We start from the raw sequence: 60,948 nt of genomic DNA, 5'->3' as shown, positions 1-60,948 counted from the left end.
CCATATCTTTATTATACAAAAACAAAAAAAAAATGTATTAATTTTAAAATAATTGTAATTGTAAAAATTAGTTGAACTCTGATTTTTATTCGTGACTAGCACAATAATTAAACGACATTTTTGTGGAGCTAGGACCAAATCAAATCTATATTTTTGTAGATTGAGTAAATTATATCAAATATATTTGAATATAGATCTATCCAATTTTAGTTGAAGTCGGTCAGTCAGTTCTTATATCTGACTTTTGATACTGCTCTTTAAAAAACCGAATAAATTATGCGTGCTGTAGAAGTATACAAAATAAAAACAGGATGAACGTTTAGCATTTATTATTTTTAAATTAAGACTAGAATACAAAAAAAAAAAAAAAATTGTTCTAAGCAAAAACCAGTTAACCGCTCTCAATCAAGCCAGTGAAAAACCGTACATGTTTTTTGTAATGATTCTATTTTTAGTTTTATCAATTTTTACATAAATTGCATATATGATAATTACTCCTTAAACACGTAATGCACAAAGGGAATGAAGCTGTCACTGATATACATAGAGTTATGTATCATGTGCATGATAGTTTGGATTCCATAGGCTGCATGTTGATGTCATATAACTATGAGAGTTCTTTGTATAATATATAGTATATGTACAATCAAATTATAATTACTTTTCTTGCTCAACATGTCTCGTGGCTGTTTCTTAAGCTTATATATATATATATATATTATACAAATAATACAAATACACTTAAACTAAATTTGCGAACCTAAATTTATTTGTATGCATGTAATTTGTATTTGTATTTTATTAAAAATAAGTAAAGTTCATATTACTTATTATGACGCTTCAACGCGCTACCGACCATATTAAGGTCGAGGAAAGTATTTTGCCAATGTGGGACTCAGTGCTTAGGTTGAATGCTAGGTCTGAAGTATAAGGAAGTCTTAACCTCTTTTAATTTGATTTTTGTTTGCCACAAACATCTTCATCTTCATCTTCATCTTCATCATCGTCTTCATCATCGTCTTCATCTGCATCTGCATCATCGTTTTCATCTTCATCTATATGTTCATCATCATGTTCATCATTATCATCGTGCATCTCCTCACTTTACAAATGAATGTAATGTAATGTAATGTATTGATGAATTCTAGTTTACAAAAGCGTTGCGCTTCATTCATTGGTGTTCTCTCAGGCTCAAAATGATGCTGGGAGGAGGTAATAAGGATGGGACTCTGCGTATGATGACATTTTGGTGGAGCTGGTGATCGAAATTTTTCAAATTTCTTTGTCTTATTCGCTTTTACATTTGGTTTAGTGCAACTATTGACGATTGACGATTTACGACCGACGATTGGTTTTCCTATCATCGACTTGGCGCCACCGAAGACACTGGAGATATTCCAATTACACCGCCAGGTACTGTGCTGAGTCCAGCGTTAGCCACCATGCCCATCGTGTGGTCCGCCTCCTTCTTGGCGCTCACTGTCTGCTGGCCCATGGAGTCGACATTGATCATATGCTGGACTGGAATGCTTCCTGGTGCCGGCGGTCCCGAGTTCTTTCCCATTGCACCACCAACACCACCAGAGAGCTGTGGCTGCTGCTGCTGTTGCTGCTGCTGTTGGCTCGGCGGTGGCTGTGGCTGTGGCACTCCCGCTGAGCCAACACTGGTCACTATTTGCATCCGGTGGTGGGGCGGCGGAGGACCTAGGGAACCACCGACCGACGGCGGAATGGGACTTGGCTCCTTGCTGCGCAAATGGGCGGCAGACTGAGCCGCGTAGATGTTGATCGCCTTCTGTCGCTCCTCCGCCTCGTGTCGCAGGGCAGCCTCCATGATGGGGTTGTAGCGCAGAATGGGATAGGGATCGCGGAACGGATCGATGCCCCAGCCTGGCGGCGCTGGTGCGCCGAAGTGCGCAATCGGTCCGCCGACACTCAGAGTGGGCGGCATCATGGTGCGCGTGAGGTGCGACGGCGGTGGCGGTAATCCATGGCGACTGGCTGCCATGAAGTTGGCATGATGATGATGGGCAGCCGCCGCAGCTGCATTGGCCTGAGCGGCTGCCAGCGAGGATGAGTGATAGCGGGGATCTCCGCCAACTCCCACACCCACACCCACTCCGACTGCCGCTGCGGAGGCACGCAAAAGCATCACGTCCTGCTCGTCTTTGGTGCGCGGATGCTCCTCCTTGATGCGAATCTCTGTGTTCAGCTCGCCAACGTTGCGGTGAGGCGAGCGATCGCGCACAGGCGGGGCCACAGCAGCCGCCGCTTGTACTGCCGCCTGCTTGTTGCTCTCGTTTATCCGCTGCTGTTGCAGCATTCGTTCCCGCTCCATTTCCCGACGCTCTATTTCCCTCCGCTCGCGCTCACGCTCCTTCCGATCCCGTTCCCGTTCGCGTTCCCGCTCCTGTTGCTCCCGCTTCAGCTTCTCCTCCTTCTCCTTGCGCTCCCGCTCCTCCCGCTCGCGTCGCTGGCGGTCGCGTTCCCGCTGCTCACGGTCCCGCAGCTCGCGCTCCCGCTCCTCCGCTTCGCGACGCGCATTGTCCAGGCCGGGATCCGACTTCACCGGCCAGTTGGGAGATGCCGCAGCACTGGAGGGATGATAGGCGGCCACACTCCGCTGCATTGCGTTTGTTCTACAAAGGAATGGATATGTGTATTATATATATGCATATATGTATTATAAATTAAACGAAATTCGTGTATTACAGTTAAGATCTTGGCAACTAAAAGAGCTAAAGAATTGGGAGTGAACATGTACTCTACGCAATTAAACTTGTTTCAAAATTTGGCAAATTTTAAATATTTTTTTTTTTAGATTTATACAAATAAAAAACCTAATGATTATTTTAGTTTCATAAAAAACAAAATCTCAACTATTATTTTTTATAGTTTTGTTGAAATACAAATCTCAAGTAATTTTTAAAAAGAACAATGCCTTTAAGTTTTTTTCTTTCAACAAGTAAGCATGCATTTGATTGGGTTTAATTGGATATGTTCTTCACAACTGTTTTAAATCATTACTTTTGCTTCATAATGGACCTTGAATTTATCTATGAAGTGTAGAAAAATACTTTAAATATTTGTTTGTTTTGAATTTATAAAAATAAATACGAAACTCAACATTCTATATATTTATAGTAAAAAATAACCACTTAATTTCACGAGTAAAATAATAAGATAACTAATAAAATTCTAATTTGTGTTTTATGGTTAATAGGAAAACTATGTAACCTTACATTTATGGAAACAAAGGTAATTCATCAAGACCCAGTACTTTTCAGTCATGTTACACAGCGACTTACTATTAAACTTTAGCATAAATAACTAGTTATTTACCTCCACGAGTCCAAGTGTCCACCAAAATGTGTTAGGCTTGTGAAGCCAAACGGATTACCATAGCGTCCGAAGGGGGAAACTGCGGTTCCTGTAGACAAGAACATAGTTATTTGACGAAGTTCTAGGATATTAAGCAACTCTCTACCCACCTATATGACTAGGAGGAGCTCCAATGAAACTCGCTGCCAAGGGAGACGTTTCAAACGCCAATCGACCTGGCAAGCCACCGGCGAATGCTGCTGACGGCGGCATTTCACCCGGCCGATGGAGAATGTGCTGCGGTGTGGTATTGAGACCCAGTTGTGGCGTTGTCTTAATACCAAGCACAGAGGCAGGCCCATTTGAGACTAGGACACCACCTCCGACCGCAGGGATGGCTGCCACATTGTTAACCGGCGGGTTGGTCCCACTGGCGAGACCACCAGCTCCTCCACTGATCAGGTTGCCCGGAGGAATGGGCGCGCTGATCGATTGGGCACTCGATGACGCCGTCGGAAATCCTGTCTTCTCAGAGCTCTGCTTGTTTTGGTGGTAATAGATTTCCCACGCAATACGAACATGCATGGCATTCCAACGACCAGTTTTCTGTAATGGAAAAATAAAAAAACAATTAAAAGGGATGCATACATTACAATTCAAATAAAAATAGTTCATTGAAAAAACAACTAGTTTTATTATTTTCGGATGGCAAACACAATTGTTTACATTTTTAAAATATTTAAGATAACTTAACTTGTCTCATTTCTAATAGGTAGGCAGTGAAAAGGTTTGTAAACCAGAGATCAAGAGTCTATTTAAAAGTTCATTTACACTTGAACCACGGACCTTATGCAAACATTAATCGGAATGTAGTTTTCAAATCACAGTGAAATTAAGTAAATTTAATGTTGAAAATCAATCTTTAAATTGAGTAAATTATCATCTCGTTCTTATCGAGATTGGCTAAAAGACCTTAATTTACATTTATGGCGACTCTTGACCTCGAGTTAGAAACAAACTTTATATAATTTAATGTAAGCTATAATACTAACTGCAGAGCAGAGTATATAAGTTTAAGCACCCAATTTATGCCTTATCATTTAGCTAAGTAAAGTTAGTAAAATAATGTTGTTTGAGTGCCACGAGGGTCTACAAATGTAGCTCTTACCTTGGGGGCAAAGGATGTCAAATGGTTGGGAGGCATGAACGGCGTTGGCCCACCCAAGCCACTGTGCAGGAGTCCCGCCGAGGTGTAGCCACTGTAGCCGCCCGCTGGCAGGCCCATGCCAGTGCGATAGAACTGGGGATCGACGGACGAGATTTTGGATAGATCTTTGAACAATGGCGGGGGAAATATTTGTCCAGAGCTGGGCGGCACGGCTGTTAGGGGCGTGGATGAGGCTGAGGCTGATGCTGATGCTGGCGGAAGCAGCTGCGGGTGCTGATGCAGTGCGTGTGCGTGCTGTTGATGCTGGAGATCGGTTCGTAAATATGTCGATGATGGCGGTGTGGGGGTTACGGCTAAGCCAGATCTGTCCAGGAACCTGCTGTCCAGCTCGCGCCGCAGCAAATCGGCTTGATCATCTGCAAAAGTGGTGTGTGGGTCATACTGTTTTAGATCCTCTTGTCCAAATGCCAAGTGACTTACTTTTGCTGGGCTGGAAAAGCGATTCTGCAGAGAAGGGATGCGGTGTGCTGGCAACAGTGTTCGATATAGCGGCAGCCGTGGGCTGCGGTGTCACTGACGAGGCCGTCGTTGTGGTAGCCCCCGCCGTCGTCGTTACAATACTGCTCATCGAGTGGGACACTGGCGGGAAGGGCGAGGCGGAGCTGTTGATGGCCGCAGAGGAAGTGGCTGGTGATGGGGACGATGGTGGCGGCGCTAGAGGTGCTGGGAAGTATGACGATGCCGACTGGAAAGTGGGATTTGCAGCGGACACGTGAATGCCAGCAGTTGCGGGAATGGACAGCGGCGATATGGCATTGCAGGAGGATCTCGCCGTGGATGCCGGGTTCACCATGCCCATGCCCATGCCAATGCCCATGCTGGTGCAGTTCGAGAGCGGAGGCGTCGGACGGGCACTTCCGCTCGACACAATGGGCGTGGCGGAAGCACAGGACGTCACCACAGCGTTGGCAGATGAGCTGCAAGTGAAAACACAAACTGTTAGTTCACCGAATTGACTCCAAAGTGGGCATTGCATGTGTACTTCAGCCATAGTGCCGCCTTCGAGGAGTAGGAGGGGAGATTGCCCAATGCCGTCATTGGAGAGCTCGAGGATAATACTGAGGCACCTGTACCTCCATACTGACTTGGGGGGATGCCGCAAAACGACGTGCCCAGACCAATGCCTTGGGACACGACAGGCAATATTGCTGGTGCACCGTGGGACCTGATATTTGTACTGCGAAATAAAAGAAGAAATTTCAACCGGTGTTAATATCAATCGACTCTAAACCATCATGTGTTATAGTTAGATGTATATTTCCCCTAAGCCTTGTCTTTGATAGTATTAGATGTATAGATGTTATACACATTTAAGCACAGTAAACAAATTGCTTAGACAGCTGTGTATATACGTTGATTGAGTTTGCCAAACGTTTAATTTGGACAATTATTTAAAATTCAATAAAGCTGTCAAGAAGTGATCAGTTAAAGGTTTTACTTTTATTCTATTTTGTCATTTCAGGCAATTAAATATACCAAAAGATAAAGATCCTTGCAAGCGATGGATAGTAAGATGAAAGCAATGCGAACTATTTAACTTTAATCCGACTTCCATGTGTATAGGCCCCTTTTCGGAATTAACCAATCCCCGAATAGTAATTCATAGTCCCTATTACACGAAAAGGGTCACCCTTAATTACAAAGTTCAAATTTGGTTAATTCACTTTGGTTTAAAACAAACATTGACATTCCCTGAGATGGTCTAAGCTAGAAATCACTTTCAACTTTATTCCACTCGCAAAATGAAATCTCGCTGGTGTCCCAAAACCATTTTGTTTTAAATTTTTGGTTTTTATAATATTTATATTACCAACGCAATGTTTGTTTTGTGATGTTTGCCGCAATTTTGTTATGACAATATCTTCCAAAGTTTACTGACATCCCAACAGTTGAAGAGCCAACATCGGACTATATTACTATTACTATTTACTATTTACGAGCTGTTATTCCGATCAATTTAGACGAACTTAAATGCCGAGTCTTTTATGAAAAACTCGTTGTCTGTGATCCATGTCTCATGGCAGAGTGATAGGTGATAGTTGCATAGGCGTTACTCACCTGTAACTGGGATCCCGATCTTTGTTGCAAGGAGATTCTCCTTTGGGGGAAATAACCTTCTGGATCACAGATGATGACGACGATGTCGATGGTGATGACGAGCTCGACGTGACCGCTGTCGTTAGACTTTGAACGGCGAGCACCGAGGGGCTGGCACTAAAGTTGGAGGAGGCAGCAGCGGCGGCGGCGGCAGCGGCAGCGGCAGACGATGAATACAATGTGTTACCGCAACGCACCAAGGGCTGGTTTTGCGCTGGCATTGAGTGCGTGGTCAGCAAGTGCGACACCGATGAGAAATTTGCACTCTGTGAGTGCATCTGGGTGGCCGGCGGGAAGTGCGGTGGTTGTGGAGCAGCCGACGTGGATAGCGATGTCACTGCCAGCGTAGAGAGTCCAGAGGAGTTCGGTGTACTTGTCCCGGCCGCCGCAGAGGAGAACGCACCTGTCGCATACACTGGCACATGATGGGAGTGGGTCATGTGCTGGGAGTTGCTCAGCGAAAGGGCGGCGCTGGAGTTCGCCGAAGGGACGACGGTCACAACGGGCTGCGATGCACCGCTGGATATTGCACAGCTATTGTTGAGTGGCGTGATGGATCGCATGATGGTCGGTGTCATCGAGACATTCAGTGCGATATTCGACGAAGCTGGCTTCATCGAAGGCGCTGCCGGCGACTCACGACTGCTGCGACTGTCCGAGCTGCGGAGCTGTGTGGGCGGCATGTTGGAGGTGGCAACCGGCAATACTGGAGGCAGGTACGACCCGTGCGTCAGGCCGCTGTATGGCGTGTAGAGGGGGTAGTTCGTGTAGGGTGCTCGATACGGAGGGGCTTGGATGATCATTGGCACGCCAGTGGCAACATGAGAAATGGGGGCTGGTGGTGCTCCTGGAAAAAGCAACGGAGATCCCGTGCCGACAATCGCATTGCCGCCCGTGCCGAAGACCACCTTTCCCATACCGGAAGCTGACGTTGTGCCACCAGAAATTCCCACATAGTTTGTGTTTATCGAAATGGATGTGGATACCGGTGGCACTAGTTTATTGGCGGCGGCTGCATTGGGCGAAACACGTGGCAACGTACTCGTTGTCACCGACGATGTCGCAATCGTTGCAGGCGGATAAACACTAAGGAAGCCATTAACAATGGGATTGGGCGGTGAGGAGATTGCAACTGAACTGATTTTCGCTGTTTCCGAGCCTGTAGACAATCCACCGACCGTTGATATTGTTCCCTGACTGTTTGAACTTCCAATGTTGTTGTTGTTGTTACTGTTGTTGTTGTTGGTGTTGTTGCTGCTGCTGGTGCTGCTGCTGGTGTTGTTACTTCTTGCAAAGTTATCATTTGATTTTATGCTGCTGCCTAGAATCACACTTGAAGCCGAAGTCAATAACGATAATCCAGCATTCGGTGTTGCAATGTGTGCGCTAAATGGACTGCTTAGTGTTGCTGTAGCTGGCGATTGCGACTGCGATTGCACAGCAGATATCAATGGAACAATTGACCGTTGTTGCACCCCTGATGACAATCCGTTTGAAACACTTGTCTTGGTATTAAACATAATCTTTTGATCAATATCAGACGCAACTGTTGACACGATTTTCTCGTTTCCAGCTGATATTCCAACGTTGGGAAACTATTTGAAAAGGAAAACAAAATTAGATTCGATTTTCAAGCGATATTGTATAAATGGGTAGGTAGTAACTTACTTGCACCGACGACACAGATGGAGCAACGCACAAGCTGGGATAATGGGCCTTTTCGGAAGAGGATTTCTGCAGCATGCCAAGCTCTCTGTTCCCAGATTCGCCTGCGTTCGCCGGAGATGTGGACACAGAGGCACCGGCGTGAACCGCTTTGGCTTGTATACTACTCTCAGAAGTGTTCTTTATGGTTAAAGCTTTACTTGCATCGCTTTCTGGATTGCCCACAGACACTGTGCTCAATGACGGCGTAAAAGGTACTCCCGGAAAGGTGCCATTATCTCCACACGCCGCACTCTTCTTCTTATGGTGCGGAAGGTCGGATAACTTGCGGGAAGTCGATCGATCCTGACACGTTGAAGTATTTGAAACATTCATAGACGTGGGGGGGTTATCAATATCAAATATTTGTTCAGAATTCTGCAAGCATAAAATGTATTATGATTTAAATTATGAACATTTAATGTGAATTTGCGCGAACTTTAGGAGACTGTCGACTGTCCAAAAGCCCGAGTTTAACTACATTTAAATCCTAGTTTTAAAACTATATTTAAACTATTTGTTTAAAGAAAAAAGGTTGGGAAGACAATAATATTTCTTCATTATAAAGAATGCTACTTTGGCATTTTGGATCTTTTATCTAGGCTATTATCATATTGGAGTGGAATAAAATGTAAAATATTAAACAAAATTCCGAATTACAGTCAAGGCACTTGATTACTTAATAGAAATATTGCGTATTTTTAGACTTTAGGCATTTGTTATTCCAATTATTATCTTCTGATATCAATCTTGGTGATAGGATTTTAGCATTTTGAATTAGAATATCTTTTTATAAAAGGGTTTGAAATATCTCGATAAACATTTATATCTAAGCATCGGAAAGAGAGAGACAGAAGATAATTTTGTCAAGGACATTGTAATAAGGATTAGGATCAAAATCATATCAAGTAAAAATCATAAAAGAAATCTGTAATAAAAAAAATGTTTTATTAAATTTAAATTAAATTATTAAATTAATATTAATTATTAAATTATTAAATTTAGATCAACATTAAAAATATAAAAAAAAGGTTGCACAGAAAAAGTATGCTACACTTTGTGTCCTAATGTGTTTGATTTAAATATCACTTTTTTTGTAGAAATGTTTTTTAATTTTCCTGCGACATGAACATGGAGGTCTCAAAAACTTAAAAAGCTATTTAATTGAATATAGAAAGTTCTAGTTTATTACAAACATTTGCCACGCCCACAACTCCATTTTTGATGGTAAAGATAGCTTTTTAGACTCAATAAACAACATAATTTTCTTACATTTGTTTTGTAAATGAAAACTAAAACACTATCAAAACCAACTAGTTTTGTCTAGTTCCTACAATTGACAATAAATTACATCTAGGTATAGTTTTCTAATTCGTCCCCATTAACCAAATAAATCTTGTTAAATTAATAGCTAGTATACGATATACAATAAGTATGTAGTATACATTAACACTACATTTACATTTAACAGTACACTAACTATATTGAAGATCATGTATATCTTTAAATTAGCACCTCCCGGTTTAGAATAATTTAAACTTGCACACTTTCTGTTGCAAAATGCGGCACAAATTAGTTGTCAATAAAAATGTTGAACATTTGTACATTTAAGTAAACGGAGATTCAACCGAAAACAAAATCTTTAACTTTGCTTAACTAATCATAGTAAAAGATTGCTTAGAGTACATCCCAAGTAAAAAAAGTTTTTCAGAAAAAAAGGAAACTATTGAAACAATGCTACAAGTAAAAATCAAATCAAGCTCAAAAAAAAATATGTTCTAAAAACATCAAAATTAAAAAAAAAAAAAAAAAAGATTTTTAAAACTTCGCTGAACAGCCAGTTGTTGGTAAGTTATGTAAACATACCTTTTTATCATTGCTGACATTATCACACTAAAAAGAAAAAATAAATGTTAGTTATAATGTTATAAAATGTACCAAATAATATGTACTTACGATATTATTTCCTTTGCTGTTGCTGCTACAATTAATTGAAGCCTGGCATTTGAGGATCATTGTTAATCGAAAATGTATTTGATTGAAAGTATGTGTGCTTACGTCATTTAAAAGATCACTTTGCTCGTTCTCCTTTTTTATACTGCCACTGGCCCCAAAACCCTGCGCTGGTGCATTAGAAAGTTCCTGAATTTCCAGCGAGCGGCAGGTCGCAGATGTCGTGACGGTTTCGATGTTCTCCAGCCCGTTCGATTTCTAAAGATTACAAATAATAATAATAATAATAATAGTTGGGGAAAAACGTTTGCTGGAACACACTTTAGAACTCACCTTTACGACCTGTGCCGATTGCGATCCAAGTTTGCCTACACTCAGGTGGTTATTGTTTGAGTTTGCATTTGCGTTTGCATTTGCATTTGCGCTTGCATTTGCGTTTGCAGTTGCGGTAAGATCACTTGATATTAAATTATTGAGCTGGAGCGAGGGCAGCGATTTTGTCGAATGCAATTGGTCAACGGTGTTACTTGTGGCGGGGGAGTTGTGAGATTTTTTGGTGTCGCTGCCAGTGCAACTGGCGTGAATCATGGCCACATCGATGTGGTCATGATTATGCGATGCGGCCGCACCAACGCCCAGCGATGGCAGGCTTATATCCAACATGAGTGAATCGTTGTCGTTCTCCAAAAATCTGGTACTAGTTGCACTGTTGTTGTTCACTTGCATCTTGGCCGCATTGCAGGCAGCGTCCGCTTGTTTGTTTGATTGGTTGGAGGCGTGATTTATTTGGTGACTACTATTGTTAATTTGATTATCATCACTAATCATATTACTTTTACTGTTTGCGCTATTGTCGGATTGCATTTGGTCCTGCTGTTGCCCATATTCGGATCGCCAATGATTCCGGTCAATGGGTTCGGTTTCCGTCTCCAAAACCGATCCAATGTTCACAGATGGCAACAGATACACCACGTTAGCCATGCTGCTGTTGCTATTGCTGTTTGCATTTGGACCATTGCTGGCCATATTGTTGATATTGCTGCCAATGACATTGCCACCACGGTGAAGAGGCTGTGGGTTTTCCTTCAGGTTGTTATTGTTGTTGTTGTTGTTGTTGGTTACAGTCAACGTGGACAGGCTGGTGACACGCAATGTTTGCTGCGATTGGCCCGTATCGATGACCTTTGGAATTTTCATTTCCTCTATACTGTAGGTACAAGTTAGCTCGTCCAATGCAGAAAGGCGCTTTTCCTTGCGTTTTTGTCCCAACTTGATGGCAAACTATTGTTAATGGGGAAGACATTCAATTATTTTAGACAAACTGAGTAGACAGAAAAACATACCTCAAGATCCTCGTATGTCTTGAACTCCAGTATAGCAAATCCATCGATGATTTCCTCTTCCAGTACGGGAGATCGTGGCAACTTTCTTCGAACTGGAGGTGGTGGTCGAGGCGGCGGCTTGTCGCGTGGCAAAAGCAGCGTCGACGAGGACGACGTCGACAGCAGGTCCTCGTCCAGCGACTCCCCTTCGCTATCACTAGGCGTGGCCATTAGGCCCGAGTTGCACTCGGGGGAATGTGGTGGATTCAGGAGTAACGATGCAATACTATCTGTGGGGGGCAGCAGATTGTTGCTGCCATTGCTGCTGCTGGTGAAGTTGCCATTGGAGTTGTTGCTGTCCTCGCCCATGCTGCCAGCGCTATTGATGTGATAGATCATGCCATTGTTGCCAGGTCCTGCCGCCAAACCGTTCCCGATGGCCACCGATGATGATCCACCGCCGCCGTTGCCGCCGTTGCCGCCGCTCGGCGTGATGAGGCCACCCTGACCTGCTCCTCCAACTCCTCCGGCTGCATTCACACCACTGGCTGCACTCATGCCACTGACCCCCACGGATCCGGCAATGAATGTGCCGCCGCTGAGCGAACTGGCATTGCATCGACTGTCGCGTTCCGCTTGCAAACGCTGGGCACGTTCCCGCCGACGTTTCTGCTGCCGCTGTTGCTTGGCATTTAGACTAAGGTGAGTGCTGTTGCTGCTGGAGGTGGTGTGCCCGTTCGTATTGCCGGCTCCGACAGCTCCTGATCCTGCCCCAAATCCCCCGCCACCGCCCTGACTGCCGGCCATGGTTGCGAGGGAGAGGGAGGCTGCAGTGCCTCCTCCGGCAGCGGAACTCAGGGCGGGCATTATTGTCGACGCAGCGGAGGGCGTGGGCGATGTGGGCGACCTGGCATCTATGCCGGCTGCGGCCGAAACCGCCGCTGCGGCGGCCACAATCGAGAGCTCCGTGTCGGAGTCAAAGTCACAGGCACTGGAAGCCATCGACGCGGCGACCACAGCCGGGCAGCTGGGCTCCGATGTGGAGGAGGCCGATTCCGAGGGTATGGCCATCGGTTTGCCTTCCGTCGTTGAGGTATTTGATACGAATGATGGCCGTGCCCGCAGCTCCGAGATATTGGCACTTGCTTGGTGGCTAACTAAGGCGGTGGCCGTTGGCGGAGGAAGGTGCAGCAGTGCCGATTGTGGAGCAGTGCTCTTGCTCGAATTCCGGTCGTGACCGACTACCGTCAGGACTGTTCCGGCTGCTGTTGCCGCCGCTGCCGCTGCTGCTGCTCCTGCTGCTCCTGCTGATGCTGCCAACGGGGTCTGGATCTGGGCATCGTTTTTGTCATCCTGGCCAGCAACGTTGGCGTTCTCCTGCGACGATATATGCTTGTTTTGAGCTCCCAATCCTAGTCCCAATCCATTGATACTACTGCTGCTGCTGGCCGACGCAGACGTCTTTGATTTAGCGCTGCTGGCATTTGATGTGTCCATTTCTTTTGCGTGTAAGCTTCCAATGAATTACACCAATGCTCCAGGTCCGGCTTTTGGTTCTGGTTGTGGTTCAGTTCCTTGGGAATACAAAGTATCGACGAACATTATTATTATGTATATCTGGAGTAGCCACGGCAATGTCATCTGGACCAAACCTTTTCCAATGCATTCGGCTCTGCTTTTGGGGCTCTAGACCAGCGATAAGGCGAAAGCTTTCAAATATTGGTTTTCGGTATTGGTTATTGGGTGTTGGGTATTGGGTAGTCGGTATTTGATATTTGCTATTTGCTATTTGCTTTTGGATATTTGGATGGCTGGTGCACCTTTTTGTTATTTATTTTTTTTTTTTTGGCCAACCATTCACATTCAATTCAATCGCGTGTATTTTGAAAAAATCGATGCTGCGCCGACTGTTTTGAAGTTATTGTTATTTTGTGACCTGTGCGCTCACTGCTAAACTTTGCTTTTGCTTTTTTTTTTTTTTTTGTTAATATTTTTGCACCGGTGGTCGTCACCTCAGTTTAGCATGTCGATAAATTTAATTTAGTCGCCAAGTCACAAAAAAATATTTAAAATTAAATTACAAGTTTAAGCACAAACTTCCCTATTCCAATTAGTTGCGCTTTTTGCTGTACACACACACACACACACACACACACACATACATAATATTTAATTCTGCACACACTTTATAACAAACAGCACACACACACTTTTCAGGTCAGCAGAATTACACAAAACAGAAGGAAACATATAAAAAAAAAAAATCGCCGATTTGAGAATTCACCGAAAATAGTCCATATTTATTTTGTCTAGCACTCATCATTCGTCATATACTCTTCTTCAAATATATATGCACAACACAACACACCACACATATATGCCCATTTGTACGTGCATATAAATCGTCGTAGTCGTATGTACATGTACGTACATATGTACATATATTCACATACGATATACGCAGATGGGAGGTACTTCTGTTCGGTTCGGTTTTTTTTCTCTATGCTTCTGCTTCTGCCTGTGTCGTCTATAGTTGACAATGTCGTTGCCGCAACGGCGAGAGCGCTCGCGCGCTAGTTAGCATTGTATATGTATGAGGCTGTGCACAATGTCTCTAGCAGCAGCAGCAGCAATAGTCATCTCGCTTACACTTTTCTAATTGCGATTGCCTTGCCGTCGACATAGTGTCGTCCCTACATGTTGTGTACTCGGTAACAGACAGCGCAGCGTCGTTAGCAGCAGCGTACACAGCACGTACATACAAAAGACGACGACTTTTTGTGGGCTGTGTGCGATTGTTCGTACATCTTCCACACATAACTACGCGTAACAGTTTCCGTACAGGCAATCGGCAATCAGGACTGAATTTGCATCTGTTTAAGACTAACTGTCATCACGCCTATTATGTATATTTTACATAAAATTCAATATTATTTTCCGAAAAATTGTTAACCACAAAGAACCAACACATAGTCTCTCAGAGACGGACAATTTTTTCGATAACTTCTGAAAATCACTTTCAAGGGGATAACACTGTTAAGAACTATCGAAACAACGGCGGGCTTCCACTGTTGTCGCGTTATTGCGCATTCATAAAGATGCGCATTCGCGAATATGAGGCCAGAAATTTCAAAACCGTGAAATTCAAGGGAACAGCTGTTTTGTTTTGAAATATTTCTGGAAAATATTAAAATAAAACATTCGGAAAATCCATATAATTTTATAAATAAAAAAAGCTATTGTATATTGTACATTTCAAGACTATCTAGAAATATTTATGTATTTCTCCAGAAAAGTCAAAGTCTTTTCACATAGTTTTACAGGTAATTGATTAATAAAAGTTAATTTTGCCTTTACTCAACACATTTTGAAATATTTCCAAGCAAAGTCGAACAAGTGTGAAAGCTCTGTTTTGAACATTTTTCTTGTAATTTTGTTTTGATTCGTATTCTTAAATCTTATACTCAAAAAATATTAAAAAATAGGCGAGACAATTCATAGTGACGGAGAATTTTTTATCAGCTTTCCGTTTCTATCGCTGCTGTGTGCAACAGTGAAAATAGCATATTTGGTCAGTGCATCTAAGGTTTTTGACCAATGAGCATACAACTTTTGGGTACTAACATTTATTTTAACAACAGAACAATTAAAAAAAAATAGCAGTGCATTAATTTTGAAGTTGTCGCGTGCGACAAAAGTACAACCTTTATGAATCATTTATTTTTACTTATTTTTTGTATATTTTTGATGTATATGGAATAGGGCAAAGAAGCAAAACAGCTTAAATGGAGTTGCAATTAATTGTAGCCAACTACACAAATTGAAAGATTGTCGTTAATATATATCATACATTAAAATAAAAATGGAAGATGCATTGGTTTGCTTGCAGTGGCTAACAGATGATAAATCCTAGGACAGTATATTTATTTAAACAAATGGCTTTTGACATTAATGATATAATTTAAGTTATTTAATTGGGCTTATCGAATATATATTCTTATTCTGAAATAAGAATTAAATAAAATAAAATTTTAAATTAATTAAATATTATTGAAATACATGCTATGCATGAAAAAGTACAAAAGATGGATGAAAATGTTGCGTGCAACGAGATTCCAATTCAATAAAAAAAACTTCTTAATATTTTAGGGTAAAACAAAAAACTATATCAAAAATGATCAATTGATAACATTTTAAAATAAACTTCCTTAAAATCTTCGATCAAGTTTAGCTGCAATCAGCGCTTGAACTGGTGTTTTCTGATTATCTTAAAACCCAACAATGGCCCAAACTAAGTCTTAGCACCAATTATAGTGTTTAAAAGAGCGATAAAAATTGCCTTTATTGGCTTTTACTTCCCTTTCACTTGCCCTTGGGTATTCGACAATTCGCGGCTAATTCTAGGTGGTCAGTTAAACATATATTGAGCTCTTCAAATACATATAGTGGTCTGGCTGTTAAAAAAAAAACATAGAAATAATTGAATTTATAAAAATATATTATTAGAATATAACATGTCTTATATTATTTGGTAAATATAAACGGTTTTTTTTTACTTTCTAGAATACGAATAACTATTTTGCGCGAACATTAAACTTGTGAAAGTATAAGTTAAAGTCTATTTGACTGTGCTTAAAGGTGGTCAAAAACTGATTTCTTGCTAATAAAAGCTATGTTATTGCTCTAGTGGAAACAGAGCTTAGACCGAACATTTCACAAAAAGCATCTCCTGGAAGGATTGGAACTTTTAGCCAAGCAAAATTATCGGTTCGCTCCCTCTGAGTCCGTCCAAGCGAAACGGTTGGGATTGGGATGGTGGACTGGTGTTCCCACAGAGCCACTTTTTTCAAAATCATAATATAGTTATAACATTTCGATCTTTGTCTTATCCATTGACAGCTTCATTGAACCGTAGAAAGAGACAACTATATATGATGTTTAATTGAGTTTAAAAATACATGGTCACACTTGCCTTTAGGTGCCAAAAAGATCCGATATATATTTTTTGGGGTCCTGATTACGAAAAATAAGGTCGAAAAGTCTTTGCCGTTATATTTTTGCTTTTTGCCATAATTCTCTAATATTGGATATTAGTCCAAAAATATTTAACACAAAAGATGTAGCTCTGAAATTAATTGAATTTATGGCAATTTTTTTACCCAGCAGTTTTAAGTAAAATTTCTTACCACTTTAAAAATTGCAACACATTAGCTTGTGTTGACGTGTATAAAATAGTCAAGTCGACTTAAGCGTTCCTTCTTATTTTAATTTAAAATTCCTTATTTTTCAATCCATAAGAAGTGAAAGACATTTTAGTATTTAATTTGTATTTCAAATATAGTTACATTTAAATTTATATTGCCACGAAAATGACTCCCATACCCTCACACATTGGCCTCCTCCTTAAATAATTTTATAATTTCCGTTACAATTTTATGAATATACTACTACAATATATGGAACAAGATCACATCACAACGTGAAATATAGTAACAACTATAGCTTTTTCAAGGCTGCACTCTAAGAATAAGATTAAAAAAAACCATTGCATCTTTTTAAATTCATTTCAAATGTTCATAATAAATTTAATGCCTTGTTTGCTGAGCTCAATTTGGGATGTTTGTTTTTATGTGTTTTCCAAATAGGTCTTGTTCTCAATTTCAGAGGAGCAGCGGCAGAATCAAGAGTCGGAAATGCAATTTAGTTTTGTTGTGTTTCTAACCGAAAATAAACTATTACAGCCACATCCAAGAGCAAAACAAAAAACTGGGATTTGCTAACAATCAGTGGAAACAGGTTCATCTTGTGCGTTGTTTATGGTTGCATTGTTGCCCTCTAGAACGTGACTTTCTTGATTAGTGTCATCAGTCTCAGTTTTCGACTTGGGTAGACGATTCCTCAAGCTGTTGGTTTGATCGCTTGTAGCAGCGGTTTCATCACTGTTAACATTCTCATCGTCCTCATCATCATCGTAATTGGTGGGTTGTTCGCCCCTACGCAGAAGCTTGCCAACCAGATCATATTTTTCTAAATTCAAATAAAAATGTACTTTAACTATGTAGTTATTAGGGCGGACATGTGAGCTAGTTACCCTTAAATTGCATTTCCCATTCCTTAACAGAATCCATTTCTAGTGCACTTAAATCGCTCAAATCGTCGTAATCATCTTTATCATTTGAAGCCACGCTGAATGTTGCCAAATTCCGGGATGCATCTCTTCCCGCGAACATAGCGTAGGGACCACCTGAAAGGCAAAAGCAATCAAAAAATGATTTCATTTGATAAGGATAAGGGCCCACGACCGCGATAGTACAATCACACAATCAAGTGCGCTACACTAGGCTCTTTCTGCGCATCTACGTCACACGAAGCATGCTTTCTGCTCGCACTCTATGGCTTTAATGCAGCAGGTTAAAAACAAATTCATTTTTAATTTTTTTTTTAAGGAGACATTTTATGAGCCTTGATTTAATCAAACAAAAATATTCTAATTCACCATTACAAGGCAATTCGGCATTGAAATTTCCAATCGTGTTTTCGTTTGCATATCGCAGATCGAGATTGAAAAGAATAGGTGTAATTTATGAATATGTTAATGGTTAAAATAATATAATTTTATTGAAATCGGAAGACCATACTATACAGCTACCCTAGGAATGCTCGGATTAACCTTAGGTTCAAAGCGACTAAATTGGCATATCTTGGGTGCTTTTCAATAAAAATGCACATAAATTAAGGTATGACTGTTTTCAGGCTTGCCATCCTGGTATGAATATCTTTCCTACAGCTACAATTGTATATATATTTACTTCTACTTTTACTTCTTTAGCTAACCTCGTTTTTTATAAATGTTTATTTATTAGGGGAAAACAAAGAGATACGGTTTGATTTTAAATTTATGGACTTTTGTGTTAAACTCACCTGGCCCGTAGAATCGTCGTCCTTTGCTTACGTCGTAAACACTTCCGTTGACGGCGACCAAAACGCGACCATCTGGTTGATTTCCATCGTACTGGCGCAATTCGCTTACAGTGAAATCGCGGCGAATTTTGGGAAGTCCTTCTTCAACAGGTTTTGCAACGCCTGCAGATGGTACTTCAGTGCGATCCCGAACAATTTTGTAGACCAAGAAGCAGATTATTGCTAACAGGGCCAAGTTCATTGGACTATACAAGATTTCACGTAGTATATTTGCCAGAAATGAAGAATCTTCGTTGTTGAGAACATTTTCGGTTTCCTTGTCATAGACGGGATTTGGTAATTGATCTGTTTTAGATTCCATCTTGTAGAAAACTAATTATCTCCTTGTTATGTTGTACGCGGATTTATATATTGCACATCCACCTACGCTTTTTCATCATCATTTGAAGAAGGTACATTTTGCCGTAAGTACATGATCATCCGTACATATACAAGTACATAAATGTATGTAGTCGCATTTGGTTAGTATCCAAAAAGAAGGTAAATATAAACGCATAAGTAATGAACCAATATATATATAAATGTATGTATACATATATTTGATTGCAATGTAAATTTTATCGGCTTACCTTTTATCCGTATCTTGCGAGAGCGTTTATTTTCATATTCATATGTTCAAACCTTTCCACACGTGAATGACTTAACATACGATTGATAAGTTTTTCTTAGAAATACTGACCTTTTGGAACTATCCGTATTTACAAATATGCGAACTACCAATGAAAATTGTGACAATGATTTTAGTAGGTTAAAGGTCTTTCATTACTGAAAAGTAATCGGCAGTAGCGATGGACGCATGTTGTCAACTACCAATGTAAATATTATGTGTTATTCTCACTGCAAATATCGTGCGGGAACGGTGGGAATTTTTGAGCGAATGAAACATTAACTCTACTGTCGGTATCCAACAACAGCTGATATGGTAGAGTCTATAATATAGTTTAGATTGTTTGTTTTTTTTAAAGAGCAAAACAGGTAAATATAAACTTCTGGACTTAAAATAAAAATGTTGAATATCGTGTAAACTGCAGATGTCCGCATACCATTGGAACCCCATAGGCTGTTATATTTTTTAATGATCATATGTCAAACATTATTTGTCAGAAGTTCCTTTCACATAATTTTTATGCTGTTAATATTTTTAAGTTAAATGTAATTTTCAGAGCTTATTTTTTAGAAAGTTCTTCTTACGCCATATATATTGACATTCAATTTTTAATAAATATATTTATTAGCAATCCAATAACTTAGTTTACCCAATCAAGCTCCTTACCAAACGGTAAAAGAAAAGCAGAGCACCTGTAACTGGTAAATTTAAAAAAATCATTTATCGGCTAGTGAACGCTCTTAGACCACCGCACATATGATGATGATGAATGGGCTCTGTGGGAATACCTTATTATATCGATGTTTATTCATGTTCTCTGGTAAACTCTGACGATCCAGCGTAGGTCACACTCTGTTTACCTAATCTAGGAAATTGAATTGATGCAACTGGACTAAATGCTAGGCATTCGTGTTTTGAGGTTACAAGCTAGCAACTCTGGATTTAATAATGTGTACCACCAGGCGCTTTCACGAAACAAAAGCACCAAGACGAAGAAGGACAACTTGGCGCGTCAGGGCAAAATATTTAGCTCATTGTTCGGAAATCGGATAAAGGGCAGCAATAGCCGTTGGTACCCATCGCCCGATGCAAATGCTCCAAGCAGCACTGGATACCAAAAATCGACTCACGCCTTAAAGTTCGGAACACCTCATTCGCACTCCGCCCCGGACAACCATCGCCGCATGTCCGTACTGAATAAGGTGTTCATGACCAACATAACGGATATTTTGGCCAACGGTTCAGTGGCCGATTCGATCGTTGGCCAAGGCGTACAGATTTCGTATGTAAAAATCACCAGTGACTTTACACGAATCAATGTGTATTGGCTGGGCAAGGACGGGCAGGCGAACGACGTGATCGAGGAGAAGCTGAATCGTTTGAGCGGCCAGCTGCAGCATGAGCTTGCACAGCTGCATCTTATGGGCGAAGTTCCCCGGATAAGATTTGTCCATGACAAAACGAGCAGCGGTCTTTACCATGTCCACGAAGTGCTCTCAAAGCTCGATCAGTATAAATACTATAAATCTAGCCCAAATACCCATACAGAACCAAAAGAAATGGTTGCAGAGAGCTGCTCTGCAGTCACAGACAAGGCTATTGAATGGCCTGAGATGCGACAGGATTTCCTAAATTTAAACCAAAGCTTAGTTATGGATAAGATCCTCGGCAAGATGCGCAAGTTCAAAGAGGCCTGGGCTCACCACAAGCAACACGTTTCCAAGATAGACTCTTAGTTTCAATTTAATTTACAATTTAATTGTCGACAATATATACATATATATAATTAGAAAATCCCAAAAATTTCCTCGTTTAAAAAGGCGGTTGGGCTTAAAGTTACATATTTCAATATTTTTGAGCAATCGAAAGCAAAACTACTAATATTCTTTCTTTCTTTATGTTAATTTCTCCCATTTATGGCTGTGATCTACTGATCATTTTATCTTCATTGTTCGCATGCTTATAGTTTAACGAAAATTAATTTTGGTCATTAATTAAAAAATAAAATACACATTTTTTGCACATAATAAGGTGAGTTTCAACATTATTTTAAGATTTTTCTTTTACAAAAATGGTGAGAAGTAACGGGACTATGGGCTGTCTACCGAGGATCCAAAAAAAAGGAATCCAACTGCTGAATGATTTCAGTCGAATGAATGTGTGAAATCAAAAAATATTTAAGCTAAATATATTTCCACTTTAATGACCCATGATCTTTAAAAAATCACCTTAAATTCTACCAGATGGATAGTTTTCAAACAATTCAAAAGATTGTAGGTCAATTTCAATTCATTTCAATTTGAAACCGATCGGTCAACTTGTAGTCAAGTTATGATTTCAGCAGTTATCAAAAAAGAGATAAACGCGTTTTAAGTTTCAGGTGTATGCCTGCGAGCGGCAGCTCTTTAAAACTTTGCCGTTTAAAAACTATTTTAGATACGATCTTGTTGCTTTAAATAGTTTTTGACATGGTAAACTATTGATAAGGCAAAAAAAAAATAATTTTAAGAAATGTTACACTGGTAACCTCCCTTAAATCAAATTGTAAGGATTCTGCCTCCCCCTTTACCTTTACTACGAATACGGTGTTTGTAACCTGCCGCGTCTGCTATCGATATCTCTCAGTTGGACCAATTCACATGAAAAGCATATATTTTTCATACAATAATTAAAGGAGTTATAAATTGGAATCTGATTTACAAATTAGAGTTGGGGATTTTTTTTGAGATTTGGTATTTTTTTCTGTCTGATTGGAAAGTGGTTTCATAGGCACAAATCTACGCTTTTGCTGAATTCTGTTTAAATTTGTATATGCCATCATTTTATTCTTCATTACAAACATTTATTAAACAGAAATTTATCCAATTAAATCATATCATAATTTCAAATTTACAAAAAATTACACTCAGCTTATCGGGTACTGATTACTTTTTTGCACCGCTAGTTTAGTTGTTCTCAAAAAAAAATCAATTGTTGCGCGGTGCAGCAAGAGCGAGAAAATAAACAGAATCCGAAAGCAGGCAGAAAGAGCTGTTGCCAAAGCTGCTGATGCCCAGGGTGCATCTAGAATTGGCCTTGATTTTGGAGCCGGAAACCAAAGCCCTGATCGATTTTGTTTAAAGTTCGAAATTCAAAATCATCGTTTTTGTAACGGCAATGTTACGTCTTCGTTTTCATAACAGAAATGTTAAGTAATCGTTACCTAAAACCTTCTGCGCACACCCACATAACAGGGGGTGCCTGTTGTAAAAGCAGCTGATCGGCCAACGAGAATTAAACAAACCTTAAAAGAAGAAGAGAACACAAAATTGAAATTTCGCGGCAATTAAATTGATATCAACATTAAACAAGTGGAAAGATTTTTCTGAGCTAATGATGGTATGAGGACCACAACATCCTGATCAACTTGCTCATGCTGGTTATGATATATAAGAGTGTTTTTTGGCGCTCCTTGTAGGTCCTCAAGTTTTTTTTTCCCGCAGGTCAAATGGAGTGAATAACTCCCTAATCTTTCTATTAATTAATTGAAATTGTTTATTTAAATAAGTTCAGAGGCATCGCGCTTTCAACCGCTGATTTGGCTAAAAAAGTATACCCATCTCCAAAAAATCCCAAGAAAGCCAAGTGAAAATCGTCAATACACTTTACAAATCCTGAGTTACAACAGCACTTAAAGTCGACTACTACTTAAAACGCCTCTTCCCCGTCTCTTTCTAGCACATGTAAGTACTTCTAATGGAAGAAAAAGTCGCTGTTGCAGAAAAGTTACCTATGTCAATTGGCTTAACATTTCTGTTAGGAAATTAATGAGAGGAGAGTCGTTTCAATTGACTAAAATCTTTTATAGAGGTGGAAAATATCGATGATGCCCCGCCAAACATCGAAGTAACCGATGTTTTGAAAACATCGATGACATCGATGTTGGTATCGACGTTTCTCCATCTCTAATCCATTGTACGATTTTTGGAAGCGAGAGTGGTGGTGATAATAGTCGGTTTGCTCGAAAATAAAGATATTTGTTGCGACCAACAATCGTGTCGCCCATGCGATGATTAGAGCCAAACAAAAAATATATTTGCTTAAAGTCTAGATCAATTGTTATTTTTGTTGTGCTTTGGGCGATAAACATAACATTTGCACCCACACTGTTACGCCTAAAAAAGAAGTGACGATTGAAAAGTCGATAACAATTTTCTTTGGGTCTTTTCAAACTTGCGGAGTGTATATGTACATACATAAATTCTTTTTGTGTAAATGTCGATAAACATTTTTGCCAGTGACCCAACCAATTCTATTAGTTTAGTCTTATTATACCTAGCATGAAATTTTTTGTAGTAGTAATCATCGAATCGCGTTTAATTGTGGGAGAATGAGTAACTACATGTGAGCCGAGCCGAGCCATTGGATGAGCGACTGCCCACGGCTTACGCATATTTATTTCTTTTTTATCTCGAGTTTGCAAAACTGTCATTGTTGACGTTGTACGAAAAGGAAAGTGTCAGAGTGAAAGGACGACGACGACGCGGGCGAACATCGAAATTCCCATTGTAGAGAATTACATATGTAGTTTGTTAACAAGAATACTGCTGTATTGCAATTGCAGAAGTGTGCGGTGCAGAAAACGCTGAACGCTGAACGCTGAGCGCAGAGATTAAAACACAAAACAACTGGACGAGGCAGGAATAGACGTCCGTCGCGCAGTTCGATTTCGATCTAAATCACAGAACCTAATCTATACAAATTGTGAAAATGGATAGCCTTATAACGATTGTAAATAAGCTGCAAGATGCGTTCACATCGCTTGGCGTGCACATGCAATTGGATCTGCCGCAGATCGCGGTGGTCGGCGGTCAATCAGCTGGCAAAAGTTCTGTTTTGGAGAACTTCGTTGGCAAGTGAGTAAACGTACATACATATATGTAATAATGTTCAATGGTTTATTTTTATCATTTTTTTTTTCATTTAATTGCTGAAGAGCTGGAGCAAATCGATTTTTCTCTGGTCCGGGTTAAACTTTGTCCGAAAACTGTACGAAAATGAATCAATTGATTATTTTAGTCCAGGCAAAGAGTTTGTGTAGAAAATCACATATTACATGAATCAGTTTGAAACCATCTTTCTGGGTACTTTTGTTCATTGATAAGAACTCAGCAATCAATAATCGTTGAATTTCAAACAGGTGCACATAGAAATACCCCCGTACATAAGTGGGTGGTGAGTAATGGCCAAATATTTGTTATCAGCGGCGTTAACCTAATTAAGCTGATAAGAAAATGTATCTTTCTTGAGAGTGCATGCCTAACATTTAAGCCAAAGGTCAAAGATATACAATGCACGGATTTGAGCCAAATATCGAATTTGTTAACACAAAAATCTAAAATGTATGTATCAATACGCAATACGACCGTTACTTGTGTCGCAGCTCTCATTTGTATCTACATGCCTGCGCTGTCTCTCATTTTTCTTTGTTGGCGAGTGTCCACTCTAAATACAAACATAATGAAAACAATGGCTTACGCCCTTATATAGATAAGGCAAATGATTGTACGCTAACATAAATGCTTCTTTTGCTGCACGCTTTACTTTCTCGCTTCGCAACAAATTCGGATCGTTAAAAATAATAAGATATTCTATATAGGGGTATGGGTTTACCTGATACAAACTTTGTATTTCATGGCCAAGAAACCGCATACATATGAAATGGTTTGGTAACAAGTTTATGCATATTTGAAATATTGCTGAAAATGCTGAAATAAATATAACCATCATCGATATATGTATAAACTTACAAACTGCATTAAACCATGTACATTTTGTGCTTACATAAGCTCACAATGTTCAAAATAGTCCAGATTGAATTCGCATGCGCCGTGTTTATACACTTGTATTGTATGTATGTCAATTAGGGTGGTTTCCTATACCCATATTACATACAGACCAATCAAACAGAGAAGAGAGAGGAAGCCAGTTTCGGCAAAACCAAAATCTTTTTTTTGCCTCATTAATGATAGCTATATTGACTATATTATAGCAACAGGATATGGAAGGCTAACCTTTAGGTTTTAATATTGTAATATTAAAAATTATCATAGAGTATTTAAGCTATTGCTAAGTTTTAAAAATAAAATAACACATTCATTTTGATGAAAAAATCCTTAGTTTTCTTGTCCTCGAATTCTTAAGCATTTTATAACCACACTACTAAAGCCGATTTATACAAGATTTGCATAGATTATAAGAAAAGCCTTCGATTCAGTGGTTTAATCTTATGCAAACTTTCTATATTCTTATAATCAAAAATCCTAAAACACGTTTATTTCAAATTGAAAAAAATATATAACGATTATTTGAGATTTTTTTTATTTATTTAGTTATTATGAGCTAACCAGTAACTAAAATTATTAGGGCCTTCAGCTCAGGTTATTATTTGAGATTATATCAGATTCATATGAACAAGAGTATCCAGCCAATAACGAATAACATGTTATTGCTTTAAGCATTTCTTATTTAGCAATAAAAACAAATGTTTTGAAAACCTGCAAATTCAAAATCGTTTCTTAAATCTCAACAGTTGATTAAATAATAGACCATACTTATTGTGTTAACAATAAGGGCCCAAATAGTAGGGTCTAGATTAGTTAAATAAGTAAGCCCATAAATATCTCTTTCAATAATTTGTCTATAATTTTTGCAGAGATTTCTTGCCCCGAGGCTCTGGTATTGTGACCCGTAGACCTCTAATATTGCAACTGATCAATGGAGTTACAGGTAAGTTGATCACACACTCGATTTCGTTGTTTTATATTGCTCATATTTAATTTGTCTCCAGAGCATGGCGAGTTCCTTCACTGCAAAGGCAAAAAGTTTACAAGCTTTGATGAGATCAGAAAAGAGATCGAAGATGAAACGGATCGTGTGACCGGAAGTAACAAAGGCATTTCAAACATTCCAATTAATTTGCGCGTGTATTCGCCGCATGTTCTCAATCTGACTCTGATTGATTTGCCAGGCCTAACAAAGGTGGCAATCGGCGATCAGCCAGTGGACATTGAGCAGCAAATTAAGCAGATGATATTCCAATTTATTCGCAAAGAGACTTGCTTAATTCTGGCTGTGACCCCGGCCAACACCGATCTGGCCAACTCGGATGCGCTCAAGCTGGCAAAGGAGGTGGATCCGCAGGGAGTGCGCACCATCGGTGTGATAACAAAGCTCGATCTTATGGACGAGGGCACCGATGCCCGTGACATTCTCGAGAACAAGCTGCTTCCCCTGCGACGTGGCTACATTGGCGTGGTGAATCGCTCACAGAAGGATATCGAGGGACGCAAGGATATCCATCAGGCTCTTGCCGCCGAGCGCAAGTTCTTCTTGAGCCATCCATCCTATCGTCACATGGCCGATCGTCTTGGAACTCCCTACTTGCAAAGGGTCCTCAACCAACAACTCACTAACCACATACGGGATACGTTACCTGGCCTGCGAGACAAGTTGCAAAAGCAGATGCTCACCTTGGAGAAGGAGGTTGAAGAGTTCAAACACTTTCAGCCAGGCGATGCCAGCATCAAGACAAAGGCTATGCTCCAGTATGTATAAATCAATTTGGCTGTATTACTGTTGTTGGATAATGTGTACATTTACTCCGCACAGAATGATTCAGCAGCTGCAGTCCGACTTTGAGCGAACAATTGAAGGCAGTGGCTCGGCTTTGGTCAACACAAATGAGCTCTCAGGTGGCGCCAAGATCAATCGCATTTTCCATGAGCGGCAAGTTTCACTAGAGCTTACTTTATGCTATATTTAAATTATATCATAACACAACACTTTGTCCGTTTTAGACTTCGCTTCGAGATAGTTAAGATGGCATGCGATGAAAAGGAATTACGACGAGAGATCTCATTTGCAATTCGAAACATTCACGGTATTCGCGTTGGCCTCTTCACACCCGACATGGCGTTCGAGGCCATTGTTAAAAGGCAAATTGCGTTGCTCAAGGAGCCGGTTATAAAGTGTGTCGATCTAGTCGTGCAGGAACTTTCGGTGGTTGTGCGCATGTGCACAGCTAAAGTAGGTTGACTTATTTAATTTGATTTAAGGCATACCCTCATAGCTAATGTTTATTGATCATTCGAAACAGATGAGTCGATACCCACGTTTACGCGAGGAAACAGAACGTATTATCACAACACATGTTCGCCAACGCGAGCACAGTTGCAAGGAACAAATCCTTCTGCTTATCGATTTTGAGCTGGCCTACATGAACACCAACCATGAGGATTTCATTGGTTTCGCCAAGTGTGTATTAACAGCTACTATTAGTTTGCTATCTATTTATTTCTTAACCGATTCTGTTTGCTTTGTTTGTTTATAGCGCTCAAAACAAATCAGAGAATGCCAATAAAACTGGCACTCGTCAGCTTGGCAACCAAGTTATTCGCAAGGGTCACATGGTCATACAAAACCTTGGTATCATGAAAGGTATGTACAACAATCTAGCCACAAGATTCAGCCTACTTGATAGGGAAATGTGTGTGCAATGTCTGTAATAAATCGTTCAGTTCATTTAGTTGGTATTCGGTATTTAAATGTGCTTGTGCAGATTTGCAGATTTGTTATAGTTAACAGCATTACTCGCCTGGGCATTTATTGAGTTTTATGTGTGTTTTTGCAGGTGGATCGCGTCCCTATTGGTTTGTGTTAACATCCGAGAGTATCTCCTGGTACAAGGACGAGGATGAGAAAGAAAAGAAATTTATGCTGCCGTTGGATGGTTTAAAATTGCGTGATATTGAACAGGGATTTATGTCAATGTCTAGACGTGTTACATTTGCTTTATTTAGTCCCGATGGACGTAATGTTTATAAGGTTAGTAATTTTTGTTAACATACAAAAAAATGAGTTTTAAATGATTTCAGAAACAAAAACCAAAACCAGAGAAAAACTTTCAATCAAAATAACTAAACAACTAAAACAACAAAACGTAATTTTTGCGATATTTTTGAAAATAATTCAAATTTCCATTGTATACCAATCCCAATTTGAATCCTTTGGTTAAATAGGGCAAGAGATCAATTAATTATTTTTTTGTATAATATAAAAATTACTATGTTTTTATCAACATTTAAGTCAAATTGAAGGCAAAGGAGTTTGCTATGTCGTAAACTCCTTTTGCCTTTTTATTTTGTGATGCTTGATAAGCTTGCTGCAAAGTTCACTACACTTTTTGATACATAATGAATCGCGCCAAAACTAGTCACACACCATTATTCAATCAATTAATTGTACTTAAAGCTTATACACTTCAAAGCATTAGTCAGAAAATTGAGTTTTCTAGAAACTTGGCAAAAGTTTCAAAAACGCACACACGAATTAACATTAAGTTCGTTCGAAAATCGTTATGGTATAGCTTTCTTTCTGTTAGATAATGGTGAATTTGTCTGAAATCTGATGATCTAACGATTTTCGAGATCCATTTTTGCTCATTAGCAGGATAAAACATACACTTGAAGAAGCTTTGAGAGTAATGATCTGAAAGATGTAATTTATGTGAATTTTATATAAATTTATGGACTGTACTCATTTTGTAGGTCTTGACACCTTTTTTTTTTAGTAATCTGAGGACATCGACATTTGTTATTTATCTAGCTTCTTCTAGCTTATTATTATTTATGTTTAAAATAATAATAAGCATTGACAGTTTTTTCGGGGAAATTTGTCACGAACAATGAATTCCTCCTTCATCCGTTTCCATTTATAGTAAATATTTGACCACCATGTCATTTTGTAGAGGCAGTAAATGTGCGCAATTCGTTTTTCGTACTGTATTTGTTATTTGCACATACGCTCTATTCATTGTTTTTTTTTAGCAGATAGATAGTGATTACTATTTGAGAGGGTATTACAATTTTAGTTAAAACGCAGTAAATGTGTCCTTCATTGGAAGTCAAGTGGTGTTTTTGCCATTTAAAATCCCAAACAGGTGATAATACGTATGTATATCTTTGATAAAGGCAAGTCCGACTGAACGCAGTAAACGTGTCCTTCATTCGAATCCAAGGAGTGTTTTTGGCATTAAAAGTTCCAAACATGTGAGGAAAATTAAAGATTATTTCGTTTTAAAAATGCACGTATGTATATAATTGATAAAGGCAAGTCCGACTGCCTTTTTCTATGCGATTTATTTGTAGCATGAAGTTATTTTATGTGCAGCCAGATCAAGTTTTAGAATCCGAGATGTCTAATTTCCTATACCAGGTAGAATTTGCTACATATAGCTGATTTATGATATTGAATTTTATTTCCTTGCCTGTCCTGATATCTGCTTTTTATTCGAACTTAAACGGATCTCTTGAGATTTATAAAATTTTGATGACCATTTCCCACGCTCATTTTCGCTTAGTGTAAAAGCTAACTACTACCTTTTCGAACGCATTTTTTTCCTGTGAAGACCATCACGGGAAGTAAAATGCAAACGCACTAATACATTTTCGTTAATAACTGCAAAAAAATAAAACTTCCTCTCCTGTTTTAAATGCCGACGCTAGCTTTCTTACCCGTTACGTTTTATTATAACATTCAATTTCTTGGTTCAAAATTTCATGTTTTATGTACAACAGCTATGTTTTTACATATCCTAACACATTTTTAGTTTTGATTTTTAATATTTTTGACCCAAAATTAGTAACTCATCGTTTTTAAGGCATTACGTCAAGATCCACGAGCAGTGTACGAGCATTTTACAGATGCCTTGGAGCAACTGCACCTTTCGAAACTTGTTTGTAAACTTGAAATCGCGTTTTCAGCCCACTTCACGGACCGTAAAATCCCGGATTCCGGAGCAAAATATTGAATTTCTCAATAATCATTGAATCACTTCAAAGTTGAATCTATGAAGTCAATGCCGACGCATTGCGACACCAGACAATATTAATTTTTCCTAAACTTTTCACATTTGTTATAGTTATCATTTGTTGCTGCATTAGCGTAAACAGTCGGTCAACAATTCCACAACAGATGCGCAGATGGGGCTATTAGGCTACACTGCTCGACAATGACTTTCGAAATGGGAATTCTACAATGGGTATTTGTACACAAGCAATGGAGAGACAAGACTTGCCCATTCATCTATCCTGAAGCAGAGAAGTCATTTGTCTGACTACGTTTCGTAACGAGTTTCCTAAAATGTATAGTTTATTGCAATCCGCTTCTTAACTTCCTCTCTCTACTAGCTTTTTGTAAGATGAAAATTGCAATTGCCATTCATGAATTTTTTCCAAAGTCCCAGATGCAATAATTGTTATCCGAATACAAACTGAAAGAGGCACAAATTTAGAAAAAATAGTGTTTATATATAGATATGTCCAGGTCCAATTCAAATCAAAAGCAGTTAACTTTGGGTCTAGTGTTGTCTGCTTAATAAGCAGTGAATTCTATCCATAAAAAACAGATAGTGTTTGGTTAGTCCTTTTGAGAGTACCAGATGGTAAGAGATAAAAAAAATATATTTCAAAAATTTCTCCACGTTTTCTACCCCATTTTTCGATCATGGGGATCGATCGTCTTATATTTTTAAAAGTAATACAGAATCGTGGGAACTTTAAATCTATTTATTTTATAAAACAAGCGCTCAAATCGATACGAAGTCGTTGTTTTTGGGAAACTCACAGCTTTAAACCCTTTTTTTTCGTTTTATAATGTATTTCTTGCAGTGATCGATAGTCAAAAACCGAACACAAAACTAAACGGCCAAAATAATATAACGAACATAACTTTTAAATCTGATTATCTATGGAATACAAAAAATGATTATTTTTAATGTTGTATCATAAATGATTTTGTTTTTTATCTGTTTTTGCCTCGACGCTTTTAAACACGCGCTATTTTAGGACTACAAACAACTGGAGCTGTCCTGCGAGACTGTCGAGGATGTGGAGTCGTGGAAAGCTTCTTTCTTGCGAGCTGGTGTCTATCCCGAAAAGCAAGAGACTCAGGAAAACGGGGACGAGGTGCGTATTTAAAAACCAATAATCAATAAGGAGATATTGCCAAGATAATGTACTCCAACACTAAGGTTTATCTCTACACTTATTGGATTCATTAACTGCCTCTTATCACACTATCACAAAGTGCCTTTATCTGACTGATTGTTGTATATAAATGTGATTATAACTTTGGTCAGAAATCTTTCTAGAGCAGTTAAAGAGAAATTTTCCTCCAGTCTTTCTGATTATGCAAGATTTATTTGCAACGAACACTTGCTATCCCCAATTATTAACAACTCCGATTTTTACATGAACAAACAATTGAAAATTCATTGTAGAACTATCTTATAAATAAATATATCTCTTTGTTTTTGCTGTTCTACTGACCAAATCTACCAAATATCTCGCAATAATGATGCTTTATGTTTAATCGTCATCCAGGAAGGACAAGAGGTTTGTTAATCTTTGAAACTTTAACGATATTATTTCATTCAATGTACCTATCAATAAAAATTCGTATTAACTTTTACGAATTTCTATACTAATAACTAATACATTATTTTAAAATCCTCTTAATTAATTAGTCATTTTTGGTTTAATTTGTTTATTCTTGTTTTCAAAGACAGTGTATTGAGGTATTTAAGCCGTTACTAAAATTATTTAACAAAATTATCCCGTTTTTTTTTCAAAATTTGTTATTTCAACAAAATTGTACGTCTTTACTAATATCTAATGGTATCGATATACATTAATCGGCTCAGGATTTTTTGAAATATAACATATAAGGCTTTAAACTCCATCTCATTACCTAAAAGTAACATATAATATAAATCATGAAATTGTTTAACATAACATTATTCGTTTAGAGGTGCAATTAACTATAATATCATCACCCGAGTATGCTATAACAGAGAGATAAAACGGCTAAAAAATTTGTTCGACTGCTCGTTAATATATAGTTAATGTTAACAATAAAAGAATTGACTGTAACTGGCTTATATTTCGAGTGTTATGTCATACTCGGGCTGTGATATTTTCTTCCATTAACCAACCAGGCAATTGAATAAACTTTTTGAAAAAAAATTGTCTGTCGGTTTGTGCGATGCTTTCACATACCTGATGTAGTTATTACGCCAATGATTATTCAACTAACTTATAATTACTGATTATCTCATAGTCGGGCCACACGACTATTCCATTGTTACTGGTTTCTTTTAACGATTGTGAACATGTTGTTCTCTTCTATTTTTCCGCCACCTACCGAACAAAACGACCAATCTATAAAACGCCAAAAAAAAAAAAAAAACCCACACACACACAAAATTAATAATTTCTTCCGGTTGGTTTTAGCAACAAGTATGTGTTGATTTAAATCGTTTTTATTGAGTTATTTTTTATGTTTGTAATGTTTGAATTTTCCAAGACATAATTAAAAAATATATATTCGCTACTATATACTATACGATAAATCGTAGAATGTATTTAATAGTATAGTATCCAATTGAAACGAGGAAGCACTTCCTTCGCCAACTAACTAAATTAACATCTGATCAGCTTCAACAGACGATTCGATCATGCCTGTTTGTCGGTATAATCATCTAGACTTTGGGACCTTTATTTTGTACTTTAAAGTTTCTTATTGAGTAGCGGGTATCGCATAGTCGGAAAGTCGACTATAGTGTTCTATCTTAAATTTAACAAATTCAAGGGTCTTCCGTCATAAATTTAAGTAAACAGTGGTTATAAATTCTTACATAGGCCAGTGGCTAAAAAGTGGCTACACCCTTTTAGTTTTGATTTGCCATTATCCCAAAATACTTAATGATTATACCAAATGGTAAAGCTAAAACGAAAGGTGTCCTTGGGCACAAAACCCCTCCTCTCGTAAATTTGAACGATTTACCTTAATTTTGACGGTCGCCTCTTGCATGTAATTTGATCTTTTTAACTCAATTTTTATTATATTTAATTATTTTTTTATAGTTTACTTAACATATTTTAATTCAAAGTTAAAATTGAAAATATTTAAACGCATGAAACTCAAAAGTTCGGAAATTCCTTAAACAGATCCAGAGGCTCCAAAAATAGAACATATGAAATTCTTTGACAATGAATTTCATATGTTCTCCTTGCTCTACTTGTATTTATTTAATAAGATAAAGGGTTAAATATTTTGCAATTGGTTAACACTAAGGATTTTTTCTATTAAAACTGAGTTTTGTAGAGAAGGGTGAAGGATTTAAATTATTATAAAGACAAAATAAGTCGAAAGGGATTGCGTGGCGAAAAAGTTAACATTTTTAAAGTCCATGTTCATTTTTTTGATAAAATTAAGGGGTTATACGCCACTCTTCAAAAATACATTTTTTTTTGGTTCTAAAAAGTCTTATAGTTTCTCTTTAAATTTTGTAAAACACTGACGTTGTATGTTTTAGTAACAATGTGTTTTTAAGAGCGACTTTTAAAAATGGGACTACAATTTTAAATCTTTCAACTCAATTCGCTAAGACATTCTTTACAAAAAGATCAATCGTTTTTTTTTATTTCTTATTTAAGGCCTTTAATTAATGAAATAGTTAAGTCCATAGTATTAAAATGAGTTTGTCCTTTTGATCAATCTTGCTTATGCCTTCAGAAATCCATGTTCACTTATTTATTTTTTGTGACAGAACGGAAACTAACATTCTACTCATATATATATATATATAGGTATATTACTACCTCTTAAAATAAAATGTATATGTAGGTAGGAAACGTATTTTGTATTTGGGAAGGGAGTAGCGGGTATCAAATGGTCGGGCACTCGACTACAGCATTCTTCCTCATTTTTAAATGCACGATTTAGTTATTATGTTGTTAAATATTTTTGCACTTTACAATTTTCTCAACGATCCATAAAATTACTATCGATTCCCCCCAAAAACCAAACCTTATACGAATCTCCGTCAACAACAACAACAGTCGGCCAGTGAGGAGAGTTCCACCGATCCACAGCTAGAACGCCAGGTCGAGACCATTCGCAATCTGGTTGACTCCTACATGAAGATCGTTACGAAGACCACGCGCGACATGGTGCCCAAAGCGATTATGATGCTCATAATTAACAATGCCAAGGACTTTATCAACGGAGAGCTTCTGGCACATCTCTACGCATCTGGTGATCAGGTAAATGCCATAAAATACTTCAACTACTACTAAATGGGGGCCTCACCAACCTATTGACCTACAGTCCCAGATGATGGAGGAGTCCGCCGAGTCGGCCACACGGCGAGAGGAGATGCTGCGTATGTACCGCGCCTGCAAGGATGCATTGCAGATTATAGGTAACTATCAACACTGTTAACTGCTGTTGGCCAATTCACATTTAACCATTATGCAATTGCTTCAAGGCGACGTGTCCATGGCAACGGTGTCCCAGCCATTGCCTCCTCCGGTTAAGAATGATTGGCTACCCAGTGGCCTGGATAATCCACGCCTCTCACCTCCAAGTCCGGGTGCTCCACGCAAGCCAGCACCTTCCGCACAGGTACTCATTATAGTCATTATAGTTACCAAAAACACAATATATTTATTGTATTCGTACCGTTGCAGGGCACCATGGGTGGACGGAACCCACCGTTGCCGCCAGCTACAGGTCGCCCAGCTCCAGCGATCCCGAATCGCCCAGGAGGTGGTGCACCACCACTACCTGGCGGTCGTCCCGGAGGAGCTCTGCCCCCACCAATGCTACCGTCGTAAGTACCCTTTGCCGTCAGGATATCTTCACTTATCTATTGTACTTACCCACTGCCAAATGCACACACATATGGATCATTGTTATACACACTGTTCCGTAACTGACATATCTTTGAAATATCTATTGAAACTGTTCCCTTTTGTAAAATAATGATCCATCAATTAGGGGTGTCACAGAAATACTTAGCAATATCGGAAACATCAGTGAACAACATTGCGAAAAAATTATTGGGTTGCCACAGAACTACGAAAGAATAAGTTTATTCGAAAGTCGGCTAAACATTGGATGCCAAGAATTCATATTACTTTTAATTTGATTATGGCAAATTCCCAATGAACAATATATTTTACTTTTTTTTGCAATATATATCTATGATATTCTATGAATTTTGCATTGTGTTACGGAGAATCGATTAGTGTTAGTATTATTTGATTTGATATATCTTGAAAGAACTTTAAAGGCTCACATAAAATGTTTGTAGAGAGGTCCACATAAACTGTCTTAGCTACCCATATCAATCCATTAACTGACTAACCTGATTTGTCAAAAAAGTAATATTTTGTTTTACAAGTTTTAAATATTTACCTATATATATTTTTATTCTAGCTGAAGGAAAAGATATTTGGTAAAAATTTAGATATAAGGGCTGTGGCAGGCCGAAATGAAAGGCGATTTATGTGGCACCTCTATTTGAATAGTATTTAAAAATGCATAAATTTCGAAATGTCTGCATACAAATGAGTACATTTTATATCTTGTGATTTATCTTAAAACTTAGTACGTACGATTTGGTACTTTAAATTCTTTTTAAAGGGGACTAGGAAATTAGCCAACGCGACATCGCCTATGTACATATTGAGTTTTGGGAAAACAATTATATTAGGTATTTTATTTAAGTTTTTTATAATAACTAACAAAAGTACAAATGCTTAACCATTTATTTCTAACAAAAATCTAACAAAAGTGTGAAAAACAAAATGTTATTCTTAAATATATTTATAATTCTGATATTGCTTAACATAAATAGTTTATTGACTTTGCAAAAACGCAACAAAATTAAGCGAAAATTATTTTGTGTTCCCGTTTTGCTTAAATGTATTTGTATGTGGATCATTGTGTGGGTTAATTGGAAGTTAAAATAACGTGCTTTATAAAAGTGGTTAACAATAATTAACGATTAACAATGTCTGTGGCACCGCAAAATGAAATTAAAGAGAAAAACAAGCGAATGCGATTTCTGTGTAACCCCGCTGTAAAATATGATTTATTAATTAGTCGCGTAATTTTTGAACTTCAAATTCAAGCTATGCCTTTTATTACTGATAAATTTAAGTTGTCCAATAATGTTCTTGATCAAGATATTTTGAACAAAATTAATACAACTGTTTTTGTTGTCTCTTTTTTCTCTTTCTATGTGATACGATAATAACCAAAACATTGCTAACAAAACAAAATAAACCTACAACAAAATTGAATAACACTAAAATATATGTATTTCGACAACACAACACAACAAAACACGTACACAGACGTCGTTAAATTTGTTGTCGGCATCGAGATTCTATATGTACGTCTAGGGGATGAACCTTCAAAAAGTAGCTTGCTGACGATTTAACCAACACAGTACCCAATTCTACTTTCAACAATTGAACTTTGATATTATTCCGGCAAAATCCAAAATAACAACAACGATGGGAAATCGATACAATTAAATCGCTTGCGTATCATTGTAGTCAATATATAACCTGAAACGTTAAAACTGATATAAATTCTTAATATGTGAAAAGCAACTAGTCGAGATGCACATGATTTCTTTAATTCCATAAGATGTTTTTCGTAATATCTACTTTCCTGTGTAGATATACAATATACATATGTACAAATGTATATGCATTTGTTCGTGCATGTCTAATTATTATATTATTTGATGTCCCTTTATCAATGGCATACGCTCAAAAGTTATGTAAACTATTTGTATGGGCAAATGCTTAGTGACGATATTATATTAACCAATTATCTTAATTATATAGCTAACTATTAATAAATAGCTTTCGTTAACTGCATTGTGTTGTTGTTGATGTTAAACTATAAAACCCAATTAAATTAGAAAATGTTAGGCAAAGCAACGTTAAAAACATTTAAGGTCAGTCACAAAGTATTTCCTTGAACTTACAAACAAAACAAAAACAAAACGTATGTTTAAATAGTAAAAAAAAACCCCTCCGATCAATCAGAAGTCATTGGGATTTGTTAGATTTGCTTTGGTAGGCTAATTTCTAAATGCTACCCATAAAAAATAAGCAATATGATTATGCAGCCTTGCGGAAATTAGAAACTTGTTAATACTTAAAGGTTTTTGCTTCAACTATTTGTTCTCTGTAAAGATTTGGACCCTTTGTATTGTTATTTCTGTAAGAAAATTTATTTATTCCCAATCCGCTTAAATTCTCCACAAGTTGAATTGCAAGCTGTCCCGTTTCCAAGAAACGATAAAGTACACGATTAAGTTGATACAACAACTCTGTTGAATTGTCCATTCCTTTGCATATTTTTATGTCTATAAATATATCAATATATTAAAATATAAAACAGCTAAAAAAACATATTTGAACAAAAACATATAATGATATAGGTATACCATTTTTTTTTTTATAACCCAGAAGAAATTAAGTACAACATTTGTAAATGAATTTCGCAAAGATTTTTTAAGTGGTTTGTATCGATTTCCTCTTGAATAAATACAATTATTTAATATATACAGCTGTGTGCTTAATAATAGCAGTTCGCTAAATGTTGAATTATAATTTATTTTAAACCCTTTCTTGCCACGACAAAATTCAAGAGTCCATGTCTTTCAAATGTAAAATGTATTATTTTTAATGTTGATTACAAATATAAGTCATGAAAATACTCTTGTGACTTACTCAAATGGATTGTGACGATGGAAATATGAAGCAAATTATATTACATATGACCAGTTTACGTATACACAAATAAAGTGCATAAATAAATACATAAATTGTTCGTATTGCATAAGTGTGTATTGCTTACTGGCGGGACACAACTTTCTTTTTATGTTTTTGGTGTTTTACCTCAAAACGTACTTATGTGCATAGGCGAAGTTGAGATCTGTTAATGCTATAGTGAAATATATCTCCCCCGAATTCGATTATAAAGGTCGTAAAGTGCAAAAACGGATTAGCATTTTCGGAAAATGTGGTCCTTTGGAAAGTTGTATGTTTTATATACCTAAGGTCAGGTGAAATATCCCAAAAACGAAAAGTTATTTAGCTGGTAGTAAACGATGCAGCAGGAACCTTTGTACTTGTGAACCATACAATTTAATTTCTGATCACACTCAATTCTGCATAGCATTTCAAAACCAAGTAAACATGCATTACAGAAATTTAAGCGCCGAACTTATTTTATTCACAACTAAACAAACATCTTCTTTCCTTTGGCGCGTTGTACGAAAAAAATCTGATGTATCTGATGTATAACTATGCTAAGAAAATTGACCTTTTTTTTTTGGTCGAAATGAAAGTATACTTTAATAGATATTTGGTTTGTGATTTCGAAGCTGAGTAATCAGGAGCTCCAAGCGTTTTGATAAATGTTTGGTTGATTATTCACATATTTTGAATGCAAACGAATGCAAACAGCTAAGCTAAGATATTCAAAATTCAATAATCTACTACTTATACATTTCAAGTCGTGTCTCTGGAGCTGTCGGCGGTGCTATTATCCAACAATCGGGCGCTAATCGTTATGTACCGGAGAGTATGCGTGGACAAGTTAATCAAGCCGTTGGCCAAGCAGCTGTCAATGAGTTATCAAATGCCTTTAGTTCCCGATTCAAACAAAAATAAGCACAATACGCATAATAATTATTAACGAATAGCAAGCACGTACGCTTCATCACATACCATCAAAGAGTTCGAAGCTTTTAAGATGTCTGTTGGTTTTAAATCTATGGTAAAACTCTACGGTGTCACACTACACACTGCACACTACACACTACACAGTACACACTACACAGTTCTACACTCAAATTACTATAATTGCTATCGAATTGATTTCATAATGCAACATTTACTTCTTAAAGTATATCAAAACATGAAATAAATAAATTTAGTTTTCAAAAATGAGTATTTATATGTAAAAAACGATTATAGGTTTATAGTTTTGTTGTTGTAACATTGCAGAGGGTATTATAGTTATTAGAAATGCAGGAAAAGAGGCGTTATTGCAACTCAAAAATGTGCAATAAGACATGCCTGCAGGAGTTATTGTGTATTCAGAAGTGCGGTAACGTCTGATCGCGATGTAAATTAGCACTAGCGTGTGTTTTTGTACTTTCCGAGTGCAATCAAGCCTGTTCTTTTTTTTTTGTAGCTTATATAAAAATAAAGAAACGTTAATTGCAGTGTTAAAATGCTTCTACATTGATGGTAAAACAAAACTATGTATTCACTTTAAAATATGTATTAACTATCTTCAAGGCAAACAAAAATAAATAAATGTGAACAAATAAATTTAGCATCGATGTAACCGTGTTGCGACAAAGAATTACAAATTATTTAAAAACTATTCTACACAGAAATATTATTATTGTGTTAAGGTTAATGTCTTTAATGATTCTTGTTTATAGTCGTATGTTAATAAGAAATACAACTAAAATGAAATTTATTGCGTTTTCTTTAATTGGTGGTTTTATATAAGTACTCCCCACTAAAATTAAGTAAGTTGACTTTCTTGCAGAGAATATTAAAATTTCAGTTAGAAGTTTGCAACGCAGTGAAGGAGATATTTCCGACCCTATAATGTATATATATTCTTGATCAGCATCACCGTCCGTCCGATTCTACGCAAACTACTATCTCATTGCCAAAAGATGTCTTCCTATTGCAGGTAGTATATAAGTCGGCACGAGCCGGATCGGACGACTATATCATATAGCTGCCATAGGAACAATTGGGCAAAAAATTTATAAATTAGCTGTTTTTCATTTTATTTTGTACAGTTTTTCAATAGTTTATCATTTTTGGAATTACGGTTTAAATTTAAATTTGATCAAATCGGACGACTTAAATCATATAATAATCAAAATATTAAAAAAAAGAACAAAAAACTTAAACTTCTTTAAGTATTTTGGCCATAGGAATGATTTAAAACCTCAGAATAATTTTTTAATTTTATTAATTGATAGCATAATTGAAGTGAAAATCCTCATAGAAATTTAGATGTTTTATTTTTGCAATAGCTGCTGCTTCCTTTATTTCCCTAAAATTAAAAAAATGTTTCAAAATTTAAGAAAATCGCCCTAAATATAAACTTTGCAAGGCGTTAACTAAACTAGTGAATCTACAGACAAGTGAAATATGTAATTTAAAAGGTATTGTCAAATTGTAATCAAGCTGCCTTTGCCTTATTTGTCTAAACAATATTGTTTACAAATAATTTTAATTTTATACTATTTTACAAATTATTAAAAAAGATTCTACTTTTTGTTGGTGACAGTAATATAGCCCCCTAATCAAATTTAAACTACATAAGAAAAATTCAACTTTATTTTATAAATTAAAAGTTCTTATTCACATTTCAAATTTAGAAAAATATAACAAATAAATTGATAAAGCAACTGCATGTATAGTATTTTTTTTAAACATTATCATAACAACTTTCTGAAACCTAATTGTTCAAGAGTGTCTGCATTACAATTTCTACGATAAAAACCAGATAGTTTACTATTCCACACACTAATATAAGAAATAGTTTGTTGGAAACATCAATGAGACCCAAAGGACGAACTTTAAACTCGTTAAGGTTAAGGTGCGTGACGAACATTTCCACCTAAAAAAAAATTTAAAAATTCTAGTTGATTGGTATACAATATAATACAGTATAATAATATGGTTTCTTACCGTTTCGTTCCAATCTTTTTGTTTGCAGGCGAAGAAGAGCTCGAGAGTGAGCTCTCGAATGCATCTAAACTGATTCATTGATATTTGAATGGACAAACATAGAACGAGTGTTTGGAGCACAATGTTGATTAGGAAAACCCATTCACAAAACTCCCAGTACTTTAAATAGATCACCATGCTGTAAGAAATTGCGACTATAACATTAAAATTTTGGACCAGAATTAAAAACAGGGGACCATTGGTTATGCTCTGCATTGAAGCGACTACCCCAGTAATCTCTCTAAAAATACTTAAAGTATTCTTTAATCGTCGATTTGTTTTAAGTTTTGGTCTTAAAACCTCCGTTTGGTATCGCAGTTCAAAACGCAGTACTCTTTTCACTTCGGAATAGAGTACACCCAAGCCCAGGTACCAAAAGATACTGAAACTCAATATAATATTACACGAAGCACCCAAATACGCAAAGATGACCCAGAGCACGATATTTCCAAAACTGAAGCTCCATTTAAAAAATGCACCCATAATAACTATGCCCATGACTTGACAGCCGAGAAATAGAAAAATCAGCAATAGTTCTCCTGAGCCTCCAAATCCAATTTTCTTCTTTAGGGACAAGGCCCTCACTCGACGGAAGAGGCAAAGGTATCGGTTTAAGAGCCCTATCACGTTGTTGCCATGAAAAATCTGCACGTAGTTCATCGTTAAGTATGTCAGTATCGTGAACATGAGGTGCATGGTCTGTAGAATTGTAACCATTTTCACATCACTCGCCATCCACAAGGCGAAAATATAGACTTGGCCACCAAGGGGCAAAAGTCGCAGGACTTCTATCAGCCACTTTCGCCACGAGCGATTACAGAAGCTTTCCTCCACGACCATGGCATTATCCTTCGAATTCTTAAGTCGGAAGAACACTAAGCCAGTCCATCTTGCGAAGAAGAACATCCCACGCAGAATTACACCTGATATTTTGGGCACACTCATCTCGGGAATGTCGAACTTGACTGTTTGGCTTGGAAATTTTTTTTTAGAATGAATTCGAAGTTCAATTCTACAAATTAGTACAAACTTAACTCTTCGAACAATCTTTGGTTCCTGTGTCAGGGAGAATTGCATCATAACTCAACTGTCCATCAGATATGATCATAATGAATGACAACTTTTTCAGCTTACTCCCCCCAGCGGCGAAATGGTGAATGGGGTTTGGAAAAAAATGTAGTATTTTTGGCCTGTTTTTAGTCAGCGTTCGATTCGTTTTCCCTCCGTCACATTTGTGCTTTGGAACTAAAAAAAAAACAACATAGTTATAGGTTATAGATTTTGAATTGTTTATAAGATAAAAAAATCTTTCTTACACTCAAAAATTTTTTTTCTTAAATATAGAAAAACATTTTTTTCCTACATTTACAAAAAAATCTAAAATAACGACTTTCTTTGTTTAAGATAATTAAAAAAAAAAAATGTTCTAGAAAATATTTGTTTTCAATGTTCTTCAATTTAATGGTTTTTTTCTATGCTGACCTCTTCCTTATTTTCTATATTTATAGGTTAAATCCCTTGCTTTAAGAAAATAAATACACTAATCTCTAATTAATAATTTTTTTTATTTATGGAAATCTACTTTTCTCTAATATAGAAATTAAAAAAAAAAAAAAACAGTCCCTAAAATAAAGAAATATTGTAATTGTAATTAAAAAGAATTTTCTAAAATGTCTAGCCTATTGGGTTAATGTCTTGGAACATCAAACATTGCGTACCTATTTTGGACACGAGTTCAAATCCCCTACTAACCATTTATATGTCTATATATTTTTTGGAAATGTTCCGGTTTTATTTTTACTGGGCTGACTTTCAAAGACTAGTTAGCAAAAGCAATTTTCCCTTTGGATTCTTATAAGGGTTTAATGCATATTTGAAATCGGTTCAAATCGTATTTCCTTTACTTTCATTCCAAATAAATAAATGTAAATAAAAACTTTTTAAAAAAACAATTTTTTTTAACAAATTCTTTTGAACATAGTAATGGTTTCGTATTTCAGAATTACAATTTTGATTTTATTAAATTCGGAAAACTATTTTATAAAGCTGTCAATCGTCTAATTGAGCTAAAAATCGTCATAGCTCCAATGTTTTTAAGCATACACGATTATAAATCCAAATCATATGTTTTAAAGACAATTGGCAATAGCTGCAAGGGTATTAAAACTTCGGTTTGCCCAAGTTTACTTCCTCTCTTGTTGAACTACGGTCCACTTTATAGTATTAAAAATTATTATTTTACCGAAAATAGTGCTTTGCACTGCCATCATTCGTTGGAAATTCGATTCGCGAAATATAAAATAAAAAGTACACAAGCATTTGGTTTTTCCTCATTTATTTCCAACTAAAATTATTATAAGCCAAGTTTTTGTGTTCAATTTAACTTTTACATATGGTTTTTTTTTTTAAATTGGATGGTTTTTGTAAAACTTTTATATTTTAATAGTTTGTTATTTTTTGGTTATCTGGGTAGTTTTTCGAAAAGCTTATATACAAAATATAAAATGTTGCTTTACTGTTTACAATCAGTCTCGTTTTAATGTTTTATCCATTTTAAAGTTCCATGATGTTTGTCTTACACTATTTTTTACAATTTAATTATAGTTACAATAAAAACCCATTGTTTAGTACACATAATTGGGTAAATAAATACATCGGTATAGATGTAAAACAATATTGACCGATCTTACATGTACAGGTATGTATAATATGAACGTGATTCTATATAAACTTTAAAGTAGTATCAAATATATTTTTTTGTTTACAATCTAGCTTTATATATAACTATCTTGTTGTATTTTGATTTATCAAAATGTAACGTCTTGTAACTCATTTTGAGCCTGCGCCTGCATTTTGCATGTATGCGTTCTATGAGGCACCGCAGCTCCAAAGCTGTGCTGCTGATGTTGCTCAACGCATTCGGCTGAAGCTTTAGGCAGTGGCAAGGATCGAATTGAGATTTGTGATAGGTGCTGGGATTGATGTATTTCAAAACGACCCTGGTAGTATAACGTTGACATCTGCGAAGGGTCTATGTTGACAAGAAAAGGCTGCAAGTTTCGACTGTGCTCCTTGAAGATGTCTTCCATATGTAGCATGCAGTCCTGCACCTGTGCCTGTTGATTAATGGCATATAAGCGTATAGCATATATTTAAGCAGTTCTCTAAGTGCACTTACTTGCTCCACGCTGGTTAGGTCAGTCATAAGACTCAACAGAAAATGTAAGTTGTGTCCCGATCGCAGATGCCACTTCAAGCCATTCATCGATGCAGCAATACTCGAAGCAGCTATTGTGCTGGCCGAGAACTTGGCAAATTTATGTTCTTAACAAAAATATAATGAAAGATAAATATAAGTTATAAATATCGATGTGGAGCAAACACACTTCTTAGTTACATAGAAAATTTCAAGTTAAGATGTCAAAAATGTACAAACTCTTTCTCATTAGAATATGTTTTTGGTAAACAAACATACAGCTGCGGTCATAATAATAGTAACATATAAAGAGTTTAAAAACATACCTTTAAGACATTGGACAACTTTTGTTTTCATGTAAATTGCTTAAATCCCTGCACCTTGTTTTGGAATAATTATGTTTTTAAATCTAACTTATTTATAAATAAAAACAAAATTAAAAATATTTTATATATTATACATATGATAAATGTGAATTTTTATACGTGCCCCATTTAATTTTTATACGTGCCCCATTTAGTTTCATGAAAATATAAAAACAAAAATCAAAACTTGCTTCGATACTAGTTTTCATAGCTTTTCCATTAATTTAAACACAACTACTTTCATGACCGCAGCTGTAAGTTCTTCTAAGGGCGAATCTATGAGAGTCTTTCAGTATAAATAGTAAGTCCGGTTGTAAGGCTATAAAATCGTTTTAACTTACCTTTTGCTGCCAATGATATAAATGCCTGTGCATGTCCTCTAACTTTTCCAATGTTTATGTCTGGGAAGTGTTTACTTCCTATCGGCAGGCGCATCATTAGAAGCTCAAGAAAATCCAGCGGTGTCACAGATGACAGATCCCAGCCTAATCGGCTCAGCACGTACAACTCCCATTTCTTTAAATAAGAATGCAGAAGAAGACATACAATTACGAAAATGGAAAGATACATTTAAAGCAAGTACTCTTATCATCAAGCTTAAGATATCATTAAGTAAATCGTTTTAATAGGAGAAGGTGTTAATAATGCCAAGGCATCTATATATAAACTTAAGCACCCTCATGTTTAATGGGAGACAAATAAATGAAGGTGGAATAATGTTTTAAAGAAAATGACACAAAAACCTCTTTGAATAAAATTCGGTGGTCATATATACATTATAGCATATATTGTTTACACATATTTCAACCCAAGAGATTTCTGTGTCACCACACACCCCTAAATTTAAAAAAATATTTTTTGGGTCCTTAATTTAAATGGGCTCTACAAAAACATAACAAGTACTTACAATCAAATCATCCTTGTAAATGCTGTTGTCCGTATAAACAACCAGTAGGTCTACTGAAAGTGCACGGCAGCTGGGCTCACGGAGTTTTGAGGCCAGCAAAAGACAAGCGGCAGCTAAAATTTGCAGATGGGTCTTGCGAACTGATTTGCTCGAAAGAAATCGATCCATGTAATTTAATGCCAGTAACACGACCTCTTCCTGGCAATTTTCTTCAGCACACACCTGAAATATAAGGGATCACTTCAATGTTGATGCAATTCAAACTACGAATAAAATCAATCTGCTTGAGGTTTTTGTTGAGGGGATAACGACTTTGGTTGGTTAAGCATTTTAATCAATTATTTTTTTTCTAGAAGCAGAGGCCTGGCTTGGAACAACAAATTCTTAAGGTATAATGTGTTAACATTAACATATAACATTTTGGTCATGAGTTTGTAACGCAGTTGGGAGACATTTGAAACCAATAAAATACAATTTTTATTCAAAACCTTTAGCGAGTTCAATTTAAAAGCTTTTGATGTGAAATTTTACCAATTGGAGTTTTTTGCTTTAATTTTAATTTTCATTAGATATTAAATATAATACCCGATCATGTAAGAAAACTTATTTCATAGAAAATAATTTTGTTTTGGATATTTGGTTAAAAAAAATTGTCGATTTCCAATATATTTTCAATTTTAATGAAATGTGACTACCTATCATTAAGTTGTCGTAACTACCTATATTTTTTTTTTTAATAACTTCATATAAATTCAACTATATTTTTTTCACGATTTTAGTATAAAGATTTCAATTTACCGACTCTAGATACATAAATACATTGCAAAAGATCACGACAGCTTTGTAAAACCTAGTATATTTAGGTAGTTGTACGTTATTTAATTCTGTATAGTGTTGTTCTGGACATGCTTAAATCCGACCATTACCTTCGACAAGCTAAAGTAAGGTTCCAATCGCGTTTACTTAAGCACGTTAGGGTGCTATATACATTTTGGGTATATAATATTATCCGCTTCATAGAGGATACTCACTTCCATCATCCACTCGGCGACAATTTTACGCATTGGCGGAGTGATGTCCTTTTGAATGGTGAAGTACGTGTCGACAATTTGGTGGTGTTTCTCCTCGGTCTTGAGCGCATTCTCCAGACAACGATCGGAATATAATGTGGGATCCCCGATTGCAGTGTTCACGTTGTCCGTTGCGGTTGATGCCGAATTCGAATTGGAATTCGCATTCACATTCGAATTCGAATTCGATTGGGTCAGCCGCTGATGAAGCCGTTGTGATTGCGATTGTGGTTGTGACGTCGATTCCTTGCTGATGTAACGTGGTTCCAGTTCTTGATTCTTGGGGGCCGAGTCCATCGATGCATATATATAGACGATCTCATCCATATTGCACACATCCGGGTTTTCAGGACTTTGCTCTGAATCAGGATCTGTCTTCACCGAACACATTGATGATGAATCCCTGATGATCATCGGCGCAGCCATTTTTTGTTGGCATTTATTTCGGCGATACAAGGATGAATCAGATTCATTAAATATGTTTTCCGAACAAAACAAATCCATTGTTTAGCCAAGAGGTTCGGTTCAAAGCATGGGGTTCCGTCTCGTAGCCTTAAGCCATTTATGCGTGTCGGATTTGTATGAACTTTCAGGAACTTAAGTATGCAATACTGCGTGCGATAAAAAAAATATTCGTAATGAATATGTATGAATAGATGTGTGTATTTATTACAAAAGAAAAGGCACAGTTAAAAAATATGTTGTCTCGTGTTCACAGTAACTCCCTAAGGGCATAATTTCACAGGTATTTGATTTTTTTTTTATAACCATTACATGTCTTTATTTACATATGTTTTTGACCTGTTGAAAAATGTCTTTCATCTTCATACATACATATATACTTATGTATGTACATACATAGATATGCTTGATATGGACGAAAACGAGCCCAATTGATCTCTTCCTTTTATCGGAATATAAACATCACGACTGCTTCTTTTTAAATGCAAACCGCACGGAAACACATTGAGTTAAATTGTTAAATAATTCAGAATATATACTAGTTGCACACGTTTGCCACTTAACCGGCGTGGACAAAGCATTTATATGAACCAGATAGTTACACCTTATAATAAAAAAAAAACTAGTTCTTGTGATCGCAGGCGTTATAGCCTTTGCACACTGATGCAATGATCGTGTTCTGTTGTACAGAGGTGGGAATAAATCAATATTCACAATATCCACTTACAAAGAATATTAAAAAAACATATATTTGTTAAAAACCGCATCTCTTTACTTGTACAAGTAAATGAGATCCTTATTAATTGCAGCATATTTACATTAATTTGGTGGGATGCTCTGTGCAAATAGGAGCTTGCAATTAATTAAATGTTAATCCAAATAATTTAACCACGAATGGTCCATAATTTTTTGCCGAGTCGAATATTTGCCCTGCAATTGTAATGAGTATGGAAGAGTAAAAATCATATTTTTTAGCAAAACTTAATCTTTTTGATGTTTGGATGGTGGCTCAAATGAATTTTGAGTTTTACACCTGTGATTATTTCCAACCATTCCCCATATTTGGAATGTAATATTTGGTGTTGGTTGTTTGACGCAAATGAGTGGAAAAATTGTATAGTGATGGCCTTAAAATAGTTAATTTTTTCTTTGCTTTCAGCGCAACGCCATAATTTCACTCATGAGATGAAAATACATTCCTCGCGTTTTATTGGCCACAATCTTTCGTTATACCCAAGTCCCACAAGGCGCATCCGAGCGAAACAGTTGGGAAGTGAAACTCATGATCTTACCAATCCACCATCCAAAAACAGCTGACAACCGGCGACCGAGGCGTGATGAGAATTTGTTGTAATTTTATCAAACTTTTTTTTATAAATACATTTAAATAGCTTACACATAATTAAATAATGGTACTATGTGCACTCTCTTACACGAATTATACCCTGTGGAAATTGGGTGTAACAAACATATTTCCGATCAGAGTTTTCGGAACGTAAATATTTTGAGTCGAAATACCATTTGTTTTTTTTTCTCGTAGAAAAAGTCAAACAAAAATATCTATTTTCATCCCCTTAAAACGTATATATTTTATCGATATATTGATATATTTCTCACATCCCTATTGAAAACAAACTACAATAATAAAAGAAAATAAATATAGTTAATGTATTTGTATATTTTTGATACGACAATATGTGTATGATTATATGATAGGAGGACTTTATCATAATCATCATTTACCAGAATGGAAATTGGCAACGAGCAGTCCTATAAGGACTTTTTCGACAAGTTGCGGAGGTGAGTCAATCCCGAAATCATTTACTGGATATGAATGTGTAACTAACTATGTACATATATTTGTACATAACTCCAGTGATTCGGGACCCCGAAACTTGCGCCAGATCTTCGAGGACGATGATCGACCATTAGAGACCGAATCGCCCAGTTTGCGTTATCAGCCGGGCAGTTCCAAGAAACCGCAGGGTAGCAAAAAATCCCCGATTACCAGGAGTAGTACTGCGGATAAGGGTGATCCTCCAGCCTCCACATGGAACACGGTGATTGCCAAGGTGGTGCATGCCTATCAGGGCAACGAGAACGTGGGTCGTGTGGGATGCGCTCTATCGATTTTGGGCGAGATGGAGGCTTCCAAACTGATTGTATATAAGAGCAAAAACCAGGTGCTAACCACCCTGCAATTGACACCTCGTGGCGGAAAGGTTATCCTGCGGGAGTCCTATCTGCAGTTCTACGATGACGAGCAGCGTTTCTGGAGCCTGCGGTTCGACAAGGAACCGGATGAGCGTGAATTTGTACGGCTTATGATGAAGAACAAACTGCCAATGGAGCACTTTATTAGCGAGGTTTCATCCTCTAGCTCGGGATCACCATCCTGTGAGGACTTGTCCAAGTCTGGCGAGAAGTCCAGGAGTTCCAGGGCCAATCCTCCACAACCGCAACCGCGTCTACGCATGGGAATTCCATCTCCGGAGAAGCTGGAGGACGAGACACCCGAACAGGAGCAGGACGGAACCCCTGCAGACGAGGATGTGATAGTCACGCCACTGCCGCGACCCATTGGCTCATCAAATGCCCAACACCGGAACACCGGTTCCAGCTCCCTGGCGGTGGCCACTGCTGGACAAACTCTCCCTGACAATCCCCTGGCTGTCAAAGCATTGGACAAGTACATGGACGAACAGCGGGCCTCGGGCTTAATGATGGAGCACAAGATGGACGCCATCCTGCAGGCCATGAATCGCATGGGAAAATCGGGGGTTGCAGTGCCAGAAGCACCCAGCGATCCGCTGCTTCAACGCGACAGAGAGGATGAGATGCTGGAGCTGGAGCAGAAGCTGCTCAATCTCAAGCGGGAGAATCGTGCCTTGACCAAAAATCTCAAGGCCAGGGAACAGGCCTTGGAGGACCTGCGCTGCTCCGCTTGCGCTCTTTGCGAAGAGCTGCTGCTCCAGAATGCGGATCTCAAGGAGCAGAATGAACAGCTCTTGGCCAGCAGAGTTAGTCGTGACCTAAACTCAACGGCCGCATGTCACAATTGCGAGCAGTCTTCCAAGCAGATAGCCAAAATGCAGCGACACATTATCGCGCTGCAGGAAGCCTTGCGGATCTATCAGAAATCGGGGGAGCCCAGTTCCGGTCGTTTATAGTAGCTATCCAAATTTACATAACTTGTATTATCACTTAAAATGTATTAAATCTTTACACACTCTGATTTTTTAATTTAAGATTTTAACAGTTGAGATTAAGCGCCAGCATAGTTGTATTCAAAATCATAAAATCAAAAATCAGAATGCATAAAGAGTTCTTTGAGGGTTCGAAACATATCCATAAACACAAGCCAGACGCCACCAGCTTTCTTTAAATGCAATTGTTTTCAATAACAACCATTGCAATAGGGACTATGGAAATTAATAACGTTCATTTACTAAAAGAATATTGTATGTATTCTTAAATTGACTCCACGGGATGTTTCATTATCAATATATGCAAAATCTCTTTGAAGCGTTTATGTTTTGCGAAAAATAAGGTGAATGTCCACTATAATGTAACTTTATTTAGCTCTAATACATCGACTTCAAAGAAATAGTTTAAACGCAAGCTGTATTTAAATGAATTAAATTTGAAAGAATTATTAAAAAGAAATATAGCAATAGCATAAAAAAAAGCCTAATACGAAGAGAATCAAGTTGAAATACAGGAAAGGTTGGATAGTAGTATCTTTAATAGTAGTTTTTGTATCACTAGCTATAACCTAAATTACGAGTCTTTCAGTAAATGAGCGATATAAACCAAAATAAACAGCTGTGGGACTTGTTCCTTCCAAAAAAAAGAGAAAAACTCCGCAACAAGCGACTTCCTCGTGTACAATCTAATTTGTTGTATTTGCAGCAGATTATGCTGAAACTTAAGGGCTAGGACAAGTCTAGGGTTTAGTGTTTGCTTTTCGTATTCCGGGGAAGAGTTTTGAGGGAAGTTGTGGGCCTGCAACTGGAGGCAGTCTCTCTGTGGAAGATGGAGGAACAGGCAGGTGTTCTGGTCCTCCTCTTACGGCTAAACGGAAATCGAACTAGTTTACGGAGCGAGTGCTTTGGGAGGCAGCTGTGTATCCTGATCCTGATTCTAACGCTGATCCAGATCCTTCAGTAGGTGCTGCTGTCGCTGAGGCTGCTCAGGTAGCTGCTGCCGGCGTTTGGAGCACCAGATCCCCCGGCGCGATGACGCTTCCGCTTCACCTTGGACTTCTTGCGGCGCAACATGGCCGTGTCCGTGGATTTGCGCTTGTACTTGCCCTGACGCTTCTTCTTTCGGCCATACTCGTCCGATTCGCTGGTGCTCGACTCCTCGTTGTCGCTGGAATCCGACTCGGATTCGGAGGAATCGCTAGAGTCTTCATCCGACGAGGACGACGACGAGCTGGAGGACGAATCCGATGAGGATGACGAGCTGGATGTCGAGGAGGAGCGGCGTCGTTTTGACTTTTTGCTGGTGCTGCCGCTGCTGGGTCGTTTGCCCGTTTTGGTTTTGGTTTTGCTTATGGCCAACTCGCTGCCGCTGGACTTTTTGTGCTTTCGGCTCTTTTTCTTGCTCTTCTTGTGCCGCAAGGACGATGACTTCTTGTCCCTCTCCGCCTTGTCTTTGTGGGCCACCTTGTCGTGGCCTCTTTTCGAGCTGCTCCTCTTGCGGTCGCGTTCCTTGTCTTTGTCTTTGTCCTTCTCCTTCTGCCTCTCCTTGAGTTTGTCCCGACTCTTATCCTTGCTGTTTCTATCCTTGGCGGTCGCCATCGGCGGCACCGATGGCACTGGCACTTCGGCGCCTCCTTTCAGCTCCTGGGCACGCAGTTCGGTGAGCGGCGTGAGGTAGTCCAGCTCCGAGTCCGAACTGGTGCTCTCCACATCCAGCAGGATCTCCTTGTTGGGGTCCACCTGTTTAAGCCGGCGTCGGCATCAAATGCATTAGCTACATACATACATATGTACATGGCAAAACATGCGGTTTTCGGCAGGCTTCTTACCTTGAGAAAATTGCGGCATTGGTAGGTCAGGTGACCGGCGTAGCCGCATTTCTTGCAGGCGGCCCTCAATGTGTCCTTGTTGGCATTCGTCAGCGGGAAATTCATGGCCGCGATCCCCGGCACTCGGTTCGGGATTATCCACAGTTTATTTTGCCAGGCTCAGCATTAATTGTCCCCCAAAAATTATAATACCCCAACAACAAAAAACTCGAATTATTTTAGTGCGACCGTGCGCGCCCTTTTTAAACATACCACGCGGCAGTGTTGGACAATTTCGGGATTTTAAACCTGGCATTTTTGTGTTACGCTCACCAAGGTAAATAAATGATCTATGAAGTTAGGTAGTAGATATTATATTATAGATTTCTTGTATATAGAATTAATTACAGCATTCTTCATAATTGTTCCTCTTACTGTTTAGATAGTTTACATTTTTGTATGCCCCTTTTCTAGCCTAGGTAAATAAATTATGGTATAGAATCATAAAAAAATGCTTTGTTTAGCCAACTTATGTATACGATTTTAAACATATTTGTAAGTGTTTTAATAAAGCACGTTAAAGATACACTTTTTAAATCTTCAAACAGCGTTAATGATTTGTATCTACTTATCTTCAATTTAATTTCTCGTCCAATTACAGTTTTAACGATAACATCCAGTAAACAGTTTTTAGTAATTTTAATTATTAGCATTGTTTTTAAGTTTGTAATCTTATTTAAAAGTGAGCACAATAATAAACGTTACACAATCGGAACTGGTTCCGATATACCGTTAGAAACCTTCCTCAGGTGTGGTAACACTTTCATTTTTAAAATCAAAGTTAAGAATGTAGAAAATTTCAATAAGCGGTGAAAATTTAACTTTGCATAGACTTGACATAAAAAAAAAGCATTGCAATTAAAAGACAGTACATTAAGATAATAGTTGGGTTAAAATTCATTTGGCCAGCAATTAACAACGGCCGGAAGCATCGATACATGCAGCCAGTAATCGATATTTGAAAAATGCGAAAAACATCGATGTTTCTCCGTTTGGCTTAGTTGTTTACCAATTTCCAAGCCCCACGGATGCTCCGCGCATGAAAAGCCTCAAAAACTTGGAGATTCGCGAACGATAAACAGTCATTATATCCAGCCAACTCGCGATTTTTCAGTGCTTTTCGCCAAGGTGCGGCATTTTACAAGCCGTTTTGTTTCCACTTTTTTTGCGAGTGCTTTGCAGTGCCGGAAAGATAAAACCTGGAATGTAAGTGCCAGTCAAGTCCAATCGCGTGCCGAAGGACCTACTTTCAGCCATGGCCCAAACAGAGGCCAAAACCACGTGCACGCGGCGCCGCCGCCAGTTTCTGTCTGATGGCCAAAATCGGCAGCAGCAGCAACAACAACATTAGCAATCCTCTAAATAAATATAGTGCTTTATAATACCGTTGATTAATTAAATCGGCTTGGATCGCGTAACGTTAAATGTGGAGTGTGGCATTAACTGAACTGGTCAAGGGATAGTGATTTTCTTGCAGCGTTTTCCTTGTGATCCGTAAATGGGGCGGATGAACATTGGCAACAGTTGGCTGATCCCGAAAATATTAAAGCCAAGCATCAGGTGAGTGCTATCAGTTTAACGGTAAACCCATCGAATAGTGTGGCCAAAGCCCAGTTTGACTCAAAGTTGTAGCTATGAATATTAACAATATTATTATGATCCATAATTAACTATATCTTTGAAGTTTCAAAATGATTTTATTCTTTTTATTTGTGACTATTTATCAACGTATTTCTGATTTAAATGTATTTGACCATTGGCACAAGCAATCTTAATAAAATATATATAATAATAAATTAATGTAATATAAACCTGTGTCCCAAATGTTTGAAACAATTCACAAATGCAATAAGGTTTAATAAAGTTTTATTTCGGGGTAAAAATTGACTACCAGACTACATTTTAAAACTTATTTTGTACAAAATGCACCCAAGTCATAGGCGTGTAATCTGCAAGTGAATAAAAAGCCAGTCATTTGGACCGCTTTGTGTCATTCAGTGTGACCAATGAATTTAGTGAAGCATTCTTCGATGAGGAATCCAAACCTCAGCATATTAATTAAAAACAAATTACACATTTTTTGTTTCGCCCACTGCCCACGCCTTAATTAAAGACGCCAAAGTGTAACGGTAATAACCGACAACGGGAACGACGACCGACAGGGGTTTTGTTATTTCTCATTGTTGTTTTTGTAGTGCTATAGATGCAGCCCGTGGCCGCACTTGTTGTTGCTGGCGTAATTGTGCCAGACATCGTCGCTCATTCTCGCTAACGCTCAGAACACACACTTAAAAAATTGTAATGTATGCATCTTACAATTTAATTAAAAAAGAGGAAACTTTTGGTATTGAAAAAAAAAACAGTACAACAGAAAACTACCTAAGAATTTGACAATTTAGAGTGCAATCGTTCCTATAAACATATTATATATCTTAAAAAAAACACTTTATAAATTCAAAAGACCACGAATGACATATTGGTGTGTCAGGAGAAAATAAATATCATTTTGCAAATGTCTTATAGTTTGGGGTAAAGTTGAATCTTGGACCTTGCTCAAAGTTTAGAATATTTTCAAGACAATATCTTAACACATAGTTGAGAAAATCTGTCTTTAAAAACTTGTACAAAACTTGTGAAAATATTTTTTTGCTCTTGTTCATTCCTCAAAGGGGTTTTTTCCGAGTGCACCCACAGCAACTACCTCCTCCTTGGACAACCACCGCCCCCTAAAACCGCTCGCATACGCCGCCCCGTCCCGCCCCGTGGCCACAATTTCTTCTGGGTCCTTGCCTGCTTTTGTTGGCAGGAAAAAATAATAAAAGCGAGGGACTCAAAGGAGGGGGCCAGATGAAAACTGTGTCGCTTTCGCCTGCGTGCGGTGACTGCAAAACTGTTGGCCAAAACAAATGACTAGAAACATGCTGGTATATTCCTCCTCATCCTCTGTCCCCATCGTTGATTTATGCCAACGGCAAAATTATGAAAAATTGTTGCAGCTAAATTTAAAAGAAATCTGAAAGTAAACACACAACCAAGAATCGCACACGACAGAGAAACGAAAATAAATAAATTCGATAATTTATCCATAAATTCTGGACTCGCAGCATTTTCGGCGTCAACAGCGGACATCGGCCTTGGGTACCGTTAGTTGCTCCAGTCGCCCATTACCCATCACCCATGCCACCCCCTGCTTTGTAGCAATTAACATGTGCAAATTTCTGGGCACATAAATTTCCGTAAACTGTTGGTTGCTCCCAGCGCCAAATCTCTGCGTCTGTCGGGAGAACCCATAAATTTCGATTCACGATGGACGGGGAGTGTCCAGGAGCAGAAGATCTACAGATATAGATGGTAAATCTTGTCTGGCAAGAGCCAAGATATGGCATCGTCGAATTTAAACCAAAATATCAATCTTTAAAATGGGGTATGATTAGGGTTTGCACCACCATTATCTCGACATGTCTGACCTTGAGTTTGTTGTAGCAAAAGTAAACACAAATGAAAATGTTTTATTCGAAATTTATTCAAATTTTTCCGAAACCAATTCCAAGTCAGGACAAAATTTAGTTAATTTAAATCAAAGGCAGTCGAGTGTGACCGCTTGAGTGTCTGTAGTATGACCAAAGCGCATTGTGATGCATTCAAAATGCATTAAAGCTTAGTGGCTTTCAGAAAAACCCTATTTTAGGAGCTTTGAACACCTGACCAACTATCCGAATTGAAAATCCTTTAATCAGAATAACATTTGAAATTTGCTGGCAAACATTGACAAAACAGTGTAAGCTTTGTGCGTAAATTCCTTCAAAAATCGAAAAGCCAAAATAACAAGATGGACAGAGGGAAATCCGGCAAATCAAACCGGATCAAGTACCGAAAGATCAAAGCAGACTTAAGTCTGAAGGGAGTGTAATCCCTGCCGCCGGTTGTCATTACTTGAGTGAATGGACCTCCGGCAGTTGGACATCATTATATTTGATATATACTTAATATCGAATGTTCTCTCTCATTTAGTGGCACTTAAAATTCTCAAGTTGCATTCAAAATTTAAGTGCGCATTTAAATACATGGCTGCGGTTTTTGCTTTGCCACCAAAACTTGGCGTCCCGAAAATACCGAGACGGAGATGGATGAAATGGATGGATGGATGGATAAATGGAGTGTGTGAGTGTGCGAACGAGAGGGGTCTGGTTTGGCGGAAAGAGGGGGGAAGAGTTCAGGGGAAGGAGACAGGACGACTAGAGAAGTTGGGCGTGCACCGCAGAGTCAAAGGAGGAGCTCAAAGTGGCTTACGCTTGACTGATTTAATGCATGTCAAAATGTCAAAATATATGCATGCACAAAGAAAACCGTTACATGAATCCCTTTAACCCCTCGGCCACGCCCCTTCCGCCCTTCCGCCCATCGGCCCCCTTTTTCGGTCACAGATTCTCGGACTCGGAAGTCCCTTAGCCCCAGTCAAAACAATTATAAATGATAAATGTCAAACAGAGATAGACAGTTGTAAAAGGAGGGAGATGACAGATGCTACACGGTAAGAAAAAGTTACATTTGTTCGTGAAATATCTCTTTATTATTTTTGCAATTAAGAAACAAGTTTAAAGTTTATAAAATCATAAAGTGCTAGTAACATCTTTGAACTTTCTACTATTTTGTTCATGTACACACAGAAAAATATTTACATGATAATACAATGTTGTCTAGTATCAAGGTTCATAAAAAAACACACACTGAAAAAAAAAAAACATTTGTTATTAACATTTTAAATGAGTAAACAAAACAAGTTTGTATGTTAAAATGATACGAGCGAAGATCAAAATATTCTTATATGTGTTCAAAATTTAATGACAAACAGTATAGACTCAACATTTTTTGTGTGTATGTCAGGGCAAAGGAGCGAGGAGGAGAGGGCTAGCAGAGCGACAGGGACAGCGACAGCTTGCAACATTTAAATATGCAAACTTGCGAACAAACACATACAGATAACACACACACATTAAACTTAATTTGGCGCAGCTCATTAATAAAACACAAGCAGGCAAACAAACAGACATGCACATACAGTGAAACCTAGGCAGAGGGCCATTAAAACTTTAAAGTGTTGTCGCTGGGCGAAAGCGGTGGAAAGCGGTGGAAAGCGGTAGAAAGTGGGGGTGATGTTGGCTGACATAATTTATGCAAAATATAAACCAAACGACAGGCAAAAACAACTTATTAAAAAATACGTACAACAAACGAGCGACAGCTATAAATAACCTGGCCAAGTAAAAGCCGTGGGAGAAAGAGGCGGTCGGCCGGCCGGCGAAATATGAGGAAGTGGCAGTGGAGAACTTTTTTTTTGAAGTGGCTGCGAAACTGTAAGCATTTTCCAACTGCCTTGCCACAACATTTTCACCCGGGACAACGAAGCATATGCACTGTGGCAGGACTCGGGGGAAAATAACAGTCATCATGTTATTTAGCACATTTAAAATCACCCATTAAGGGCAGTCCCAAAGGATTCGAATGGGATTGATTTGTTTTGTTAAAGTGATTACACCAAGTTTTCTATTCTCTTTCAGTTTGCCTAATTTATTTATTATTAGGCAAACATTTATTTAATCTAGATTTTGTTGTATTTTTATTAAAGTAACGGAAATCGTTACAATATATTTAATTTAATTTTATTGGGTTAAAAATTTAAAGAAACACTTCTTAAGAAAACCAAAAATATTTCTCGATTTTTAGTCCTTTCTGCTGCCCAAAAATATGTGCTTTAAAATCACAAAGTATATTTGATGAATAGAGTTCTAGACTAAATAACAAACAAGGTAACTTTTAATGGTTTCGACTTGTAAAGCTGTTTACCTTAAATATTTGTTTTTAAGCTAAATAAAGTTAAATAAAATCCATTAAAAAATGCAACAAAACTTGTTGCTTGATTACCTTCATCAATTGGCCTTTGTGTGCACTTTTGTTTTCAACCAAAAATCCAGGGAACATAATCCAAAGTATAAGCACCAGATGTGTGATGCAAAGTTTGAGTTGTTTTTTTTTGGATACTTTATTATTCGCAAAAAGCAAATCCCCATTGAGCTTCGTCCTTGAAGGACATTAAGGGTTCGGCTTAGCCACTCGTCTGGCTCCTCGCCTGTTTCCTGTTTACTTCTGTTTTACGGCTGTCGCCGCCTGCGGCTCGGCCAAACAATTTTCAGTTTCATTTTCGTTTAGTGTCAAGTGGCAACAAAAACGGCAACAACTAATGGTAATAGCCCTGCACACGACAAGCGACTAAAACTGCTGGAAATAATATCGGCCAACAAACAGTTGTCAGGCCCAGCTGCTTGTTAGGACGACTCTTTGCTTTTGCTTTTGCTTTTGCTTATGCTGTTGCTGTTACTGTTGCCTTGCCTTTGGCCCGAGAAACTGGCTAAAAGCGAAGAAAAGCGGGCCAAGAAGTGCGAAAAGGGGTGGGCAAATGGACAAAGATGGGGATGGGGGATGGGGGATGGGGATGGGCCTAAGTGGTCGCCGGATAGCCTGATCTGGGTCTTGTCTCTGGATTATCTTCCCGCTTAACCCCTTGCAACCCTGGCAAAAAAGAAAAACACTGGACGGAAATGTGTCACCTATCTCTCTTCTTTAAAATGTGACTGCGAAAATGCTCTTTTTAATTATAGCCATAAATAGGTGGGCAATTTATTGAAATGCCAAATGGCTGGCTTTTATGAAAACTCACTTAACAATAATGGAGCGAGATAAATGTGCATTTATAGAAGAAGTGACACAAATGGGTAGACCATTATGTATGGCATTATGTATGGCAAACAAAGTGTGACGAAAATGGTTCATACTTGCGCAAACGAAGCAATTTGTGGATTGCGCACAATTAGATAGAATTATTAAACACATATTGCGCAAATTCTTACAGAAAATAGATTTAATGTCTTAAAAATATTTGTACACATAAATTTAGACTTTAGAACTTATATTTGAGTTTACATTATGGCACAATTTATTTATGTGTGTTTATTTTTTTTAAAGCCGAATGCAGAATAATAAGTATTTGAAGCTTTTTTGGAAACTAAAAAATGTATTTAGTAGAAGGTAGAGATTTTTTCGCAGTGTTGGCTAGTGTTTGTTTCATCTAATAGTGCTTGCTGCAGGCCAGAAAACTTGGCTGTTTCAGTTTGATTCCGATTGTTGATGTTGTGCGCCGGACTGCAACTAGTTTGCTTAGCTAAGCTAAGCTAAGCACTTCCTCTTCTCGGGCTGATTTATATACACAAACACCAATATAAACACAAATGCACACGCACACAAACACTAGTACACACACTGGCACACTCCGAAAGCGGGACACATTTACACATTTTCAGTGCTGCTCAAACTGAAAGTGTGCACATAAATTAAGGTAAGGGCGCCGCTTGCATGTGTGCGTGTGCGAATCAAGCGATTTCTTAACCTTATTTTTCTTAACTCCTTTTGAACACAAAGCACAGGAAAAAACAGCGTATAAAGTCAATAACAATATATAAAGTGTAGTATTGTTTCAAAGTCATTTTTAAATAATTAATTAATTTATTTGTTATATTTATTTATATAAAGCTAGCTAAAAGCTTAAAACTAAATGGCTAGAGAAAGGGAACAATTTTAAATGCCATGGATTAAATAATTAAGTATCCCCATTGTATATGATCTCTAAAATCTTAATTTAAATACTTTGAAATCATACAAGTTTCCTGGATATTAATTTGTAGGCGATTTTAACCAAGTTATTTTGTTGCTATGTTATTAGTTTTTAGGCTTGATACTAAACTTTAAGTTATCTTAAATTGTAGGAAGCCTTGAAGCTTTGAATATGTACTTTGAACTCAATTAAATTTTAATTTAAATTAAATTAAATTTTAATTTAATTTAGAAGCAAGAACGTTTTTGTAAGTAGATTTCAATATTTTAATATTAATTAGTCAAGAGTTTCAACCATAACTTCTTATTATAATTCAAAAATCGTAATCGTTTTGAAATATACTCTTTATTTTTCTCGGTGTTTAGGCACTTTAGATTTGCCCTTTAATGGCAGTTCGGGATATTGAATGCAGATCATCCGTATTTCCAAGCGAAGCAATCTTGCAAATTGCACATGCACAACCTTAACTTAACTCAACTCACACAATGATGGCTGCCGTTAACGGTTACCTATTTTGCACAAACATAGTCGTGCACACAGTGCGTATGATTAATTTAAATGCATGGCTATTTGCTCCTTCAATGAGATGCATTTGCGTGGCGGAGAGAATATAAATTGAAGTTAGACAATGCTTTTCGAAGAATGCGCATTGTTCAAAGGAGATTGAAATAAACAAATGGACTGGATTATTTTATGTTCCATTAAATAACAAACAAATTGTATAGTTTTCATGTAATTTTCCATTATTCCTTCTCAAAAAAAAAAACAAAATGCTTCTTAAATATGATTATTCTTTTTCAATCATTATTTACTGGCCTTAGATAACTTAAATAATAAAACGTGCGTATGGTTTAGTTGTTCTCTCTTAACAGTCCTTGATATGTCCAATTCAATCATTAGCTTATACAATAGATGAAGTAATAAAATCTAAATAGCGCCTGTTCTAGTGTCCCAGGACATGCCACTTGGGGTTTTTATAGCCTTTTCTAATTAAGTTAAGCTCACATAACAATTTGGGTAAGCTGAAGCACGAAATAGTTTGCCGGAGCTCAAATGCCAGGCAAACATTTTCATAAGACGCCTGATGATCTCTCTCGTTGGAGTGGTGTGTGTTTGTGTGTGTGTGTGTGTGTGTGTGTGTGTGTTTTAACGTCCTGCGAGGACCTCTTCTATTTGCTCAAGACACACTCCTCGAAATCAATTAAATGCATAGTTTCGAGTTGCAGCTCTCTACTTTTTTGGCGAAAAAGTGTGCTGCCTTTTTATGCGCCACGCTCGAATTCATTAGCGTCCGAAGTCGGAGTGTCTGTCTTTC

At 37.6% G+C, this 60,948-nt stretch overlaps 8 protein-coding genes across 16 annotated transcripts; 3 read left to right on the top strand and 5 right to left on the bottom strand.

Annotated features, from left to right (window-relative positions):
- Positions 1-424: 424 nt before the first annotated feature.
- LOC108134873 (nuclear pore complex protein DDB_G0274915) lies at positions 425-14,533 on the bottom strand. Of its 2 annotated transcripts, XM_041708184.1 has the most exons (15): positions 14,275-14,533; positions 13,278-13,532; positions 11,647-13,199; positions 10,637-11,584; positions 10,409-10,561; positions 10,307-10,348; positions 10,217-10,243; positions 8,315-8,728; positions 6,608-8,241; positions 5,532-5,726; positions 4,970-5,466; positions 4,490-4,905; positions 3,492-3,927; positions 3,343-3,430; positions 425-2,639 (listed from the first exon to the last, which is right to left on the bottom strand). In XM_041708184.1, the coding sequence occupies exons 3-15, from the start codon at positions 13,120-13,122 to the stop codon at positions 1,361-1,363; spliced, it is 7,605 nt and encodes a 2,534-aa protein (XP_041564118.1). In that variant the 5' UTR covers positions 13,123-13,199; positions 13,278-13,532; positions 14,275-14,533; the 3' UTR covers positions 425-1,360. The 2 variants fall into 2 exon arrangements, with proteins under 2 accessions (XP_041564118.1, XP_017110854.1); XM_017255365.2 differs by lacking the exon at positions 13,278-13,532.
- Positions 14,534-16,935: 2,402 nt separating this feature from the next.
- On the bottom strand, positions 16,936-19,374 carry LOC108134935 (membrane-associated progesterone receptor component 1). Of its 3 annotated transcripts, XM_017255456.2 has the most exons (5): positions 19,286-19,302; positions 19,176-19,227; positions 18,547-18,969; positions 17,717-17,869; positions 16,936-17,652 (listed from the first exon to the last, which is right to left on the bottom strand). In XM_017255456.2, exons 3-5 carry the CDS (start codon positions 18,905-18,907, stop codon positions 17,402-17,404), a joined length of 765 nt encoding a protein of 254 aa, XP_017110945.1. In that variant the 5' UTR covers positions 18,908-18,969; positions 19,176-19,227; positions 19,286-19,302; the 3' UTR covers positions 16,936-17,401. The 3 variants fall into 3 exon arrangements, with proteins under 3 accessions (XP_017110945.1, XP_017110946.1, XP_017110944.1); XM_017255457.2 differs by lacking the exon at positions 19,176-19,227 and having other exon boundaries at positions 19,286-19,374; XM_017255455.2 differs by having other exon boundaries at positions 18,547-18,974; positions 19,176-19,367.
- Positions 19,375-20,077: 703 nt separating this feature from the next.
- LOC108134824 (putative ribosome-binding factor A, mitochondrial) lies at positions 20,078-21,240 on the top strand. Its single transcript, XM_017255278.2, has one exon. It carries the CDS (start codon positions 20,110-20,112, stop codon positions 20,947-20,949), a length of 840 nt encoding a protein of 279 aa, XP_017110767.1. The 5' UTR covers positions 20,078-20,109; the 3' UTR covers positions 20,950-21,240.
- A 1,890-nt stretch (positions 21,241-23,130) lies between these two features.
- On the top strand, positions 23,131-39,615 carry LOC108134855 (dynamin). Of its 5 annotated transcripts, XM_017255333.2 has the most exons (17): positions 23,131-23,203; positions 23,817-24,108; positions 25,908-25,981; positions 26,043-26,799; positions 26,864-26,980; positions 27,052-27,280; positions 27,351-27,508; positions 27,585-27,691; positions 27,885-28,078; positions 31,099-31,218; positions 31,636-31,647; positions 32,545-32,550; positions 34,156-34,359; positions 34,424-34,517; positions 34,584-34,720; positions 34,786-34,928; positions 38,643-39,615. In XM_017255333.2, exons 2-17 carry the CDS (start codon positions 23,963-23,965, stop codon positions 38,797-38,799), a joined length of 2,655 nt encoding a protein of 884 aa, XP_017110822.1. In that variant the 5' UTR covers positions 23,131-23,203; positions 23,817-23,962; the 3' UTR covers positions 38,800-39,615. The 5 variants fall into 5 exon arrangements, with proteins under 5 accessions (XP_017110822.1, XP_041563115.1, XP_017110825.1 ...); XM_017255338.2 differs by lacking the exons at positions 23,131-23,203; positions 38,643-39,615 and adding an exon at positions 36,460-37,958 and having other exon boundaries at positions 23,242-24,108; XM_041707181.1 differs by lacking the exons at positions 23,131-23,203; positions 31,636-31,647 and having other exon boundaries at positions 23,241-24,108.
- A 993-nt stretch (positions 39,616-40,608) lies between these two features.
- LOC108134841 (putative gustatory receptor 92a) lies at positions 40,609-42,137 on the bottom strand. The gene has a single exon (XM_017255303.2). The coding sequence runs from the start codon at positions 41,971-41,973 to the stop codon at positions 40,690-40,692; it is 1,284 nt and encodes a 427-aa protein (XP_017110792.2). The 5' UTR covers positions 41,974-42,137; the 3' UTR covers positions 40,609-40,689.
- Positions 42,138-43,404: 1,267 nt separating this feature from the next.
- Positions 43,405-47,485, bottom strand: LOC108134937 (G1/S-specific cyclin-D2). Of its 2 annotated transcripts, none has more exons than XM_017255460.2 (6): positions 47,266-47,485; positions 46,393-47,042; positions 45,362-45,583; positions 44,796-44,970; positions 44,072-44,217; positions 43,405-44,009 (listed from the first exon to the last, which is right to left on the bottom strand). In XM_017255460.2, the coding sequence occupies exons 2-6, from the start codon at positions 46,933-46,935 to the stop codon at positions 43,701-43,703; spliced, it is 1,395 nt and encodes a 464-aa protein (XP_017110949.1). In that variant the 5' UTR covers positions 46,936-47,042; positions 47,266-47,485; the 3' UTR covers positions 43,405-43,700. The 2 variants fall into 2 exon arrangements, with proteins under 2 accessions (XP_017110949.1, XP_017110950.1); XM_017255461.2 differs by having other exon boundaries at positions 47,290-47,485.
- A 1,008-nt stretch (positions 47,486-48,493) lies between these two features.
- LOC108134902 lies at positions 48,494-50,128 on the top strand. Its single transcript, XM_017255410.2, has 2 exons — positions 48,494-48,693; positions 48,770-50,128. Exons 1-2 carry the CDS (start codon positions 48,641-48,643, stop codon positions 50,061-50,063), a joined length of 1,347 nt encoding a protein of 448 aa, XP_017110899.1. The 5' UTR covers positions 48,494-48,640; the 3' UTR covers positions 50,064-50,128.
- A 642-nt stretch (positions 50,129-50,770) lies between these two features.
- LOC108134903 (protein SREK1IP1) lies at positions 50,771-52,167 on the bottom strand. Its single transcript, XM_017255411.2, has 2 exons — positions 51,929-52,167; positions 50,771-51,839 (listed from the first exon to the last, which is right to left on the bottom strand). Exons 1-2 carry the CDS (start codon positions 52,031-52,033, stop codon positions 51,057-51,059), a joined length of 888 nt encoding a protein of 295 aa, XP_017110900.1. The 5' UTR covers positions 52,034-52,167; the 3' UTR covers positions 50,771-51,056.
- Between the last annotated feature and the right edge of the window lie 8,781 nt (positions 52,168-60,948).

This window comes from Drosophila elegans, unplaced genomic scaffold (genome assembly GCF_018152505.1).
Source record: "Drosophila elegans isolate 14027-0461.03 unplaced genomic scaffold, ASM1815250v1 contig_149, whole genome shotgun sequence".
NCBI classification, from domain to species: Eukaryota; Metazoa; Arthropoda; class Insecta; order Diptera; family Drosophilidae; genus Drosophila; species Drosophila elegans.
Note: the sequence above shows the minus strand (reverse complement) of the source record. Positions and strands in the feature narration are given on the sequence as shown.

What these genes read in the sequence shown, in the direction of transcription:
- LOC108134873 (XM_041708184.1), bottom strand. Translation starts at nt 13,122, where the DNA reads ATGGACACATCAAATGCCAGCAGCGCTAAATCAAAGACGTCTGCGTCG. An exon ending in ACAGCAAAGGAAATAATATC is followed by an intron (nt 10,244 to 10,306) that starts GTAAGTACATAT and finishes TTTTCTTTTTAG; the next exon opens with TGTGATAATGTCAGCAATGA. An exon ending in AAGGCGGCACTATGGCTGAA is followed by an intron (nt 5,467 to 5,531) that starts GTACACATGCAA and finishes TTTCACTTGCAG; the next exon opens with CTCATCTGCCAACGCTGTGG.
- LOC108134935 (XM_017255457.2), bottom strand. Translation starts at nt 18,907, where the DNA reads ATGGAATCTAAAACAGATCAATTACCAAATCCCGTCTATGACAAGGAA. An exon ending in ACGACGATTCTACGGGCCAG is followed by an intron (nt 17,870 to 18,546) that starts GTGAGTTTAACA and finishes TTTGCCTTTCAG; the next exon opens with GTGGTCCCTACGCTATGTTC. An exon ending in ATGGGAAATGCAATTTAAGG is followed by an intron (nt 17,653 to 17,716) that starts GTAACTAGCTCA and finishes ATTTGAATTTAG; the next exon opens with AAAAATATGATCTGGTTGGC.
- LOC108134824 (XM_017255278.2), top strand. Translation starts at nt 20,110, where the DNA reads ATGCTAGGCATTCGTGTTTTGAGGTTACAAGCTAGCAACTCTGGATTT.
- LOC108134855 (XM_017255333.2), top strand. Translation starts at nt 23,963, where the DNA reads ATGGATAGCCTTATAACGATTGTAAATAAGCTGCAAGATGCGTTCACA. An exon ending in GGATGCATTGCAGATTATAG is followed by an intron (nt 34,518 to 34,583) that starts GTAACTATCAAC and finishes AATTGCTTCAAG; the next exon opens with GCGACGTGTCCATGGCAACG. An exon ending in CCCCCACCAATGCTACCGTC is followed by an intron (nt 34,929 to 38,642) that starts GTAAGTACCCTT and finishes ATACATTTCAAG; the next exon opens with TCGTGTCTCTGGAGCTGTCG.
- LOC108134841 (XM_017255303.2), bottom strand. Translation starts at nt 41,973, where the DNA reads ATGATGCAATTCTCCCTGACACAGGAACCAAAGATTGTTCGAAGAGTT.
- LOC108134937 (XM_017255460.2), bottom strand. Translation starts at nt 46,935, where the DNA reads ATGGATTTGTTTTGTTCGGAAAACATATTTAATGAATCTGATTCATCC. An exon ending in TCGCCGAGTGGATGATGGAA is followed by an intron (nt 45,584 to 46,392) that starts GTGAGTATCCTC and finishes CTTATATTTCAG; the next exon opens with GTGTGTGCTGAAGAAAATTG. An exon ending in TTTACAAGGATGATTTGATT is followed by an intron (nt 44,971 to 45,361) that starts GTAAGTACTTGT and finishes TCTTATTTAAAG; the next exon opens with AAATGGGAGTTGTACGTGCT.
- LOC108134902 (XM_017255410.2), top strand. Translation starts at nt 48,641, where the DNA reads ATGGAAATTGGCAACGAGCAGTCCTATAAGGACTTTTTCGACAAGTTG. An exon ending in TTTTTCGACAAGTTGCGGAG is followed by an intron (nt 48,694 to 48,769) that starts GTGAGTCAATCC and finishes ACATAACTCCAG; the next exon opens with TGATTCGGGACCCCGAAACT.
- LOC108134903 (XM_017255411.2), bottom strand. Translation starts at nt 52,033, where the DNA reads ATGAATTTCCCGCTGACGAATGCCAACAAGGACACATTGAGGGCCGCC. An exon ending in AATGCCGCAATTTTCTCAAG is followed by an intron (nt 51,840 to 51,928) that starts GTAAGAAGCCTG and finishes CGGCTTAAACAG; the next exon opens with GTGGACCCCAACAAGGAGAT.